General features: G+C 39.2%; 7 protein-coding genes across 12 annotated transcripts in view; 4 read left to right on the forward strand and 3 right to left on the reverse strand.

The window, feature by feature from the left end:
- Positions 1-2,410, forward strand: part of LOC122000940 — a 3,135-nt gene extending 725 nt beyond the window's left edge. For both annotated transcript variants that reach the window (XM_042555448.1, XM_042555447.1), the window contains one exon: positions 666-2,410. In XM_042555448.1, the coding sequence (XP_042411382.1) occupies positions 690-2,180 (1,491 nt within the window). In that variant the 5' untranslated portion in view covers positions 666-689 and the 3' untranslated portion in view covers positions 2,181-2,410. The remainder of the gene's footprint in view (positions 1-665) is intronic.
- Positions 2,411-24,161: 21,751 nt separating this feature from the next.
- Positions 24,162-33,912, forward strand: LOC122000941. Of its 2 annotated transcripts, none has more exons than XM_042555450.1 (4): positions 24,162-24,634; positions 32,192-32,261; positions 32,346-32,440; positions 33,504-33,912. In XM_042555450.1, the coding sequence occupies exons 1-3, from the start codon at positions 24,458-24,460 to the stop codon at positions 32,402-32,404; spliced, it is 306 nt and encodes a 101-aa protein (XP_042411384.1). In that variant the 5' UTR covers positions 24,162-24,457; the 3' UTR covers positions 32,405-32,440; positions 33,504-33,912. The 2 variants fall into 2 exon arrangements, with proteins under 2 accessions (XP_042411384.1, XP_042411383.1); XM_042555449.1 differs by having other exon boundaries at positions 24,164-24,634; positions 32,346-32,444.
- Positions 33,913-34,289: 377 nt separating this feature from the next.
- Positions 34,290-36,932, reverse strand: LOC122000942 (40S ribosomal protein S7-like). The gene is made up of 6 exons (XM_042555451.1): positions 36,795-36,932; positions 36,177-36,275; positions 36,019-36,092; positions 35,815-35,938; positions 34,690-34,872; positions 34,290-34,566 (listed from the first exon to the last, which is right to left on the reverse strand). The coding sequence occupies exons 2-6, from the start codon at positions 36,249-36,251 to the stop codon at positions 34,444-34,446; spliced, it is 579 nt and encodes a 192-aa protein (XP_042411385.1). The 5' UTR covers positions 36,252-36,275; positions 36,795-36,932; the 3' UTR covers positions 34,290-34,443.
- Positions 36,933-38,928: 1,996 nt separating this feature from the next.
- Positions 38,929-42,316, forward strand: LOC122000945 (SAGA-associated factor 11-like). Of its 2 annotated transcripts, none has more exons than XM_042555454.1 (5): positions 38,929-39,098; positions 39,187-39,263; positions 39,377-39,682; positions 39,931-40,126; positions 41,999-42,316. In XM_042555454.1, exons 2-4 carry the CDS (start codon positions 39,207-39,209, stop codon positions 40,111-40,113), a joined length of 546 nt encoding a protein of 181 aa, XP_042411388.1. In that variant the 5' UTR covers positions 38,929-39,098; positions 39,187-39,206; the 3' UTR covers positions 40,114-40,126; positions 41,999-42,316. The 2 variants fall into 2 exon arrangements, with proteins under 2 accessions (XP_042411388.1, XP_042411389.1); XM_042555455.1 differs by having other exon boundaries at positions 38,937-39,098; positions 39,187-39,248.
- Positions 42,317-42,514: 198 nt separating this feature from the next.
- LOC122000943 (6-phosphofructo-2-kinase/fructose-2,6-bisphosphatase-like) lies at positions 42,515-55,335 on the reverse strand. Of its 3 annotated transcripts, XM_042555453.1 has the most exons (24): positions 55,068-55,335; positions 54,900-54,963; positions 54,507-54,808; positions 53,057-53,257; positions 52,722-52,931; positions 52,126-52,218; positions 51,944-52,042; positions 51,785-51,814; positions 51,491-51,544; positions 51,208-51,261; positions 51,061-51,138; positions 50,481-50,572; positions 50,350-50,407; positions 50,178-50,252; positions 46,244-46,291; positions 45,824-45,921; positions 45,260-45,335; positions 44,852-44,914; positions 44,656-44,747; positions 43,578-43,646; positions 43,408-43,471; positions 43,269-43,334; positions 43,045-43,149; positions 42,515-42,799 (listed from the first exon to the last, which is right to left on the reverse strand). In XM_042555453.1, the coding sequence occupies exons 1-23, from the start codon at positions 55,227-55,229 to the stop codon at positions 43,072-43,074; spliced, it is 2,226 nt and encodes a 741-aa protein (XP_042411387.1). In that variant the 5' UTR covers positions 55,230-55,335; the 3' UTR covers positions 42,515-42,799; positions 43,045-43,071. The 3 variants fall into 3 exon arrangements, 2 of the variants coding, with proteins under 2 accessions (XP_042411387.1, XP_042411386.1); XM_042555452.1 differs by lacking the exon at positions 42,515-42,799 and having other exon boundaries at positions 42,874-43,149; XR_006117244.1 differs by lacking the exons at positions 42,515-42,799; positions 43,045-43,149; positions 43,269-43,334 and having other exon boundaries at positions 43,402-43,471; positions 44,637-44,747.
- Positions 55,336-56,981: 1,646 nt separating this feature from the next.
- LOC122000946 (pyruvate decarboxylase 1-like) lies at positions 56,982-59,506 on the forward strand. The gene is made up of 6 exons (XM_042555456.1): positions 56,982-57,579; positions 57,686-57,849; positions 57,941-58,591; positions 58,683-58,803; positions 58,887-59,075; positions 59,150-59,506. The coding sequence occupies exons 1-6, from the start codon at positions 57,058-57,060 to the stop codon at positions 59,318-59,320; spliced, it is 1,818 nt and encodes a 605-aa protein (XP_042411390.1). The 5' UTR covers positions 56,982-57,057; the 3' UTR covers positions 59,321-59,506.
- A 16-nt stretch (positions 59,507-59,522) lies between these two features.
- Positions 59,523-63,329, reverse strand: LOC122000947 (asparagine synthetase [glutamine-hydrolyzing]). Its single transcript, XM_042555458.1, has 13 exons — positions 63,138-63,329; positions 62,514-62,652; positions 61,966-62,061; positions 61,729-61,870; positions 61,439-61,629; positions 61,182-61,343; positions 61,017-61,097; positions 60,712-60,933; positions 60,507-60,641; positions 60,349-60,429; positions 60,187-60,273; positions 59,998-60,105; positions 59,523-59,908 (listed from the first exon to the last, which is right to left on the reverse strand). The coding sequence occupies exons 1-13, from the start codon at positions 63,215-63,217 to the stop codon at positions 59,660-59,662; spliced, it is 1,773 nt and encodes a 590-aa protein (XP_042411392.1). The 5' UTR covers positions 63,218-63,329; the 3' UTR covers positions 59,523-59,659.
- Between the last annotated feature and the right edge of the window lie 6,213 nt (positions 63,330-69,542).

The following is a 69,542-nucleotide window of genomic DNA, read 5'->3' on the forward strand; positions in this document are numbered from 1 at the left end:
AATTGAATCTTGCAGAATTTGACAGGTTTTCATTGGATATGCACTAATTTTTTATTTAGAACAAATTTGATAATGGAACTCTTCTCCTTCTTTTTCTTTTTTTGGGGTTTATCAGAGTACAAGTAAAATAACAAGATTGCAAGAACAACTGGTAACAAGGATAGATATAGTGGAGAGGGCATGAAAACAGATTTGAGGCAAAAAGGACTTGAAAACAGTATCGACTTGTGTGGAACACCTAAGGAATTAAAAACAAACTAGCAGAACACTCAAAAGGAGCTCAATTGATCTTATTAAAAAAACAACTTTGAGATAATTATTGGTAGATGAAAGTTAAGAAATTCTGCCTTGTTATTACTGCAGTTTTTCTTGGCTTTTGGGTTCTTAAAATAGCTAAAACATTGAATTTAGCATTAAAAAAGAAGGCCTCTTCATTTTGTTGCATCTTCCTCATTTAAGGCTCTCTTAAGGGACTCTTACTAATTTTAAACTTCAGCTATCTGTATGAAAAGAGAGATGATTTTGATTTTACCATCTCTTGGCTGCTTTCTTCATGCCAGTCTTGTGCTGATTAACTTTTTTTTTTTTAACAATTGTACATACAAATGAAAAAAAAAAAAAAAGTGGTTATCGGTGTGACTTTTGCTCTTTGCTCACTATTTCAGAAGAAGAAATCAGACAAGCTCTAGATGAGTTCATCTGAGCATGGCGAGTGCATAACCGATACGAGAGAGGATGTGCCTGATTCGATAACCAGGCTTATGGATTACATTCCCATCTCCATACCCACAGTCGACCAGGAGCTACCGGGTCAAAATCACTCAGAAAAAAGATTCCTAGATTTTCTGAGAGCTAAGCCATCCACAGATTGGTTCTTTACCCGTCATCGTTTCCGCGTACCATTTGTTCGAAAAATCGACCGGAGAGCATTGATCAGATACTTCAAGAAATGGATAAAGAACCCGGAGAACATTGCTCTTGTTATCTGGTTGATGTTTGTTGCAGCTGGTCTCTTCATGCTGTTTCTAGTTATCACTGGGAGTCTAAATCAAGTCATACGAAGTAGCACCGAAAGAAAGAAATGGACCGAGATCATCTATCAAATTCTCAATGCCCTTTTCACAATCATGTGCATATATCAGCACCCCAGATTGTTCCATCATTTGGTGCTTTTGTGCCGATGGAGGTTACCGGACAGAGTGGCACTACGGGCAGGCTACTGCAAGGATGGATCTCGAAGAGCTCACGAAAGGGCTCACATAATGCTAGTCGTCATCCTCCTCCACATAACTATCTTTTCCCAATATGTGCTCTGTGGCCTTTACTGGGGATATTCAAGGAAGGATAGGCCAGATTGGGCTGTTAATCTGTGTACAGGCATCGGTATCGCAGCTCCAATAATTGCTGGTGTTTACACAGTTTTCGGCCCGATAGGAAGAAATTCTGATGATCCTCAAGATGCTACTGCCGCACAAGAAGTTCAATCCGAGCTTGTGATTTGTAACAACAGAAGAGTAGTTGTGACCAATCCTGAGTGGATCGGGGGGCTCTTCGACTGTTGGGATGATAGAACAGTTTGTTTGGCCTCATTCTTTTGCACATGTTGTGTGTTCGGATGGAACATGGAGCGACTTGGACTCGGTAATATGTATGTTCATATAGTCACCTTCTTACTTCTAATTGTGGCTCCTCTAATGGTCTTCAGCGTCTCTGCCCTCAATGTCGAGAACTATGCGATCAGGTACATCGTCGGAGTAAGTGGCATCTTACTTGGTGTTTTTGGGCTAGTTTATGGTGGCATTTGGAGGACCCAGATGAGGAAAAGATTCAAACTTCCTGCAAATCCCTTCTGCTGTGGCTATCCAGCAGTTACAGATTCATTGCAGTGGCTCTTCTGTTGGTCCTGTTCTTTAGCTCAGGAGGTGAGGACTGGAAATTTTTATGACATTGAAGAAGATAGCTTTTGTAAGGAGGCGAAAACCGAAGACGGAGTTTTGGTGCCTCTGCCAAGGGAAGATGGATCAGGTTTTACGGTTACGTCGAATGGGAAGCTTCTCCTTAGGAGCTCTTCTTGTCCGGCCACACTTGATCCTCCAAGTCACTTATCATACTTGAGATCTTCCACTCAACATGTTATGGTTCCACCTCTTCCAGCCCTGATGCAAATAGATGAAGACTAGTTAGCAAAGGACATACTTTTTGCTAGTGAACAAGCATCACAAATGTTCCAATCATCGACCGATATCTATAAGGTTGATCAGTTTGAATTACTCTTTCTAAATTCTTGAATCTTGAGAGACAGATCTTTTAAGAAAAATTCTTTTGTAATGTGATACTTTAATTTGCTTAGAGCAAATGCTTCATGTACCTTTCACAGAACTTGAAAATTGGCCTGCAAGAATTTGTAACTTGATTTTGGTGGTATATATAGTAGAGAAAGTTTAACAAAACCATGAAAATACTCTCTTTTTTTAAAAAAAAAAAACATATTGCCATTAATCAAATGAACAAATAGTTTTAGAGATGATCAACAAAACCTATAGTTAAACATTCTGAAACAGTTAAGAGTTAGTTAATATTATGAGAGAGAGATAGAGAGATTTTTGGCATTATAAAGGACAAAGATGTAATCCAACTCTTTATTAGTTCTGTAACGAAAGTTCTGGGAGCCTTCCTTTCATTTGCTATATATATATTATTATCGACCGTTCTCTCACCAATTAAATTATCTTCAAACTATTTTAACTGCGAGACTACCTAAATTTTTTAGGTACTGAAAATGAAAGTGATTGTTTTCAACATATTATATATAAAAATATATATATATTTTTGCTTGGTACGACTCCGTAGGCGTCATCTTACCTGTAATGCCTTACAAATCAAATAATAATTAAGTTTAATTTAATCAATAATTTCAAAGCTGATGAGAATCATGCCGTACTCTGGTGTTCTTTACGTGATCCCAAAAGATGGGTGACATGCCCGCATGCATCATCAAAAGTAATAACAGTATGGGAAATTAATTAATATATATGTGTGTGTGTTATTTCATAATTATTTGACAATATGCGTGATGTAAGAAGTGAAGTGGTTTATTTGTTGTATTGATTAGTGTTTTAAAGATTTCGGTTTGCTTATTTATTTGTAGTTTTTCCCTCTTAAAATTAAGGTTACTAGTTAAGTGTCAATTAATCCATCTATTTTAATTAACTTGGACTAGTTAATCCATCTATTCATCTGTGAAAGACTTCGAACTTTTATTTATTTATTTATTTTTGTTAATTTTTCCTCCTTAAACGAAACTTTCTCTATCATATTTTTTTAGACTTTTTTTTGTGTGTGTATGTTTACAAAAAAGTATATAAAGATAAATTCGATTGAAAATTATGTTTTCCCATTAATTCTCAAGAATTCAAGCATGATTTATTTATCTATATATTTTTTGCGATATTCAAGAATTATTTTTTGTTACTAACAATATATATAATTAGACTACCTCACATAAACACATATTTTAATGCCTTCATTAGAATCGATTATTATATATATATATATATATATATATATATATATATATATATATATATATATATATATATATATATTATTTATTCATATATATTATAATATTTTTAAAATTTTAAGAATTATATATTATAAATCATACAATATAATTATTAAAACCTTAGTATTTTATTGATAAAAAATAAGAAAGCTCTACGCAAAAGTAAAATCATAGTGCCCCGGCCCTCTGGACAACTTCACACACTCTAAAAGGGGATAAATCATGGGGACTTATTCAACCTTAATAGAACGACTTTCAAGAAACTTCTATCATTTTTTTTTTATAATTTAGATATTCAATATTTCGAATTGAGTAATCCTGAAGTGACAGACCTAATCCTATAGAAGTTTTCTACCCGCTATATTGGGAACTGGGGCGGAGCTAGCTCGGGCCCAGTGTAGGCAGCTGCCCACACTAGGCTCGAAAAAAAATTATTTTACGATGAATAAATAAATTATTACATCAAATGGAGGCATGATTTTATTTGTTCTCATGCATTAGGTGATTTGAAGTATCGTAGCTATTCGTAGTAGCCATATCTGTATGCTGTGCTTTGTAGTATTCCTTTTTCTATTACTATAGTGATAATACACCAATATTTGATTCAAATGGCTAAATCTATGTTTGATTTATGGTTTAGTTTGTGATTTGTGAGTTGGAGTCGGCTAGTCCAGTTGTGCAACAACTTCATGGCATATGAAGCTGAAAGCTTTAGCCGTGACGCAACTGTCAGGTCTGTCGCCAGAACTAAATCAAGAGAGGTGCCCTTTGCAATATGTCCATCGACGATAGCTACAATTTTTCTACACTAAATTAATATCCTAACTTTCGCCCTTGATTAAAATGTATTTATAGAGATTTATCCCGATAGTTAGCATTATTAGATCTACTTTTACTGGAGTAAAACATCTCCTGCATTGTGTCACTGTTGACACTCGAACTAAATTCTTTAATTATCTATTGGATAATTTAACCATTGCATCGTGTATCCGGGACAATTCTATCAGTATATATGGAGGGCTTAATAAAATCGGCCCTTTCTCATCATTGTACTAACACTTGTATAATTTTATTATAGTTTTTCATGTATTAAATGACTAACACATTCATCACATTCCACTAGCTAGTGAGTAAAATTTTAATTAAATCGAAATAATTTACCAAACCAATTTAATTAGAAATTTTAATTCAGTTAATTTTAAAATTTATTTTTAAAAAAAAAATTGATTATTTTGATTTATTTGAATTGATTTCAATTTTAAAATTCTAAAACTGTGATAAAATTGGTTAGGATTAGCCGACTCATCCTAAGGCTAAGTTGGACTAATAAATCAAACAGTTAGTTTAATAGTTGAGTGGAGCATTCATAAATCTAGTAGAGAAAATTATATTTTTAGTCCTGTAATTTGTATCTTTTTGTGTCCTGTAATTTGTATCTTTTTGAATTTTAATCCTGTTATGAGTTAATTTACGTTTTTAGTCTTGTAACTTGTAATATTTTCCAATTTCAATTCTTTTTTCCTTCAAAATTGAAATTTTTCAACGGAAAATGTCTAGTTTGCGGTTGGAATATAAAAAGCACATGAGTCATAAAAAATCAAAATCCTTAAATTCAATTTACAACTCATCATTTTCAGTTGAAAATCTTCAATTTTAGAGAAAAAAGGATTAAAATTGGAAAATATTACAAGTTACAGGATTAAAAATGTAAATTGACTCATAACAGGACTAAAATTGAAAAAAATGTAAGTTACAAAACTAAAAACAAAATTTTTTCAATCTAGTATAATAAATTTAATAGTCGATCAGTGACTATTTTGATGAAGAAGTTGTCTATTGTGAATAATTAAATTGGTTTATGAATTAATCAATTTTATATCGATTCCATATCTATTTGATTTGTCTAAAAAAATTTAATTAATTCAATTTCACTTAGATTCAGTCTGAGTATATTTTAATAGAATGCTTACCTCGACGTGCAATGAAAAATAAGAAAGAGCCGTACCGACACCATTTCTTATTAATTAATTTAACTCCACATACACTAAACACATACACAAAACAACACAACTAATTAAAAACCCCCCACAACTCCCAAATCCCATTTAACTCCTAATTAATTACCTCCAACCGCCTTAGCCTCAAACACAATCAACAACACAAACAATTACTCAAGGAACATATTTATTTGCATTTTAATTTATAATTATATTAATTATATCGCAAGGACGAGGCCGGGCAGTGCCTTGGGGGATCGCTGGCTCTGCCACACCCGCACGCAGCACTGAGTCAACCCGGGCGACTCGTCGTCGGAACCGCGGGCGTCGCCTTCGACCCGAGTGACGGTGAGGGAGGTGTTGAAGTACTCCCGCACCTGGGTGATCACCCCGTCTGGGCCCACGGTCCACGCGTGGACCCACACGGCGGCGCCGGGACCGCCTCCCTCCGCCACCACGATGGAGCCGAAGGCGGCCACCTCCTGCGGCAAGAACTCGAAGGCCTCATCCTCGCCGGTGAGGAGGCGCTTCAGGTGCTGGCGATTGGGAGGGCCGTGGAACCACCACTCGAGGTCCGGGGCCAGCAGCTGGTTCAACGCCCCCGCGTCACGCCGCTTTATGGCCTCATACAGGGCTTTCACGGACGCCTCCGGAGAGATCGGAATCGCCAGCTCCGGTGGTGAGGGAGGATGAGGAGGGAGGGAAGAAGCAGGGCACGAGATGAAGAGGGAGAAGCGAGTGGGGTGAGTATATATAGGCCGAGAACAGAGGAAGAAGAGAGGTGGATGATGAGTGGCGCTGGTGCTTTGGGTCCCACAGTAATGTCATTATTACTTGGTATTTAAATGGGTTGGATATACTGTAAACGAGAATTATTTTGCTTCTTTGTCAATACATATATGAAAGGGATATATTATTGGAATGACATGACCCTGCGGCGTAATGTTTAGGTTAAAGGAACGGATCATCTAAAATATATTCAGGGTGGCCAGCGAATTTTCTTTTATCAGTGATAAAATCCTTAGTATTATGAGATTTTATCGATGATAAAATTTTTAGTATTATGAAATTTTATCTATAGAAATAGAGGATATTATCCTTTATTTTTTATAAAAATCATCCTTCCATATTTAAATTTTTAGATCTTAAATATATTCCAATACACTTAACATTTATATATATATATATTTATATTTTTTTTATATCCGGACTAAATATTTATTTATTATTTTTTTTATATATGTAGGACTAATACTAAGAGACTCTTAAGATAATAGATTTATCTTTATTAAAGAAAATGTTTTACCTTGAGATGTAGCGTAGATGGTGGACGTATAGTATCTTTGGCATAATAACTATAGGTTGATTTTTAAGAACTGATAATCTGAAGTTTACCCACCATACACCTAACGCTTATGTATCTATATTTACTTTTCTCTATATCCGTGGGATTGATATTAGGAGACTATTAAGATAACGGATCTACTTTTTTTATTAAAGAGAACGTATTATCTTAGGACGTAGCGTAGATGGTGAATACATATCACCTCTAAAGTAATGATCAAAAATCAATTATTAAGAATTTATGATATAGATTTTATCTCATCATGTGATTAATATCTATATACTTATATTTACTTTTCTTTATATTTATGGAGCTAGTAGTCAATAGATCGTTAAGATAGCGAACCTATGATTTTTAATTATTAAAGGGAACGTTTTAATTGAAAAGGGGGCGTTTTAGTGGCTAAGTGAAGTCGATGTGGCCATTTTAAACGGCTGTCAAAGTGACGGTTTATCAAAGGGGACGTTCTACATTTTGCATCGTTTTTATATGGTTTTTTTGCGGTGACAAAAGTTCACATATTCTATTCTAGAAGGATAATACAATATGAGAGATTATTCCGTCATAAACCATCTTTAAACATAAATATGAGATAATTTAAAATAATATTTATACCTATCCAGAATTTTATCTGTTGATCCGGTGTGATCAGCAATAAAGGTGAATTATCGGAAATTATAAAAATATTTTTCTCAAAACTTTTAACTTAAAATAAATAGTTCGTCGCGCTTCTCGTAGCTTACTTCTTTAATGATGATATACAACAGAATGAACTCGAAGCAAATTTACAATCCTAACATAAAAGATTTACTCGGTATCCACCTAAAAAAAAAAGTGACTAATCTAAGGATCCACACACACGAGCACTCTCCACTATGAAAATACTCCTTTACGGTAACTATCAAGGCGGAGAAGCTTTACAACACTCTCAATACAAGAAGAAAGAAAGGGAAGCAAATACAAGTAAAATCTTACAATATTTACTCCGAAAAACCCTAACCCTAACTTCTTCTTCTTGTCGTAGAACGCCTCTTGACCTTGGAAGTGCAACAACACTTTGCTCCAAGAAAACCTCAAGAACTTGCGTCGATAGCTTAGAGTAATCGTTGGAGATGGCGTGGAGGAACTAGAAGTCGTGTGGAAGAAATCGCTCGCCAACGACTATAACTTGCGCAACGGTCAGATCCCAATCGATTGAGAGTCATTCAGAGCGCCTTTGTGCTCTCTGGAAATGGCTGAATCAATCAACCAATCGATCCAGCCTTTCTCGCGTATGTAAACAAGAAATCCATTCCCCAATCGATCGTTCAATCGATTGGAGATGCCCAATCGATCGGTCGATCGATTGGGCCACACCTTCTTCGCGACACACATCCAATCGATCAACCAATCGATTGGACTATGGTTCAATCGATCGGTTGATCGAGTGACCCTCCTTTGACTTGTCTAAATCAAGTCCAAGGTTCCCAAACCCAACATCCGATCAACCGTAATCTGTTGGAACCTCATGTCTAGCATCCGACCAACCTTAACCTGCTAGGACTCCTTCACCAAGTGTCCGGTCAATCCCTTTGACCCACTTGGACTTTTCTCCTCGTGCCAAGTGTCTGAACCTCCATGACCCACTTGGACTTCCACCAGATGTTCAGTCACCCTTGACCCATCTGGATTTCCTCGTGCCAAGTATCCAGTCAATCTTTTGACCTACTTGGACTTTCCAATACCAAGTGTCCGGTCAACCTTGACCACCTGGATTTCCACCAGATGTCTGGTCACCCTTGATCCATCTAGATTTCCTTGTGCCAAGTATCCGGTCAATCGTTTGACCTACTTGGACTTTTCAATACCAGGTGTCCGGTCAACCTTGACTCACCTGGATTTCCACGTGCCTGACTTCCTTTGCCAGGACTTTCCATCTGCCTAGTTTCACTCACTAGGACTTTCACCTAATTTCACTCACTAGGATTTTCACCTAACTTCACTCACCAGGATTTTCCCACTGCCCGACTTCACTCACTGGGACTTTCACCTAGCTTCACCCACTAGGATTTTCCAACTGTCTAGCTTCACTCACTAGGTCTTTCACCTGATTTCACTCACCAGGATTTTCCATCTGCCTAATCTCCAGTTAGGACTTTCTCAGTCAAGTATCCAGTCAACTCTTTGACCTACTTGACTCTTCTTCACATCTAACTGGTTAACCTTGACCAGAGGGGAATTGTATCAACAATCTCCCCAATCGGACGATTGCACCTGTAATCTCCATGTATTGTCAAACATCGAAACTCAAACATCAAGACTCAAGCTTGAGCCAATCCAAGCTTAGTCAACCAAGTCAACCTTGACCTAGGGATATTGCACCAACAAAAAGAATATGAGATAACCAGATTTACTTTGTTTGTAGTCGGGGAAGTTGCTAATCCAAGATAAATAAAGCGCATTTATGATACTCCTTTTTCGACACAAGTCGGAGGCAGAAAAGCCTCGCATAAGACATTAACAACTCAGAGAGTAAAGAATAGAATACAAAATTTGAGTACAGTAAGTGTTGTCTAAAAATTAGATAAATCAGTGCTCTATTTATAGTGCTCTGGTCAAGTCTATCCGTTGCTGATATGGCGGACTCCTGGCGCTTGGATGGTGATCCAGGCGCTCCCAGCGTGGCAAAGTCTATTTTCACGAAACAGCTTCACAACGGCTGAAAGATAGAATTTTTCATGTCCGAGCTCCCGGACCGTTGCTGACGTGTAACTAAAGAGTGATCCACTGCAACAAGACACCTGTTCAGCACCCTAGTGGTCTGGGCGTCCGAACGTTCTGGGCCCTTAGACCAGTCAGCCAGTGCTGACTCGTCCGGCGCCTTCTTTGGTCACTAACTTCTTCTCCGGTCAGTTGGGTGATCATCTGGCCTTCCGGAGTTGAGCACATCCAAACTCAACTCCGACCTTCTTCTCGAACAGTCTTCCGCTCCAACTTCTCATCCCTTGGAAGCGCCACACGTGTCCTTCTCGCTCCACCAGTGTACTCTTCCGCAGCTTCTCGTCCCTCGGATACATCGAGCCCATCGACTTAATTCCCTTGTCATCCTTTTCGTTCGCTATGTTTTCCGCCCGACTTTTTGTGTTACTAAGTCCCTACACACTCAAACGTAAGACTCAAATACACAAAACCTAACTTAACTTGGTTGATTATATCAAAACTAATATGAGATACTTACAATTTCTTCCTTTTTTATGTGAATCAACCCAAGTTAACTTAGAGTTAAAAAACAATAAAGTAATGAATATATAAATTAAAGCATTTAATATACAAATTAAAATAGTTAATAAAAAAAATTATACCTCCTCTAAACTTAATCTTTTCTCTCCTCCTTTGATCAAATTAAAAATGAGGCTGAACATTGAAAATAAATTTATAAAAAAAAACTAAGGGAAGCAGGGACTAAGACTTAACAAAAAAAAATTATGAAAATTATTTGTCGAAAATTTAAATTGTTACGATTTAAAAAACTTGTTTTTGAAAAAAAAATACTTTTTTTAATATTTGGAAATTCTAAAATTTTTTATCACTGTTAAAAATAGTAATCTAGAATAGTGATAAAATTTTCATGAATAAATAACTGTTAAATATAGTAATCTAGAATAGTGATAAAATTTTACGAATAAACAAAATTAATATAACTAGTTATAAATTATTTTATATAGAGAGATACATTTCTTTTAAAAAAATATTTAAAAATAAATTTTGAGCTCGAAAATTATTTTATAAATATTTTAAGTAAAAAAACAAAAGTATATTGATAGAAAAATTAAAATTTTGAAATTTGAATTTTTAAGAATTTGTAATATTAAAATTAATATTTTGATAAATAAATTATAGAAATTAATTTAACAGTCAGAAAATTTCAAAATTATTTATTCTAACTTAGAATTTGTTGTTTTGTGATTGTAAAAATTTTGAAAAAAAAAATACTGAAAGTAATGTTTGCAAAAAATATTTTTCTAAATAAAGTAATTCAAATCTAGTAAATCAATTAAAAAAATTAAACTAGACATAATTTTAGAGCCCAATATAGGTTCTTACCTACCGGATTAACAAGATATTTTCTAGGAATACATTTTTATGATACCTTTATAATTTAACCCTTATGGTATCTAAAATACCAATTAAGCCTACCGTAATTTCTAAAATTTGAATTTTGAAAAGAACTTAAATCTAAGCATGCATCATTCTTTTTCAATAATTCTATTTGTTCTTTTAATTTTTCATTTTCATTTTTGACTTTATCAAATTTTTCTAGTAGACATGCTTTAGCTAAAATTATTTTTAAATTCATATTTTCCTTTTTCACATTTATATTCTTAGTTTTAAGTTTACATAAAGATTTAGATATTGATTTTATACTAGAATATAATAGATCAGGAGGTAAAAGACATACCTCACTTACCAAATCTGATCTGAAGCTGGATTCATCTTCTTCACTGTTGCTTTCTTCAGATATAACTCCTCTTCATCAATACTTTCTTCTTAGTGACTCACTATTAATGCTAGTCCGACATAGGCTTCAATTTCTGACTCTGATGACGACGATTCGACCTACGTCGCTTTAAAGTTCTTGTGTTTCGATTTGCTCAGCTCTTTGTTCTTTTCCTTCCTTTTCAGCTTTGGACAGTCATCCTTTATGCGCCCCTCTTCATTACAATTATAGCATCGTACCATTCTCTTGTTCCGTGGAAGCTTCTTGGCCTGAGACTTGTTGAATTTGTTAGTTTTAAAAAACTTGGAAAATTTTCTTACCACGTATGTTTTTTCTTCTTTGTCAAGAGATGCATCGGAATCCGATTCAACCTTTCTCGTATTTAGGGCGACGTTGTTGTTTGGGTCTTTGTCTTTTCTAATTCTTGCATATCTAGATTCATGTAATTCAATGTAGGAAATAAATTTTCTAAGCTACTTACCTAAAGGTCCTTGGAGATGTAGTAGGCGTCTACGATCAACGTCCATTCGGCAGTTCTCAGGAATGCATTCAATATAACCTTATCAAGTCTCGATTCGTTACCACTTATCCGAGGTTGTTGAGTTCGATGAGCAGTTCTTTGATCTTAGCGTGCAACTGAGCCATAGTTTCTCCCTTTTTCATCAGTATATTTGTCAGTTGATTCCAGAGCAGATCCCGTTTTACTAGCTTTGCCTTTGAGGTTCCTTCGTGCAGCTCTAGGAATTTCTTCCAGAGTTCTTTTGCTTACTTGTAATCTTCGATCTGATTGACTTCTTGAGGTGGTAGAATCCTCAGCAGATGAAACTCCACTTTATTGTTGGCCGTGAAGTCCGCTTCCTCTTTGTTGGTCCAGTGATTTTCTTATTTTTCGTCGTCGTTTTGATTATGAGGTGCTACAAAACTATACTTTATAGTTAACAAAATATCAAAATTCATTTTGAAAAATACCACCATTTTTTTCCAGTTGATGAAATCTCCCATGAACTTTGGTGGATGAATACTTGCTCGGATCATTTCTTCACTGCTTCAGTTGACGGTTAATTCTTCTGAGGTGGTCTGACTTTGATACCAATTGTTGGTCTCATGCGATTGACAAGAGGAGGTGAATTGCTTGAAATTACAAAAGTATCTTTCTCAAAACTTTTGACTTAAATTAGACAAGCACTTAATCAAATTAGAATGAAATAAAAAAGAGTATGAGACAACCGGGTTTACTTGGTTTGTAACCAGGAAGGTTACTAATTCAAGGCAAATGAAGCGCGTTTACTAGACTCCTTCTTCAATATAAGTCGGAGGTGGAGAAGTCTTGTATAAGATGTTGACAACTCAAAGAGTAAAGAACATAATAGAAAATTGGAGTACAATGTTAGGATCGGTTGAGCTAGAGGGGGGGGGGGGGTGAATGGCTCACTTCGTTTTCTTGATCTTTGATTTTGTACAGTGGAAACTTGAAGCCAATGCTAACTCCGGTATTTACTTGGTATCCACCTCCTCAAGGAGGTGACTAGTTCAAGGATCCACGTCACTCACCACACTTCCACTATCCAAAAACCCTCCTTCTCAAAAACACACCGAAGGTGGAGAAATCTTACAACACTATCAACAGTCCCTCTCCAACAGAAACAGATTACACTCACTACAATCAAGAAGAGAGAAGTATTACAAACTTTAAGTAGCTTCTTCCTTGTGCGTGAGATTTAAGAACGTGGAGAGGTTGAGTGCTTGAACTTGAAACTCTTGAGAAATCTTGAGCGCTTGAAAGCTTTTTCACACCCAAGCAATAGAACAGTATTTTTGTTGTGTTCGTGCTGCATTTTTCTTCTTTCTTTCAGTGTTTTAAAAGTCGAGAAAACTAGCCGTTTCTCACTCTGCCGTCACCGTGGATCGATTGAGATTATGTCCCAATCGATTCACAAGTATCCGTTAGGAGCCATCACGTAAAGATCAACGGCGCAGATTCTTCCATTTACCTTGGATCGATTTGGGGAAGATTTTGAATCGATCCAGACACCTGCTCGCGAAATCGCAACTTTGTGAATCGATCGGCCGATCGATTCAATCCCTTGAATCGATCGGCTGATCGATTTAGAACGATTCTGTGCTTCGCATAGAATGTTTATGGATCGATCGGCCGATCGATTCAGTACCTTGAATCGATCGGCTGATCGATCCAGACGCATTCTATGCTGCGCAGAACCTTACCAATCGATCAGCCAATCGATTGACTTACCTTCAATCGATCGGCTGATCGATTCAGCTGCAATCTGCCGCACAGCCATGTCTGAATCGATTTACCAGTCGATCTCTGACAGTGAGCCTAACACACACATAATCTTATGATTTGCAGGAGCTTCTCTTGCCAAGAATCCGGTCCCCGACCTTCTTGGACTTCTCTTGCCTTGCATCTGGTCTTCTGACCCGCAAGAACTCTTTCTGCCAAGAATTCAGTCGTTGACCTTCTTGGACTTCTGACCTGCAAGAAACTCCTCCTGCAAACTCATAATGCATGTTAGTTCTACCGTATTAACCTAAACTTAAATAATTGTCAACACATTGAAACTTCCAGGGCATGATTGCACCAACAATCTCCCCCTTTTTGATGTTTGACAATCTATTTAAGTTTAGGCTAGTTTCCAATACAATGATAAATAATGATTGTAGCTTGCTGAAATAATAATTGCATAATTACAGTAAGCTTGATTTTAATTTACTGAGATAAGCATAAGCAACAAGCTACTGAGATAAGCATAAGCAATAAGCATGAACTTCAACATAGATCTCCCCCTTTGTCAAAAATCAAAAGCAAATAACTCCCCCTCAATAGGTGCATAAAGCAAATATGATAAATACGAGGAGTGCTCCCCCTAAAATACACATATATCAACAGAACATAACAACACTGAAATGTAGAATCAAAAGGAGAGCTTAGCATAAAAGTATATCATACATTCAAAATGAAAGAGAGTTCACAAAAGGGACTCCAGAACAACTATCCATACAACAAATAAAAACATATCACACAGGAACATAAAACTCGATAATCTCGTCTCCCGAAGGAGTGGGATCAGGATCAGCAGCTGGAGCGGACGTAGCAGCCGGAGCAGGAATCACCGCAGAGTCAGGATCATGGGCATCCTCAGCAGGGGGAACAGGGGCGGTGGATGGACCAGACTGAGACGGGTGAACCGTCACCCACGAGCCCACTAAGTCCACTAATGTATCCAGAGTCGCCTGCATCGAAGTCTGCTGCTGGACCACGGTATCCATCGTGGTACGCATGCTGGCTACCTCCAGGGTCAGCTCCTCAAGGCGAGTGGAAACCGTCTCCTCAAAAGTCGGAGAAGCTGGCCCGTGGAACTCCTCCTCAGCCTCATCCTCCGCAGGAGCCACTGCCTGTGCATCCCCCCTGCGACGAGCCCTAGGTCCCTCGCCAAAAGCACGGCCATCACGCCACCGAACTCCCCCAGGACCACCCACCAAGCCTGACTTTGTGAACGAACGGGAGGAGATCCGTGAGTAGGCCACAGTCATGGGCTCTCGCCGTCCTCGAGAGACATCGATCTTCATAAACTCCAGCCAGTCTGTGATGATGTGCCCAAAAGGCATGTGAATCGTCTCTTTCACTGGCTGAGTGAAATGAATAATGTAATGAAAGATGTTCAAGGCGATGTTGATGTCCAGGGAATGACGGATGGCATATAGGGCAAGCATGTGAGTAGGTCGAAGGACGGCCAAGGCACGGGAGACAATGGGAAAAAGGCAGTTAACTATGACTTTGAACAAAGCGGCGTTCTCAGCCGATAATTCAAGAAAGGAGAATTTTTGAACTTGAGCATCCGGCCCATCCGGACGTGGACGACCATAAAAGAACTGATGCATGGAGGCAATGCTGATATGCTCAAAAGGTGGTGGCAACTCATCAAGAAGAGTAGAATAAAACACAAAGTCATTATCGGATGGTAGACAACCTAGAAAAGATTGAAGAATCTCATAAGAGAAGTCCAAGCTCCGTTTTGCAACACGAGTTCGATAATTTACACTATCAGAAGTGTGCAAATTATTATAGAATTCGGAGACAAGAGCGACATTGATACTGCTTTCACAGGTTAACAAAGAGTCAAGCTTATAGTGCTTGAACCGGTTGTATGTATCAAAACAAGAAACCCTATAGTACTGGAGATCAACAGACCTAGGGGTGATTAGTTTGAAAGTATTTTTGCTAAAGTTTTGCTGCAATGCAGCATTAGGAAACCTAGGATCGGTGGGAGGTTGAGGACGGGATGGAGGAACAGACGATCCTTCGCCCGATTCACGCACTTTCCGTTTCTTTCTATTGAGAAAGAAATACAAAAGAACAAGAGATAGCAAGGGTTTTGCAGCGGAACAGAGAGGGCAAGACAAATGCAAGAACAGAATACATAATGCAATGCATGAGGAGAAAACAAAAACACATAAGACACACATGGATTAGGTCAAATATAAGAGCAATAACCAAAGAAAAACACTTAGAAAAAGTGTTAAGAACTTTACTTAGGGTTAGGGTTTTGAGTCCTCATTGTGGTCTGCGTCACGGAGACACGAGAGAACACTGCCCGCTCGCCGAGAGAGAAGGAGCAGAACCGGAGGACAGGTGGAAGAGCTCCCTTTGCCGGAGAAACTCGTTGGAGGGAACGAGCGAGACAGGCGGAAGAATCGCCTGGAAAATCGCCTGGGGCAGGATGGTGGTCGAGAGAGAGAAAAGGAGGAGATGAGGGTAAGTGAATCGATTCGAGAACCATTTGATTTTGGGTTTTAATATGGGTTCGAAATTCTCAATCGATCGACTGATCGATTGAGAACAAGTGAATCGATCGGTAGATCGATTCATGAGGCTTCTGTGAGAAACGAACAAACGGCTGAATCGATCCATAGATCGATTCAGACGCCTTCTGTGGAAAGCCGAAAGGGCGTCTCAATCGATCCATTGATCGATTCAGATGCCTTCTGTGGCCAAGTGCGAGCCTCCCAATCGATTGACCAATCGATTGGGAAGCCTGATATTCCTGCACGTCTGAAAAACTTTCAGAACCAAGATTGACCAATCGATTGGGAAGCCTGATATTCCTGCACGTCTGAAAAACTTTCAGAACCAAGATTTGGAAAAGCACAACTAATTGTACACTACTCCAAAAATCATGAAATTTACATAGACACTATATGTATGTCCCAAATTATCAAAGAAAAATAAAGTTTAATAAAAATGAACTCGCCTTAGTGAAAACTTACACAAAACCACAAATTATTGAAAACTTCAAAGATATGAGGAAGTTTGTATCTACCTGTTTCATAATAATCCCCATCCAATAACACACTTCAACCAATGTTTCAGAAATGAGTTGTTATATGGTAAATTGAAAATTTCCAATCATAATCGTAGGACAATGGGCACATGAGTTATACACTTGCTTTCCCTATGATTGGACAAATGAATGTTTCATGTGAAAGTCATTTTTCTTGACCAACTTAATGCATCATAACAAGCATTATGACCAAGATAAATGTTCCTAACCTCTCACCCCCATCTAAATCACACAGAGAGGACAACCCTATGTGTTTGTGAGAGGCAAAAATTAAGGTGAAGAACCTAAAAGCTTTACCTATAAAGTGACCATGGAGGATTTGATTCAATCAATACAACACATTTCCAATTCTCTTCTAAGAAAGCTAAATTCAACTTCGGGAAGAGGTTTGGTGAAGATATCGGCTAATTTTGATTTTGATCCAACATAATTTAAAATGATATCACCTCGAGTTACATGATCACGAATAAAATGATGTTTAACCTCTATGTGTTTCGTTCTTGAATGATGAACGGGATTTTTGGTTAAGTTGATTGTACTTACATTATCACAAAGAACTTGAACATTGTTATAGGTAAGTTTATAGTCTTCTAGAGTATGATTCATCCACAATAATTGTGATACACACTCTCCCATGGCAATATATTCCGCTTTGGTTGTGGAGAGAACTACACAATGTTGTTTTCTACTTGACCAACTTACTAAAGAGGATCCTAGAAATTGACAGTTCCCACTAGTGCTTTTGCGATTCAATTTGCATCCGGCATAATCGGAATCGGTATAACCCACTAGGTCAAAAGTTTCGGTTCTAGGATACCAAAGATCAACATTTTGAGTCCCCTTGAGATAACGAAGAATTCGCTTAACGACACTCAAATGTGACTCCTTGGCACAAGATTGATACCTACCACATATACCTACGGCGAAAAGTATATCCGGTCTACTAGCCGTGAGATAGAGAAGACTTCCTATAGCACTACGATACACCTTGGAGTCAACTTCTTTCCCCTCAATGTCTTTATCCAACTTAGTATTTGTGGCCATGGGGGTAGATATTTCCTTTGCATTTTCCATCCCAAATTTCTTAAATAGCTCTTTGACATATTTGGATTGATGAATGTAAATGCCTTCTTTTGTTTGTTTAATTTGTAATCCTAAGAAAAATATCAACTCACCAACCAAACTCATTTCAAATTCACTCTCCATGTGATTAATGAATTCATTTAAAAAATCTTTATTTGTGGAACCACAAATAATGTCATCTACATATACTTGGGCCACAAACATATCATTACCACTATTTTTTAAGAATAAAGTAGGATCAATTTTTTCTCTATGAAACCCTTTTGATACTAGAAATGTTGACAATCGTTCATACCAAGCCCGAGGAGCTTGTTTTAGTCCATATAAGGTCTTTTTAAGTTTATATACATGGGTTGGATGCTCCAAATTCTCAAATCCCGGTGGTTGCTCAACATATACCTCTTCTTTTATAACACCATTTAAAAATACTGATTTTACATCCATTTGATACAATTTGAAACCCTTGTGGGCGGCAAAGGCCAACATCATTCTAATTGACTCCAAGCTTGCTACGGGTGCATAAGTTTCATCATAGTCCAACCCTTCTACTTGATTGAAACCCCTAGCGACCAATCTAACTTTGTTTCTCACCACTATCCCTTTATCATCAAGTTTGTTCCTAAAGACTCATTTTGTATCAATAATTGATTTGTTGTTAGGCCTAGGAACTAAATCCCAAACTTGACTTCTTTCAAATTGAGATAATTCATCTTGCATTGCTAAAATCCAATCCGGATCAAACAAGACATCATCAATAGTTTTTGGTTCTATTTGAGATATTAAGGCAACTTGACCTCCGTCATTTCTAAAGTAAGATCGAGTTCTCACTCCTTGAGTAATGTCTCCTACTACTTGATCTAAGGGATGATTTACATGAGTCCTAGTAGGTCTTGAATCTTGATTTGTTATAATTTCGGGTTCAAGTGGCAAAGGTTCATTTTTCTCACTATCACTTTCTTGATTTTCTTCTCCTTGATGATTTACCTCATTTAGTGTTAGTTTCTCTAACTCAAATTGTAATTCTTCATCGTTTGTTCTTATAGAGTTTGAAGAAGGAGTTTCTTCAAATACAACATTTAGTGATTCTTCAACTAGTTTTGATCTTTTGTTGTAAATTCGGTATGCCTTGCTATGACTTGAGTAACCTACAAGAATCATCCGCCTTAGCGGAAAACTTTCCCAAGTGATCCTTGGTGTTTAGAATATAGACCTTACACCCAAATACTCTAAGATGCTTAATTGTAGGTTGTTTACCAAACCACAATTTATGAGGTGTTTTTCCTATAAACCTATTTTGGACATAACAAGCCGTATTAATTGCTTTGGCCCATAGGAAACTATGTAGTGAATATTCATTTAACATGCTCCTAGCGGCCTCTTGCAACACCCTATTTTTCCTCTCAACAACTCCATTTTGTTGAGGTGTTCTAGGGGTTGAAAACTCATGTTTGTAGTCTTTTTTCATACAAAAACTTGTGAATCTATCATTTTCAAACTCACCTCCATGATCACTTCTTATTTTGATTATCTTATGAGCCTTTTCATTTTCTACTCTATTACAAAAGCAATCAAGGTATCTAGAGTTTGATCCTTATGTTTCAAGAAAAACACCCATGTATATCTAGTGTAATCATCCACAATTACAAAGCAATATCTACTCCCATTTAAAGAAATATATTTACTACTATCAAATAAATCCATGTGAATGAGCTCTAAAGCATTTGAGGTACTTACAACATTTTTACCTTTATGAGTAGCTTTGGTTTGCTTACCCATTTGACATGCATCATATATTTTATCTTTTTGAAACTTCAACTTTGGCAATCCGTGCACCAACTCCTTCTTTGAAAGATTTTTGATATTCTTCATGTTGGTGTGAGCGAGTCTTCGGTGTCAAAGCCACGTCTCCTCTTCTTTGGACATGAAACACTTAGCAAACACATTAGTAGCACCAAATAGTTCAACTTAATAAATATTTTCTTTTCTATGGCCTATGAGAACATTGGTGTTTAGTTCACTATGCTTGACTAGGCATTGAGATGAATTGAACTCAACTCTATACCCCGAGTCACATAGTTGACTAACACTCAAAAGATTAAAAGTCATGCCTTTTACTAGTAACACATTTTTTATTACAAATTTTTCGGAAATTCTAATATCTCCTATTCCTATAACTTTAAACTCACCACTATTGCCAAAAGAAACGGTACCTTTACTTTTGTGTCTAAATGATTAAAATTTTGATGAGTCCCCCGTCATATGCTTAGAGCATCCACTATCTACAAACCATGTTGTTGGATGCTCCCCCTTTGCGCATGCCTGTTTAAACACGATGAACCAAATGTTTTGGTACCCACACTTTGGGTCCGGTAGCATCAATAACAAATTGCTTGGGTACCCAAGCTTGAACAACCTTAACCCTTGAAGCATGGTTTCTACTAATTAGAGACATGAATTTAACTTCCTTATCTTGTGATTTAAAACCTAGTCCCGCTTTGTTGTACACGCCTCTTTGAGCTCCTAGAATCATGTCTAAGTATTTTGAGCTTGAAGTAAATTTTTCTAGAGCACATCTAAGATCATCAACTTATGATTTCAATGATAGATTTTCTTTTTCAAGATCATCAACATCACTTTTGTCATTTTCATAAAGCATGCAACTTTCACATGAGACAATTTCACTTTTGAGTGATTTCAATTCATTTTGCAATCTTTTAACCTTCCCTTTTGATTTAGCTAGTGCATTGGTTAAGCATGCAATGGTGGCATACATCTTATCAAGCTTGGGAGAAATTACCTCATCATCACTAGATGATGACTCACTTGAAGACTCCACATCTTCTCCATGACTATCTTCATCTTCACTATCTTCTACATGGCTTAAGGCCATGAGAGCCATGTGCTTTGAGCTCTTCCTTTCATCTTCTTCCGATGAGCTTGATGACAAGTCATCCCATGTGGCTTTCAACGCCTTCTTCTTTTTCTTGATCTTTTCCTCTTGCTTCTTCAATTTTGGACACTCCGTTTTGTAGTGCCCCTTTTTCTTACATTCATAGTAAATTACATCAGTCTTATTCTTAGAATTCACAAGAGATTTACCTTTTCTTTTCTCATCATTGAAGATTTTCTTAACATCCTTCTTGTCAAACTTCCTTGAATGTCTCATCATTCTTTGAACGAAGTTTGCCATTTCACTTGATGATAGCTCTTCATTACTATCACTATCACTATCTTGTTCGGATTCTGAAGATGACTCCTTCTTCTCCTTTTTCTTTTCCTTGTGCTTCTTTTTGCTCTTTTCACCTGCAACCAAGGCTATACCTTTCTCCTTATGGCTTGTGTTAGCTTGCTCATGCAATTCAAGTTCACAAAACAATTCATCCAATTTCACTATTGACAAATCCCTTGAAACCTTATAAGCATCCACTATGGATGACCATAAAGAGTTTCTTGGGAAAGATTTTAAAGCATACTTTATGAGATCTCGGTTCTCCACACTCTCTCCAACTGAATGAAGACCATTTAGGAGTTTCTTGAATCTTCCATGTAGTGAGCTTACCGTTTCTCCATCCTTCATGGTAAAATTTTGAAGTTGATTTATCAACAAATCTCTTTTTGCAATTCGTGAATCCTTGGTGTCTTCATTTAGTTCAATAAGCTTATCCCACAAATCCTTGGCACTTTTAAAAGGTCCAACTTTGTTGAGTTGTTCTGAGCTTAATCCACATTGAAGAGTCACAATCGCCTTTGCATTTGCTTGAGCCTTCATTTTTTGTTCAACAGTCCACCTTGATGACTCAAGCATTTTTCCATTTTCATTGGCGCCATGAAATCCTCCGTGATTGAGAACCACATATCAATTTCGATCATGAGATAGTGTTCCATGCGGCTCTTCCAATAAGCAAAATTGCTGCCTTCATAGAATGGTGGTCGTGAAGTACTATGTTCCTCCTTCATTGACATCTTGTAGCTCTTTAACTTGTGCTTTCTTGACAATGAATCCTCAAAAGCAAACCAATGCTCTGATACCACTTGTTAGGATCGGTTGAGCTAGAGGGGGGGTGAATGGCTCACTTCGTTTTCTTGATCTTTGATTTTGCACAGTGGAAACTTGAAGCTAATGCTAACTCCGGTATTTACTTGGTATCCACCTCCTCAAGGAGGTGACTAGTCCAAGGATCCATGCCACTTACCACACTTCCACTATCCAAAAACCCTCCTTCTCGGAAACACACCGAAGGTGGAGAAACCTTACAACACTATCAACAGTCCCTCTCCAACAGAAACAGATCACACTCACTACAATCAAGAAGAGAGAAGTATTGCAAACTTTAAGTAGCTTCTTCCTTATGCGTGAGATTTAAGAACGTGGAGAGGTTGAGCGCTTGAACTTGAAACTCTTGAGAAATCTTGAGCGCTTGAAAGCTTTTTCACACCCAAGCAATAGAACAATTTTTTTGTTGTGTTCGTGCTGCGTTTTTCTTCTTTCTTTCAGTGTTTTAAACGTCGAGAAAACTAGCCGTTTCTCACTCTGCCGTCACCGTGGATCGATTGAGATTATGTCCCAATCGATTCACAAGTATCCGTTGGGAGCCATCACGTCAAGATCAACGGCGCAGATTCTTCCATTTACCTTGGATCGATTTGGGGAAGATTTTGAATCGATCCAGACACCTGCTCGCGAAATCGCAGTTTTATGAATCGATCGGCCGATCGATTCAATCCCTTGAATCGATCGGCTGATTGATTCAGAACGATTCTGTGCTTCGCACAAAATGTTCATGGATCGATCGGACGATCGATTCAATCCCTTGAATCGATCGGCTGATTGATCCAGACGCATTCTGTGATGCGCAGAACCTTACCAATCGATTGACTTACCTTCAATCGATCGACTGATCGATTCAGAGACAATCTACCGCACAGCCATGTCTGAATCGATTTACCAGTCGATCTCTGACAGTGAGCCTAACACACACATAATCTTGTGACTTGCAGGAGCTTCTCTTGCCAAGAATCCGGTCCCCGACCTTCTTGGACTTCTCTTGCCTTGCATCTGGTCTTCTGACCCGCAAGAACTTTTTTTGCCAAGAATTCAGTCGTTGACCTTCTTGGACTTCTGACTTGCAAGAAACTCCTCCTGCAAACTGACAATGCATGTTAGTTCCACCGTATTAACCTAAACTTAAATAATTGTCAACACATTGAAACTTCCAGGGCATGATTACACCAACATACAACAAGTGTTGTCTAAAAGCTAGGTGAACCAGGGATCTATTTATAATGCTTTGGTTAAGTCTATCCATTGCTGACTTGGCGAACTCCGAGTTCCTGGATGGTGATCCGGGCGCCAGCATGGCAAAGTCTATCTCCATGTAACGACTTCGTAATGGCTGAAAAATAGAATTTTTCATGTTCGGACACTTAGACCATGTCCAGGCACCTGAACCATTGCTGACATGGACCCGAAGAGTGATCCACTGTGACAAAGCGCCTGTTCGACACCCTGGTGGTTGGGCGCCTGGACGGTCTGGACATCTGGACCAGTCAGTCCAGTTCTAACTCATCCAGCGCCTTCTCCGGTCGCTGACTTTTTCTCCGGTCACTTGGGGTGATCCTTCGACTTTCAAAAGTTGAGCTCACCCGAACCCAACTTCGGCCTTCTCCTTGAGCAGTCTTCTACTCTATCTTCTCGTCCATCAAAAGTGCCGCACAAGTCATTCTCGCTCTACCTGTGTACTATTCTACACCTTCTCGTCCCTCGGATGTATTGAGTCCATTGACTTGATTCCTGTTTCTCGTCCACTGCGTCTTCCGCTTGACTTCCTACATTCCTATGTCCTTGCACACTCAGACGCAAGACATCAAATACGCAGAGTCTAACTTAACTTAGTTAACCATATCAAAATCACTATGAGGTACTTACAGAATCATGTAAAACTTCTCTCATGCCTCTTAACCATGTGACGGTCTACTATAAATTAATCATATAATTTATATTTCTTCGTATAATTTAGGAGAGACGGTGAGGAACACCGTATTTACCTTTTATTATCATTAATTTCAACTTTTATATTTTATGTAAAGATTCAAAGTGTACTTATTTTCTAAAAAACTATTCTCTTTTTAAAAAATATTAAAAAAAATCTATGTCGATGGACTTTAAAACAGCTACCCAAACTTCTTAATAGATTACAAAAAAAAAAAAAAATCGTATTTTGGTGTGTGAAAAAAAGATGAAAAATCCTTTTGTTCTTGTACTTTAAATATACATTTCATGTTGGGTTCAACCCGTAAATAAGCGGGCAAACAGGTCGAGTTTAGCCGACGCCAAACTTCGCTTCGAAGTATTAGGCAGTCCACTCTCCGGCCTCCCTGACCCCCCAATAAAAATGTGACCCTTTCGGCCTTCTTCAGCTCTCGTCTCGCCTTCGCCCTCTCTTCCTCCGCCGTCGCCGCCTCTCTCTTTCATCAGGCTTGTCGTCACCAGCGTGCCTGTAGAGCAGCATCCATTTCGGTCCGTTGCTTTAGGATCCGCAAAACCAAGGTCAGGTCACGGCAAAAACTCTGGCTTCCAATAAAGACTTTAGTTCCGCCACCGCCGACGCCCAAGGAAGCCTGGAGAAGGAGATGGAAGATCCGAAACGGATGGATCCCCGTGACCCCCTCAAGGACGTGGTGGCGGATTGCACTCGGCGGTGGTTCCAGGATGCGCTCAAAGAGGCCAAGGCCGGGGATGTAGCGATGCAGATTATGGTCGGTCAGATGTACCATGTTGGCTATGGCGTCCCCATAAATGAACAAAAGGTGGGTTTCTTTTGCGATTTATTGTAATATTTGTTTTTTCTTTACCATTCTTGTGTCGGACGGTTTAGTGATCTGGGAATTTTTCGCTCTCAACGATTCTGACATAGAAATTAATAAGAGTACAATGTTCTTCGGAAAATACAATTAGAATAAAAATGTAAAACTAAATAAAGATACGGAGACTTGAATAAGGGGTAAAAAACAAAAGGTAGCTGATATCTGTCCTGTGGCAAGATGTTGACACTCGGGCGGATTCAATCAGCGGTGAAAATGAGAAATAGAGGTTGCACTCTTTGCATCCTGGAACAGTGAGAAAAGTTGGAAGGAGAATGGATGAAGAAGCACTGGTAGGAGTAATTGTTGTGATGCAAGTCAAAGATTCTTAGGTAAAAGGTATTGATCCTATCTTAAATCGGTGAAGACTGGAGCGCCGGTGAGCTGACTTGGAGGTTGATTAGAAGAAGACCTTGAACAAGGAATGCCTGCGAGCACACGAAGAAGGGAGGAAAAAGAACATTAGTAAACAGGCGAGGGGGATTGACCCAACCACTTCGATGCTCAAGTAAGTGCAAGAGAGGAGAAAATGGCAAATGAGAAGTGGAGGACTGTTGAGTTTGTGTGTAGATGATAAAACATATCTGTGCCTGTTGGGGAGAGACCTTTTATAATATTTTGTAATCCCCGTATTAATTAGATATTACATCTGTAATAAAGAATATGTCATGTCCTTGATGTCAGAGGGCCATGTCGCCCATGTCCTGTATTGTAGAGATCTTATGGGGATCACACTGTCACTCCTACCACTCCACGTGTTTGAACAACCCACGTGTTCTGACGACGCATGTATTCTGACAACACATATGTTTTGACAATCCATATGGGGTCCATGTGCTGCCCAGTCAGTCAGAATGACTAGCTGGTCGGCCTTGGAAGACTAGAGAGTTAGCCTTGGCATGTCGGCCTTGGTGGGTTGGCCTTGGAAGACTAGAGAGTTGGCCTTAGTGGGTCGGCCTTGGCAGGTCATCCCTGGTGGGTCAACCTTGGAAGATTTAAAGAGTCAGCCTTGACAAGTCGACCTTGGAAGATTGGTCGGCTGGCTTTGGTGGGTCGGCCATGGTGGGTCAACTCAATAGAAAAGAGGTGGTCCCATTGACCCTCCTTGATTTTAACCCAGCTCAACATCCGATTGACCATCATTTGCATTCGTGGCAACTTTTCATACTCCCTGTATCACAAGTCTTCCCCTCAAACCTAGTTGAAGGTGGCACTACTCTGATTGGCTAGACAACCTATCGTAATGCTAAATTGCTCTTGACTAAGGTGTCAGGAAGAGTCAAGCGGGAGCGGAGACTATGAATTGAATGGGAGTTGAGCCCATGATTCAAGTTGGAGCGGTGCTTGAAATCGATGGGAGCGGTGCCGAGAGTCGAGTGGGAGTGGTGCCTAGGAGTCGAATGGGAGTGGAGTCCATGAGTCAAGTAGGAGCAGTGCCCTAAATTGGCGTGAGCGAAGCCCGGAGTCGAGCAAAAGTGGTGCTTAGAATTGGTGGGAGTGGAGCCCAAATTGGGTGGGAGCGGAACCCGGAGTCAAGCAGGAGCGGAGCCTGGAGTCCAACAGGAGCAGAGCCCGGAGTCAAGCAGGAGCGAGCCCAGAGTCAAGCAGGAGCGGAGCCTAGAGCCGTCAATTTGGGTTGAGCTCGTTGGGTTGACCCGTCCCGCCAAACAATTTAAGCGGGTTAGGTTAGAATTTTATCAACCCAAATCCGCTGCGGGCCGACCCAGGACGGGCTTAGGTTGGCCCACGGGTTGAGAAACACATACAAGCTAAGTTTTATGTCAATTTATTATTTTTCTTTGTTATAATTTTGAAATAAAAATAGCACTTTTCATCCAACAAGAGTATTCGTTTTTGTCTATTTATATTTAAAATACATGTTTATGGATACATTTGATTGAAGAAACTTTTCCGAAGTAAAACGTTGAAGATATGAAATATTTTTTAAATTTTTTTCAAAGATTTTGATGGGCCCGCGGGTTGGTCCATCAAACCGCAACCCGCCTTGGATTGGGTTGGGTTGGAAATTCCCAACCCGCCAAGTTAACGGGTCGGCCCTGCCCCGCCAAATGGTTGACTCGCTACGGGTCAAGCGGTGCCTGGAATCGGTGGGAGCGAAGCTCGGAGTCGAGCAGGAGTGGTGCCTTGAATTGGCAGGAGCGGAGCCCAAAGTCAAGTGGGGGTGGAGCCCGTGAGTCAAGCTGCAGCAATACCCGGAATTGGTGGGAGTGGAGCCCGAAGTCAGCCGGAGCAGAGCCCGGAATTGGCAAGAGCTAGAGTTGTCGGACAGTCCGACTGGGGCAGGTCGACCCATGGCGGGCCAACCATTTAGCAGGGTAGAGTGGGCCTACCCATCATCTTGGTGGGTTGGAAAATCCTCAACCCAACCTAACTCAAGGTGGCTTGTGGGTTAGGTCCGCCAACCCGTGGGCCCACCAAATAAAAAAAAAAGTCTACGATGGCTTGGGTTGGCCCTCAGGTTGTTCATCCAAGTTAAGAGAAAATGTTCATTAAGCAAAATGAATTTAACACCTATTACTTGGGAAAATGCAAGTTAAGAAATCTTAACATAAAGATGATTATGAACCAATCTAGTAACCCCAATTGCATCAATGCACTACAAAAGAACAACAATTGTGTTGTTCGCTCTAATGAACACGAGAGAAGCGCCAAGGGAACTCAACGATTGTTCAAGGTGCATGAGCGACTGCTTCAACATTTCCTCAACCCGCGGGCCAACCCAAGCTCGTCGCGGGCCGACCCACGTGGGTCGCAGGTCAGGCGGGTTGGCTCGTTTCGACCCGCTTTTAAATGGGTTGATAAAATTTCAACCCAACCCACTTAAATTGTTTAGCGGGTGGGCCAACCAGACGGTTCCAACTCAAATTAACTACACGAGCAAGAGCATAACCTAGTTGACTGAATTATGTGTATAAGTAGGTCTGACTAAGAGGTCCATGGGAGAATTCTGTTGGAGATGCCCTTAGATTGTGTCATTGGTAACGAACTAGAATTTTGTACAAATGGATTGAAATTTTGCCGCCTTGAATGAGATTGGATTTGTGAATTTGATTGGATTTTGATTGATTTTATTTTAATTGGAATTTTCATTGAAAATGTTGAATGCCAAGTGAATCCGATTGAATTCTTTCTAATTGAAGAATTGTCAAGAGGGCTGCCGAACGACATTTTCCGAGTGAAGCCGATTATTCGAGTAAGGTTGCCATTTGGAATTAGTTGCATGACCTCGCGATCGAGAAGCTTCTAATTGCCAAGGAAGACTTGTGGGGTTGCTGATCGACATTTCCAATTGGCGAACTTTTTCATTTGGTTATCGAACCAATTGAAGCCGCCAAATTGCTTTAGCCGATCGGACATGTGCCGATCAGTTTGACCACTTGCTCCCAATTGAAGCCAAGTGGATTTTGCCACTTGGGATTTGTGGTTTTGCCGATTGCATCCGAGTGGATGCTTCCATTTGAAGCTGCCAATTAGCTTTGCTAATTTGGAAGCATGAGTATTGTTGGTGGGTGGATTTGAGATGTTGAATGAAATTGTCTGTTAAGTGGATTTTAACAATTGAATTTGGTCAATTGGAGATGTCGAATGCTGGGTGGACGTTTTTCCGTTGAATTAGCAATTGGTCATTCTGATTAGCTTTTCCCACATGAGCAGTGACGATTGGCTTTGGTACCTTGGAGTTTGATTGGCTACTATGACTGTGCTTTGGAATTTTTGTCCCTTTGCAGTCGATCGGCTTATGTCATTGTTTTAGAAATTTTGCATGTGAAGTCGTTGTCGATCGAATCCACCGATTGGGGTTGTCGACCGGCGACTACGATAGTTATGCTGAATAGGCTGTTGTAATGCTAACACCAAGCGAGCCGCTGTAATTTTGTAGTGTCGAGTTGGTGGCTGAGTAGGTGTCGTGCAAGCTATTGTAAGTCTAGTACCGAGTGGGCAAGCGACTGTAATGCTAGTACCGAGTGGGCGGTTGTAACTTTGTAGTACCTAGCTAGAGGCTAAGTAGGTGTGTGGGAGCACGCTTATAACCCGGTAGACGTGAGATGCGAGACAGCGAGAGTCTTTGGGCACGTAGGAACCACTCTTATAACTCGGTTGAGAGACGCGAGTCTTTGGACACACGGAAATCGTGCTTATAACTCGATGGAGAGACGCGAGAGTTTGGATCGATCGGAGGGTCATTGGGTACGTGGAAAACACGCTTATAACTCGCAGTAGATACTAGAGTCTTTTGTCACCTGAAAACATGCTTATAACTCGCAGTAGATGCGAGAGTCTGGATTTTCCAACCGGAGGTCGTTGGGCACGTTGAAACATGCTTATAACTTCGAATAGATGTGAGAGTCTTTGGTCACATGGTGGCACGCTTTTAACTCGCAGTATAAGCGAAGTCTGGAATTTTCGACTGGAGGGTCGTTGGGCACGTGGAAACATGCTTATAACTCGCAGTAGATGTGAGAGTATGGATTTTCCAACCAGAAGGTCTTTGGGCACGTGGAAACATGCTTATAACTTGGTCGGGAGACGTGAGTCTTTGGTCACGTGGGAACACGCACCGAAATTGCAAAGAAGAGCAACTCATATTCAAAAGATAGAATCATAGGCACTCGAACCTGATGCGCAATTTTGAGATTATCTTGTCACTGTTCTGGATATAATAGCGACCCCGCGACCTCCAAATATCCACGAAGTCAGGGAGAGAAATATAATAGAAAACCAAGCTTTCTATTGACTGAGGATTTGACTCGATCCCTTAACTCCCGCATACTCGCGGAGTTGGGGAGAGAATACAAATAAGGAACTAGATTGCCGATCAAGAATATGTTGAGATGGCTTGAGTTGGTAAACTGTTAATGCCAAAGGCCGAGCGGAGATTGACTTTTCTAATTAAAGCTGATTGGAAATTCCCCATCGCCGAGTGAATCCAAATGAAGCCGATTGGAAATTCTCCATCATCAAGTGATCCTAATGAAGCCAAGGGGGCTGCCACTCGGATTGTTCCTGTTGCGTTTGGATGGGCGTTGCGATCTTTGGAGTTTGCTGATTGGATGCTAATTGAGGTTTCCTTTGAATTGCCGAGCTGATTCCGAATGGGTATGGCCACTGGGATATTTGCTTTGGCCCCTTAAATGTTGACTTCACTCCTTAGCCGATCGGCTTTGTTCATGGGATCGTTATCGATTGAAGCCGAGTTGAAGTTTGATGGGCCTATGAAGTTACCGATCGGATGCCACTTTGTGCATTTTGATTGGAATTCCTGATCCAATTGAAATTGCCGATCGACGTATCTTTGCAAATTTTGGCTTTTGCTAATTTGCATCTGATGCCTTTGTAGTCGATCGGCTTTTGCTCATTGGCATGTGATTGGAAGTTAACGACTTTGGAGCTGACAAATGCCGAATGGAGAATGACTGAATGCCGAGCGAAGTTGATTGGAATTGCTGTAATTTCCATCCACGTTAATTGGATTTTTCCATTTGAAATTATCGATTGGCGTTGCCAGTGGATTTTAGCAATTTTGACTTTTCTTGGGAATTCATCCCTTGAAGTTACCGATCAGATTCTGCCCGGAGTTGCCAGTCAGATTCTGTTGACTTCTAATCTGGAGTTGTCGATGGCCATTTTGGAGCTGAGTAGAGCCCTTGACTCCTGAATACCCACAGAGTCGGGGAGAGAATAAGGATCTCATCAAGACGTGACTCGTAAACTTCTAGCGCAACAATTGAACAAGAATGATGCCTAAGAAATTCCATTTTTCCTTCTGTATTGTGGCAGCAATGTGTTTGTCGAAATCCTCTAGGGTCATGGTGATTGCAGAGAGTTTTTCGACATTATCCATTTTCACGTTTCAGATCAAGCGTACATTCCCACAAATGGTGCTAAGTTTGATACCATCTAAAATTGGTGAATGCTGGAGCGCTGGTGAGTTGGCCTGGAGGTTGACTAGAAGAAGACCTTGAACAAGGAACACCCACAAGCACATGAAGAAGGGAGGAAGAAGAACGTTAGTAAGTAAGCAGGCCGGGGGATATCTGGCACAGTCACTCCTACGCTCAAGTCAGTGCAAGAGAGGAGAAAATAGCAAAAGAGCAGTGGATGATTGTTGAGTTTGTGTGTGGATGATAAAACATACTAGGGGAGGGATCTTTTATAACATTTTGTAATCCCCGCATTAATTAGATATCACATCTATAATAAAGAATATGTCACGTCACATATGTAGAGGGCCATGTCCTTCATGTCCTATACTGTAGAGATCTTGTGGGAATCACACTGTCACTCCTACCACTCCACATGTTTAATCCACGGGTTCTAACAACCCACGTGTTCTGACGACCCATGTGTTCTAACAAGACACATGTTCTGACAATCCATATGGGCCCATGTGCTGCTTAGTCAGTCGGAAACTCGGAATGACTGGCTGATCGGACTTGTCGGTCGGCTCTAGCGGGTCGTCCTTGGCGGGTCAGCCTTGGAAGACTAGAGAGTTGGTCTTAGTGAGTGGGCCCTGGCAGGTCGACCTTGGAAGATTGGTCGGTCGGCTCTGACGGGTTGATCATGGCGGGCCAGCTCAGTCGAAAGAAGTGATCCCGTTGACCTTCCTTGACTTTAACCTAGCTTAGCATCCGATTGACCCTTGTTTGCATTCGTGGCATCTTTTCATACTCCCTGTATCAGGTATCATGCTAGGGCCAGGTGAAATTATACTAGGTGCAGTCAATCAAGTTCGTTGACTGAATCATATGATTGAGCACAATTAAATAGACTTGCTTTCCAATTGAATAGACAGCTAGGATCAATCTTTGTCATGAATAAGCAAATGCTGAGTTAATGTTACAATTGATTTATATAAAGACTTTTGTTTTTTTAAAAAAATCCACACACCAAAACCAGCACTGGTATCTAAATTTTAAACCTTGGTCTTTACATGGTTCTTTGCTCAGTAGGTGAGTGTTCAGGCTGATGTTTGAAGTATTGGATTCCTACATAGAGTTAGGGAATGTTGTGAAGTTGCAGTAGAATCCTTATTTTCATACTTTCCTGTTAAAAAGTTTAATACCTGGGCGTTATAGTCACACTGTCATATTTTCAATTTGTTTATGCTGCGCTGCTAAGTATCCATGTCAGTTGACTTTGGAATTTCCTGAAAGGACTGTGTTTATGCAATGGGACACATGAAAATCTCAGATGAAGCCCACATATCAGATGGAGACCAAATCACCTGTCATATTTTCTGTATTCAGGGCCACCAAATATGTCACTTGAGAGACCTTGACAACGTGACATGTGCATGTACATTTACTTTTTTCAGTTAGAAGAAACCTTGCTGAATTGAAAAATCATCATCTTACTGACTTTATGTATGTATATTTTTTGAGAGATGGTGCAACATTGATATAATGTTAGAGAATCTATGAAACCTTGTATATTGCCTGTATGTTTCCTTCATTGCTCTCTTGTATTTATTGGACTTTTCAGGCACATGCATGGATTACAAAAGCATCTAAGTATCGTTCATCATCTTGGAAGTTTAGCGGCAAACACCCAGGTTTTCTTCTTCTTTCTGCTGGGAAGAAAGTCAATCATGTATGAAGATCTTCAGTCTAAACTAATGAAATTTTGTGTATCTTAGGTTATGGTGCTAGTGACTCAGACTCCTCCGATGTGGAGAATATTGTGGTGAAATCATGATCAGTGGTTGCTCAGTTTTGAAGAAGGAACATTAACGTAGGTAGCTCCATCCGCCTTTATATCACTTCTGCAAATGATGTTTTGGGTGGAATGATATTGAATGTTGATAGCTAAAGTAGTTATTGACTAGGAACTAATTTGTTGATTATTCTTGCATATTGCTGGGAAGTAAATGGAGAGAGAAATTTTAAGTATGTTATATATGTGAAGAAAACCAAAAAACATGTATCATTGATTTGGGTTGCACTTGTTTGGGTGGAGTCTTATTTGTGCCGAATAGTTTATGAAAGTTTCACAAGTGAAATTGTGTTTAATAGTGACTGTTTTTTCTGTTTTTGGCTATAGATTGTTTTATTTTGTACATCTGAGTAGAATGATGTAGTAACAAGCCAGATCAGTTGCAAATTCTTTCATTGTATGCTTTAAATGTATACAACTGAACTTTTCCTTTAGTTTATTAGGCTTCTTGCAAGTTCATTTAAGAATGCTTGTGTTCTGAGAATATGAGTTGCCATGTACATTATCTGTCACCTTAGGTTTCTCTTTACATTCAAAGCACTTTGATAGCTTTTTCTACCATTTCGTTTGCATTGAATAAATTTGAAGCCTAAAATTCCACAACCAAGGAACGTCATTGTTTGATAATATAAATAGTAGCATTTTTTGCAAAGTAAATAGTTTTCGAGGACTTCGTTAGCCACCTTCTTTATAGAAGACTCACTCTTGGACATGCTTTACTGAGAACCTATCCAAAAATTCCTGTGCTACATCTTTGTAAAATAAAAGTGTTTTTAGCATTTCAAAACTTTGAATTCCCACAAGGTAAGAAATAATATAATGCACTGTATATAGCAAAAGGAAAAAAGTTATACCTTTGCATGATTTTCTTAATGATAAACTTATGTAAAGACTGTTGATTTTGTAAGTCCTAAGAATATTGATTTAGCAGGAGGAACTCAAACAATTTTGTGATTTTGAGAAAAAGAACATGGAGTTTGTAATGTTATATACTTATATTGTTATTTTGAAACCATACTTTATTAGCATATGCATGTTTATTTCAATTAATGTGCTTGATTAGAACTATTTTTGGATGCAGGACGGTTCTCACTTTTCTGGATCACATATTGGCATCTATGGACAGCTCCATCCCATTACCCATACCTATTTCTAAACTCCGGTGCTCAATCAAACTCGATATACATTGAGATCGATTGGTTTCTCCTTGAGAATCCACTAGTTTCTTCTGCATCAGCTCATTTTTATTGCTTATTTCTTTTCGTTCGCTGAGAACTCTCACACATGAATATTTGATGGCATTCGACTATTCGAGGTTTGGACCGTCGGCGTCGTGCCATCTTAATCTGGAATTTCAGGTAGCTAATTAATAGTTTCTGGATGATAGGTTTGGCGTCTCTTTCTCATTTAATTACAACTGTAGGAAGCATGGATGAAATATGCACAATGTTTCAAATTCCCTCTATTTAAATCCTGTGTGACTTCTTGAATTTTGGCTTGCAGTCTGGTTGCATTAGTTATGCTAAATAATGTTATGAAAACTGTCGATGAAATACAAACTTCAGAATTTACTATCACACGCCTCAAAAATACGTTTTTTTTATGAAATAGGGTCCCACACTATTTTTTACTGCTTGTCTATCTTTCAATTTATAAATCCTCGATTTTGAAATCTTTAATGCGTATCATGATTTTCACTTAGAATTAACTTGTTGGGTGTATTGGCATCCTCATTTTAGGACCTTTTCGCTTTACAAATAAATCTTCATGCAAGGAGATTTCCAATTCAACTCTAGAGAATCTATTTTCATCTAAAATGATCATTTTTTGGATAAATTAAGAAAATAGAGCAACGCAATTAAGATCCTGGCTCTCGAAAAAGGAATGAGCTTATGCAAACGTCAAGTACCATTATTCTGGAGTCAAATTCCAAATTGAAATCAGTAAACAGCAAAACTTCTCAGCAAAAATATCCCTGCTTGTAGATTGAGTAACCGAACCAAATTACACATCAAATGATTCTAGGCATTTTCGGTAATAGGGTACTCAAATACCACGTCTTTCCCACAGAGCTTTCGATAAACTCCTGAGAACGTCGTGAGTTTATATTCAGTGTTGTTGCGTTCCTTCGGGTCAAGGAAGATCTGAGGGGCAAAAAAAAAAAAAAAACAATAATAAATCATTCATTTCACTCAATAGAAACAGCCGTGAAGAGTAAAGCAATAATTTTTATCCAATGAAGGAATAATTCATCATAGAAAATACACCTTGATGATCTTAGAACCATCCAGGCGATATCTCACTCGCTTCCCAACAATTTCAGCCGGGTAGACAACATCTTCTAGGATGGCATCGTGAACTGCTGTTAGAGTGCGGCTGCGGGGGCGCACAACAGCAGAACCTTTCTTTGGCGGCCTTAATATCCTTCGCGTGGCAATAAGAACCACATCCTATAGGGTGAACCAAATACAAGAAAATATTCAGAAAATAATCGAATGTTCAACTGCATTCAAGAAACCAAAGAACAGGCTTCAAAGCTCTGAGGAACATAATGTGGCTATTTTGTATTAACCTGTAACAGAACTTGTTAGTGAAATGCAACACTTTTGCTACTTCTGGATTAATCTCATGGTACGTTAAAAATTCAACCTAGTGAATTAATCAAATAGGGAATCAACCTAACATTGTGACAGGCAAAGACCTCTATGAAACTTTTTTTCATTTTGGTGATTGTTGTCCTAAATCAACAACAGCCTTACAAACACGGGTGTCCAAGTTATAATGAAAATAATGTGCATCTTGCAAAAGTAAATATTTATATATATACCAAGGCCCTGGGATAGGGTTGAGTTGGTTAGTGCGGGACAGAGTTGTTATCATAGGGCAATGGTTCAAATCTCGACAAAGCCTAGGAAAAAAACCCAACAAGTACTGACTAACTACAACTTCCCGATTTACCTCCTTATAGATAGTCGTGACGCCGACCGTGTGGGGCCGCTAGGGTGACGTATTCCACCTTTTGCTACCATTATATGTATACTGAGGCTCAATGTCGAACTGACTTAGGATCACGGTGTTTTCAGGTAAAATATTGAATGTGTATCAATGAATTTTCACTAGTTGAGGGAAATGAGATTTCCTCTAGTAAAGGATCATAAAATGCATATCACATCATATTTTAGTATCTTAGTAACAATTAGTATCATAAAATGAATTCACGACTAATATACCTAGCAAAAGTAACTAACCAAAAAGTATTTTAAAAATCACAAAATGGATAAACTACACATTATAAATTGTCCAAACAAAATGAAAATTTATTTTTCTTCAGCAAGCAACATTTCATAGCTGAATTCAGTAATGGTGCAAATAGAAGTTCATGCTTGGCTTACCTTCCCACTGAACTTCTTTTCCAACTCCCTAATCAGCCTCACATGAATTTTCTTGTAGGCTTTACGAAGTCTATGTGGTATATGGATAACCACAGCTTTATGATTCCCAGCAATATCCAACTGACTGCATAACAAAATTGAAAAGGGGAAATATTAATAGAAATCTAAGCTTGAAAAAAAATGACCGTGCGAAATCAAACTCACACTGCTGAATTGATGTAAAGGTCCTTCAAATCACTCTTTAATTCCTGATTTCCATTCTCAAGATCAAAAAATGCCTGAAACATATAGAAAATTTTCAGTAATCAGTATTATTTAAAATAATAGCAAACAAACGAGCAGAATCAATATTTGTAACTAGCCTGAGCAACTGTGTCCTCAAATTCAGTTGGCTCGAGATCCTTTTCCTTTTGGATCTTTTTCCTTGCAGTAAACATTTTGCACGCTAATGCTGACCGAGCCTACACAATGACACAGAAGGAATTCAAATTATTAATGTGCACATTCGGAAGGAAACACAAGGAAACTGCCACAATCTAAACATATCAACTTGACGTTGCCAGGATAGTTGCACAAGTATGTGTTTTTATGCCTACTTATTGTTGCGTGTAAATTAAAATAAGCCATTGTTTCACCTGCTATTCCTATATTATTAAGAAGCCCAAGAACCGATTTGGGGAAAAAAAGAATGTGCTTTAACATCGTATTTAAATGCAAATATAGGCATAATGCTCGAAGATTCAAAGTGAATTTTTCGGGAAAAAAGAAATATATATCTGGCGGAAACAAAATCATCAGTAAAAAAAATAGCCAGAATAATATCGCATAAGAAGCAATCGATCCTAAGCACTCTCAGGAAAGAAAAGAAAACAATTCATAGAAGTAAATCTATGAAATCAATGCTACAACAAGACAAAGAATATAAGATAAAAATTGGCGATGGAAGTGGAGTATTGGAGCCAAAGTAGTAAAGGGAGCACCTTGGCGCCCAGGGAGGCGAGGAGAGGATCGCTGCTGCCGGCGCCGCTTTAGGGCTTTCGTCCAAGTCCAAGAAAGAGACCAACCATTCGCTCGCGCTTTTATGAACCGCGCACAATACATGACGGCTTTCTTGAACCTGGGCCGTTAGCCCTACCAAGCAATTTCATGCCGTCGGATAAATATCAGGGCTAGCCAATCCGGATTGAACGGCTCAGATACCGACTTGCCGGGGTCGCTCTAATGTTAAGTGCGATATATGGCCCGTTTTCTTTTTCTTATAATCAATATTCATTCTATTTATATTTAAATTTAAATTTTCTTATTATTTTTACAGTTTTTATTATTAGCAATGATATGCACAAGGAAAAAAACTCAATGAAAATTTCAAGGATAGACACATAAAATCATGACCTACCATTTCACTTTTTGTGGGCCCCATCACTTTATGTGTCTATCCTTAAGGTTTTCATTGAGTTTTTTTCCTTGTGCATATCATTTTTCTTTTATTATTTTTAAAAAAAATGATAATATCAGTTAGTCTCATTAATTATCTGATGATTAATCCGATCACACAAAAAATTTTCATCAGCCACTAAGGTAAATCAAAAAACACACACGGTGATCAGCCCAAAAATTCAGTATCCTTTGATTGCTCCTCTCCTCCCATTTAAAGAAAAAATTCTTACAAATATGTCATAATTAGAGATCGAATCGTAAATGCTTAGGTGTCCATGGACCAGTTTTTATTATTTTTAGATTTTAGAGCAAGAGTGTCAATTTAGATAGATTAGATTGAATTTGAATTGGATTTTTAAAAAAATTATAAATTTTTTTAACTCGAATCCGAAATTGAATACAACTCAAAACCTCTAAATTTGAACTCGATCTGAATCCGACCCTAATAATTTGCATAATCCGATAAAGAATAATAATTGTTTTTTTATTATTTTCTCTGGATTTGTATTTCACCACTCTATCATTATTATACATATTGATCTACATCTTAATTTAAAAAATGATTTAATCCTAAAAATCATTAAAATTTAAATTCGGATCAATTAGGATCAATCCGAATCCGATCCGATAATCTCAAATTCAAAAATCTTCTACAAATCCGACCCGAATTAAAAAACTTTCAATCTATAAATTTTTTTTTCAAATCCACTTGAATTTATTTTTGACTAATCTATTTTAGATTTTAGAGTATGTGCAAAATACTTCTTGACATAGCAAAATGCTTTTCTAGACTATAAAAATCTTAGATTAGAGGAGTGTTTGGTAGAATTTTTACTAAGCACTTCTTAAATTCTAATTATATGGAAGAAATTTTGTTTATGGATGTCAACTTTTGTTTAAACTTCTATAACTTTTATTCAAAAGTTGAAAGGAAAAATTTGATATTTTTTTATGATCTAAAATTAAAAATTAACATTCGTGTCCTTAATAAATTTATCATTTTATATAATCGCCATCACATTTTTGACCGTAATAAATTTATTATTTTACATAATTACCCTCCTACTTCTAGATATTTATTTTTTAAATAATATTTTATATTTTTATAGAATTTATATTTCTAGAATTTTTTATAATATTGTTGTGTATTTATATAAATTTTATCATTTTTCATTGTTATTTTTATTAATTATATATATTTTTTATTATAAAAAAAATAATTTTGATACCATATTCAAAATATAATAATAATTATATAAACAAATTGTCTATCAAACTTATATTTAGATAATTTAAAAAGATTAATTTATATAATTTAAAGATATTATTATCGTCTAATTAAAAATTAAATAATAATCATTCATCAAATATTTTAACTTTACTTTATATTATTTTTTTATTTCTATTTCTAAATATTTCTTACTTTAACTTCCCACTAAATTTAAAACAATCTCTATAAAAATCACTTTTAAATAAATAAAAATTCTCACAAACACTCTATAACAGTCAGACTAAGTTTGATTAGATTTAAATATTAGTCAAACCCTTTGAAAAACATGAAGGTGACTTTGTTTTTTTTTTTTTTAATATAAATCGTTTTTAATAGAAAAAACAAACTTGCCTTTATTTTGTTTTTGTTATGTAAAACAAGCTTAGGAGAAAGTGTTTTTTATTCACTTCCTCGTTGGATTCCAACCTCTGCGTTCTCGATTTATGCCGGTGCGCGACAGACGCCGCCGCCGCCTTTGATCTCGTCATCGGTGGATCCCGACTGAGCGCTATCACCTCTCCCTCTCTCTCTAATTTGCCAAATTGTAGTATTTCCCCATCATCGAATCGCTTGCGAGGTAAGAATCCCTCCTCGACTGATAAATTAGTCATTCGTTTTCCATCGATCGATTACCGAACTCCTGAGCTCGCTTCACTGTTATAAAGTTAGCATCTTGTTTTCGAGTATGTCCGCCCTCAATGATGGCAGTTCGTCCCCTCGATCTCAGGTCACCATTGAGCAGGTTTTTGATGCAAATATTCTAAACATCCATAAGACTTGTGTAATTTATCTGGGGTAGGTTTGTTTGAATCCTTTGTTAAAAATGCCATTTTTCTGGTGATTTTGGTCGTCCAGCGTGCCTCTCGATGCTTCGATGATCTCCTCGAATCCATCATCGTGGATGTCGCATCGGAATGCCATCGGATAGCGAGGTTGGGCCTAGACCTCAATCTGGAAGTGGAAGAGGAGGAGCTTCGGCTCTCCGCGCAAGCCCGGATGGCGGATCCTAGCTGCAGTAGTGAATCAAATAGCAAAAATGTGGTGGACATCTTCGGCCAGACTCATCCACCCATCGCTAGCGAGACCTTCAACTGCATGAACTGTGGTCGGCCTGTCACGGCTGGAAGGTTCGCTCCTCACCTAGAGAAGTGCATGGGCAAGGTGAGCTTAATCTTGTCCTTTTCTTATCTAGTCGGAAAAAACAAAGGCTTCTTGCTTCTTTCAAGTAAAGCAGAATCTTGCCCCATTGGAATGCTAATTCCTAACCTCGTGCTAAAATTCAAGGTTGGACTGGTATACGATATCTGTTTGTTTGTTTGTTTTTTCCTTTTGTGTGTATGTGTGTGCGCGTGCTAAGAGATGCTTGTGCACTGAAGAACATCTTGAATGTTGTGTGCGCATTGCCTCAGGGCCGTAAGGCGCTCACGAAGATCACCAGAAGCACTACAATTGCAAGAAACCGGCATGCTCGTGGCAGTCCAGTGACGGTCTATGCTCCATATTCCACTAGTACTAACAGTAACATAGTTCCCGAAGGCACTCCAAGGACAGCCAGGGAGGAATTTGCAGAATACACATTCGAGGAGCCGTGACATTTCTTCAAAGGTTTTGCATTCACCTTTTTGATGTTTTAATATCAAGCAGCAATTTTCTTTTTCTTGTTTTGGCATGTGTGGATTTGTCCCTTTTGATCTGGACTAAGTTTCCTACCGATCCTGAATAATCATTCAAGGTTTCATGACAGTTTCTTCAATTTGGGGAGAATGTCCAAAGATAACTTAGTTTTCAGGTGCAGGCTTTAATAAAAAAATCCTGCTGAGTTCTGTTGCTAATTGAACACTATTGTTCTTTATTCTTTACTTGTAGAAGGTTAAATAAATTTTGCCATAAAGAAGCACATATAAGAGTGTAGTTGGCTCAGATGGAATAACTTTTCTCCATTTAGGTCTTTTATGCCCTATTTAGTATGTGTTTAGGTTTCATATGGGTAATGGCTAGAGTGCAATGTGAGCCATGATCCTTGCTTAGCATGCTTGCTATATTGACTTGAGCAGAAAACCTCAATTATGATAATTACGATGCACATGTTCTTTTACCATGAAGAAAATTGTTTGTTTTTACAATATTGAACATGCCTTTTCAATTATCATACCGTGAAACTTTGTCATATTCATTGATTATCTTCTGACACTATTTTCTTTGATTAACAAGATAGTATTCATGTTGCTCACAAAAGGACACAGTATGTCCTCTTCAGTAAATCATTGCTGAAGAATGTGTGTGCCGTAAAACACTCTTTTCATACTTCCTAATCATTCTTTCCAGATCCTATAAATGGATCTATAACTTCACCTAGGTTATCTGATCTTCTAAAGTCCTTGACGAGTGTTTAAGCTAGCCAAATTGAAATTTGAAGTTAAGAATCAAAACTCAAGTGTGGTTGTACTTGGGGAAATTATTACCTTAAAATCTGTGCTTAGCCCCTCATTTCGAGGTTTTGACCATGGCTTCACCTCTATAACTTGACTATAGTCGGAATGAATGAAACAGGATGATGTATTTTATGTTTGGTATAAAGCAATGGGTTTTAGATTTTAGGTAGTATGATAAAAGAAGGAAAAGTAATTTTTTAGTTGTGCAAATGACAGGATGATGTCTGTATGTTGGCTACCCTAACTAGTTTTTAAATACTGGAGAAGAATTCCATGAGATATATGTTATGTTAGGTATAATACATGATTAAATAAGGAAAAATAGCATTTCAGTTGATAGGATGATGTTTGTATGCTTCCTGTTCTTGGCAATGTTCTTAAAAATTAAATACTGCTAACCCGAAAATTGGAAGCTAAACAAGTCTGGTTGAATAATGAAAGAATTCCATGTGAACCAGATTTTGGACCGCTTTAACTAGAAAAGATGAAATGGCAGGACCGCTAGTTCACCAGCTCGTTCAGTTTTAGAAATGGTAGCCCGAGGAGCAAAAAGGACCCATGTTAACTGCAACAAGAATGGGGTTAAGATTTGGGTAGTGACATGACGAACTTACATTGTAAGAGGAAAGATTTGCAAATGGAAAAACAAGAGAGAATTTATAGAAGCAGCATATTTTCAATAACCGACTAATCTACTTGCCCAAATCTCCAAGTTGAGCTCTCCTGACATGAGTAGCTGCTAGAGAACATGACTCGGTATTGAAGGTGCTTGAATCCTTTTATTTTTGTGCCAATACATTGTTTCTTTATATCACTCTCCGATTTTCCTAACTAAAGCTGAATACTTGAGTTGAATATTTCAAGATACAGATGGAAGCTAGATTTGCATTCCCTCTTTTTTTAAATAGCCTACGGTTTTATCATATTCATCCGTACGTCTTGTTACCCTTATTTTTTCATTATACTAAATATTTGAATCCGGTGTCAGGTAATTTTTCTTGTCAATACTTTAGCACAAAACTCAAGTTGTTTTATCGTATTGCAGAGTCCATTCAACTTCAAGATGGCTCATTCCCCTTATCAAGTTCATGAAGATTATGAGGTGCACATTGTCCAAAAATTGCTATTGAGAATTCCGGATTGGCGCTTAGTTCACAGATTCATGTAAACTTTTTTCATGTTGAACCCGTGCAGCATGTTGTTTTCACTCATCAAAGCTGAAGTTTGTCAAACTGGATTTAGCTGTTGTTTTTGTTTGCTTGAGCCACAAATGGTTGCCATTAAATACAAAGAGCATTTGTATCTGGAGGTAGATTTATTCTCCAAAATGGATAAATAGAAATGTTTATGGTTTTCTGCGGTAGAAGAGGGGCGTTTTGGTTGGCCAAAGTTTCTGTTTTTGCAATGAGTTGCAATTCTCGAACAAGTTATTGCTATCTGATTTGGTTATTCAAGGCTTTTGATAAACAGTGTTTGATTATATCAAGACTTGTAGGTCCTATAATCGACATTTGAGTTTCTAACACCAGTACCCATTCATAAATTAATTATTTTATTAGTCACGAAGCAAGTAGAATGCTTCATGTGCCAAGACATGAACTTAAATATGCACTTTGAATAAAAAAAAATTAAGCACACATTCTTCAGAGCCTGAGCTTTCACTCATCACAGATGGTTGAGCAATTCTTATTTCTTGGTAGGCATCCCAGGTTTTACTCATCACACAGCCATGTCCAGAGCCTGAGCTTTTAGAATTTTAGTTCCAATCCCCACAAGTTGGCATCAGTATTATTCATCAGTTCAAACAGCAACAGAGGCTACATTAAATGACCTTTTGAATCTGTTTCTGCTCCAGGAACGATGTAAGCATGCATCAAATACAGACAGTCTTATTGCTCAAGAAGCAGAAAATCACAAAAATTTTTGCAGAACAAGTTTGCTGTGATGTATCAAGCCAATCTTTATTGTTGATAAATGTTGGCATTACAATTGGAGTGGCTTGTTCCCAAGTCAACTTCCAATATGCAAATCATAATTGCATAAAAGTGACAACCTAGGAAAATAGCATTGTCAAGTATATGAAATTTTAACCTTTGCTAACACCACCATGGAAATGAATTAATCCATGAGCTTGTATCTTTTTTCTTGAACACCTGTGACACCCATCTGTATCTCAATGATTGTGTGGAGTGGAACCTACATGGGTAGAAAGAAACTTAGTCTAAGAATCGGAACTGCTTTATCTATACTAGGATAATGCTGCGCTCGTAGTACTGAAACATTGAAATAGAGCCTCAATTAATGTATTGACGTACCTCAATATGAGGAACTTCTTTCAATGGTCTATCAGCAAAATATGCGTACAATGCTCTCAACACTGCCTGCAAGATTAGGAGGGATTGTTATGTATTTCTAGGGGTTAAATATCCATAAAAGTAAGCATTCAGACAGTACCTGATGAGAAATGACCACAACAGGCGCACGCTGTCTTTCAAGCTCAATAATTACAGGTTCCAATCTGAAAGCATAGACATACCGACATCGAGTAGATATGGAGGCATTTATAAATTTGAGTCTAATGAAAAGCACAAACATAATCAATTAAATTAAATCACTTTAAAAACCTTTGAATGACATCCAAGTATGATTCTCCACGAGGGTATCGATATCTAAGCTTGTCCTTCTTACGCGATCTAAAATTAAGGTAAAGAAATGAAATGAGAAAACAATCAAAAGAAGAAATCATTGAATCAACTGGTATTCTTACAAGTGCAAAAAAATTGCCTTTGAAAGCACTGAGAGTAAAAAGTTTTTTCTCTTCAAATGATCTCTACCCTAGAGGTGAACAAGAGAATGAAAAGTACAATATAAAGCATAAAAATGTGCTCCAAGAAATTCAATTCTACCAAGTACAAGGAGTACATCAAAGAAAAAAAATATTGTCAATACATTGAATTGTAGTTACTAAGGTTTCTGATCTTAATCAACGAATATTTTCCACCGCCACCAGCTCCTATAAGCATTAATGGGAGAAGTCACCGTGCATAAGCATCTCCGAATAAAGAGTTGAGAGCTAATTTATGCAACTCACAGCATCCCCATGGAAACAGTTCTCTGGTAGTTTATTTTGGAGTAGGACCAAGATTTAACTTTCTGGTATAAGTTTCAGAAAGTTAACCAACCTTTCACTAATTTTTCTGAATTTCTTTTCCCCTTTAAGGAAACTTTTATATCTGCTTCACCCAAACAAAAAAAAAAAATGTGGAACCGCCACATCAACGGCCCCCCTAGAGCCGGGGCCACGGATATGGAGGGAGGTAAATGCAGGTACACAGGTGGAAAGTGCATGGCGGAGACGTTAACCCCAGGCAGTGACACCCCGGGGATCGACCCCTGGACCTTTAAACCACAGAACCATGCACTCCCCATCTGTGCTACGCCTTGGGGACTCTGCTTCACCCAAACAAGAGAAGATAAAACCTAGTCCTTCTGTTGAGCAAACAGTAAAAAATATACTTATTCTTCCATGTTAGAATATTTGGTTTTTGCAGACTATTTACAAGCAATAAATATGTCCTTAAGTTTTAATAGTTTCTTAGATATGAAAAAAGAGTAAGTACATTCCAAATCAAGTAACTAAAAGCATCCTCATGGAACCAACTTATCAAAATGAATAAACTAACACAGCATTTTGTCGCATACTCATATTCCTCAGGCATGTTTTTCTTTATTTCTTCGTAAGTCATTCCATCACATACTCCAGCATTAATCTCTTCAAGAGCCCGCCATTGTATCTAGTAATGATGATGGCATTAAATTGACAAAATTAAACTGATAAAAAATTTAAAAGTGCACATTATATCATCAAGCTTAAAATCTAAGTGTGGATAGATCATACCTTTGGGAAACCAACAATTGGGCTTGCTGTTAAAATTGTTCTTTGGAGTGTGCTAGTCCATATCTGAGATAATCAAGTAAAACTTGTAAGAAAATAGAACTACTTTTTCGAATATTACAAAGTTACAGGCTACGTGATAGAATCATTTAACTACCTGGTCTCAATAACATTGGTAAGATCACAAAAACATTCATATGATATATGGCACCAATAAGCACAAGTTTAGTAAATATGCCTATGCTAGCAGAATATATTTCACCTGAATCAACTTTATCCATGTGCTATGGTATATATAATTGTCCTAACTTCTATTGATGTAATAATGTAGAAGTTGTGGAGAAAGCAATACTGAAGTGCTCTACAGAAGTTGAAATTTAGACAAGAATACCAAAGGAAATGAGCTCTTACAGAAGCTGTCCTCTCAGATTTCAGTCTCTTCTCAACAAAGTTCGCAAGTTTCTTTGCATAAAGTTCCCCAGCTTCACTGCCCCAAAATTGAAAGATAACAAATTCTTATGCATGTGGAGAATTGGAGTTTGTTTAGAAGAGGTAAATATAGGAAAAAAAAAAGTGAAGCAATTATCCTCAATTATACAGGCGGACACTACAGCTCTACTTCAAATTTTTCCTAGAGGACTGAGAAAAGACTAGATGCATGGATGAGCAGTCTTGATAGTAGGATATTTGCTCTATCACTATTACATGACCATAGGAATTGCAAAAAGGTAGGGTAATTTTTTAGGTAATGATTCCTATCAAGGCTATCATGATATAATCATGTGAATTAACTATTGTTCTTTCCTTGTGGTAAATCATGAGATATAAAAAATTCCACTTTTCACCAAATGTGAGATACTTCAAAGAAGACAGATATTTTTAATGTATAGGTTCTAACACGAATGGCACTTCAAGACAATGTCAACATAAGATGAAATAATTACAATATATCTTGAAAAGACAAAAATATCTAACCTCAAAACCGCATCACCTCCAATTCTTCCTCTAACATTGCTTCGGCTTTCTCCATGCCGAGTGAGCAAAATAGGCCGGGGTGTGAGATGGGTGTTCACCTGCAATACAAGTCCAAATTGCATGAATGCCAAAAGCTTTTGCCTAAGAATCTATAGGAGAAGATGTGTGATTTTCTCTAGTAATTTTAAGTTAGATAGCTATTAATTAATGAACAGTTTGATCAACTGGGTCAGAAAATGTAATCATTACAAACATATGAGAGGGCTAATGAAGGATGAAAGACAGAATAAGAGATAGCGTTAAAAAACATTGTTCTGATCTTCTATAGATGGCACTTTAATAAACTGCAGGGTGGGATATAACATGAGGAAGCAGAAAATTTAAAAGTAACTTCTACAAGGTTGTCATTGAAATGTGTACCAAGAAGAAGACTATTCTTCCAGGAAGATAACCACCAATATTGTTAACCTGAATAGGGGGAAGGGAAGGAATCATCAAAAACATAAACAAACCTTTAAAACTTACAAAAACGAAACATTAGTAGTTTAATACTGAGGAAGCACATTCAGCCTGTATAAATTTAGCAATTAACTGAGACAGGACTACATGCTAAGTGCTACTCACTAAATCTTGATTTTATTAAAAAGGCGTAAGGCAATAATTTTTTCCAGGTAGCGAGAAGTGAGGTATGGAGCTCGTTAAATGTAACTGAGGCATTCAGACAGCAATAAGAGAGTTCAAGTGCCTTGAGCTAAGGGTTTCAAATGCCAGCCTTGTGGCCTAGTATGGTCAATATTCACCAGTTTGACCAGGAACCATCGCATGGACTATACAATTTCCGATGTCCATGTGTCTATAATGTATAACTCAGTTCATAAGGTGCATATCGCTTAGCCACACAGTACACATCTACAACCAACCTTCTTATTTTTATTTCACTCATCCTCCAACCAACACTCCTCTTAGCCTGCTTCCCTCTTTAACTGCTTGAAGCTCTCTCTCAGTTTTTTAAATTTCTAAATAAGCTATAATTTTCATCTTTAATTCTTCTATGACATCAAAAGTTAATGAAGAACTGTCAAGATTGTGTCAACCCCTAGTTTGAGCATTTATTACTTTGTTTTTTGTGATCTCACGGAAGTTTAATGAAAGGAATGTGATACTTGTAAAAATATATATATAACGTCCTTGTGTGCTACCATATTGGGTGCAGGATATTTCAGTGTATCTTTATGGTAGGAGCAACTCATATATGAGCAAGCATTAGCCTTGTACGATTATGTATATGCATGACCATGAAATAGCAAGTGCCAATATCCTGACCACCTTACCACAAAAGGATCTGCTCAATTCCAACTCTCAAAGCATAGACAACAGGAAATGCCTATGTGTCATCTGACAAAGCCCAATCCAGTTGAGACTTTGGACCAATTGCTCTGGAAACCCTTAACGTCAAGCTGATTCCAAGGTGTTGGCCATTAGACTCCAAATTGATATGGATTCTAATATCAAGATTTCCGATTTTCCTTTTTGAAAAACATAGAGCTAAGGATTGCTTTATGACTGCTACAAAAATGTTAAATTGGTGCGACAAAGGAAAGAGGGAAGCTGCTTTGATCAAAGTAAATTATGAAAAGCATGGGTAGTGTCAGCAAAAGCCTCTTTCTAGTTCTCAAATTGCATGGCTTCACATCCGGATGGCTGAAATGTATGGAAGAGCTATCATTAATACTTAATAATCATGGTCTGACAAATCTCATACCGCACCAAGTAGCAAAACAATCTGTCTAAAGTAAATAAAGGCCTTACATGCTTTGCTAAAGATTGATAAGAATTGGCCCCATCTTTAGACAGACCTATCAATAATCAGGGGGAGTTTATATCTGTAGGTTTGGATAGGAAAATTGGAGATGAAAATAATACATTTTAATGGTTTGACAGATGGTCTACAAATCCTGTTTTAACCACAGAATTCCTTGAAGTTTAGAGTCTGTTCACTTCCAGAAATAAGGATGAATGAAGTGCAATTGGAAGCATTGGATCTGGGATTGGGTTTATCAGATAGAACACCATTTGGTAGCTTTAAATTATTAAAGATATAATCAACAACCTGAACTTGAACTACAATTCAGTAGATTCACTGGCTTGGCAGTGGACAGACAATGGCATTGTCAGTGATAAAACGGCCTACAAATTTCTAACTGAAACAGCATCTGCAGTATCCTTTTTGTCAGATTTAGGGCTTTTTTCACATCTAAGAAAGTGAAAATCTTGACCTGGATAATCCTGAAAAATGTACTCAGCACAGAGGATGTGCATTTCAGGAAAGGCATGGCCATTACTGATCCGAGGTGTGCTTTCTGCTCAAATAAAGAATCTGCATACCACCTATTAGGTCAGGGCTCACTAAAACTGAATGGTACGTAATTGCTGCTAATCTGGATCTCAAGTTGGAACTTTGCTTAAACAGATTCATTATAGACAGTGTAGCACGGACACTCCAAAAAATATTTTTTTGGAGGTGTCGGACACGGACACGACACGCAAATATGCGTGTCGGACACGGCAAAAACCGTGTCGTTGACTTTTTACAAGTTTGACCAGTCAAACACGACTAGGACACGGATGAGACACGTTTCCGGACACGTTTGGACACAATTGCAAAAAAAAAATAAAAATTTTGAGGGTAAAATTGAAAAATAATAAAATTACGAGGACTACTTATTCAAATGGAAAAAAAGCCCTAACTTACTCTCCCCGCTCCCGATTCTTTTTTTCCATTGCGACAGAACTGTTTCACGCAACCATCTCCTGCGCTTTCACCGCCAACGCTCTCCTCTGTTCGCCAGCGTCTTCGTCGTCTGCCGCTGCTCGCAGAAGTCTACCACAGCGCCACAGCGCCACTGCTCGCAGAACCCAGCAGCAGCTCACCACTGCTCGCAGAAGCCCGGCATCGCCTACACTCTCTTCAACAGAAGCCCAGTGTCGCCGCCGCTGCTCGCAGAAGTCCGGCGTCGCTTGCTCAACAGCAACCCTCGCAGAAGCCAGCAACAGCCCGGCGCTGCTCGCAGAAGCCTGCCGCTGCTCGCAGAAGCCCGACGTCGCTTGCTCAACAGCAACCCTCGCAGAAGCCAGGAACAGCCCGGTGCTGCTCGCAGAAGCCTGCTGCTCGCAACAGCTCGCCGTCGATCGCAACGGATATTATAGTTGATCTAATATGAACATAGTTTTCTATTCTAGGATTTTTAATTTTGAATACGATATATATATATAATATTTTTTATTTTTTATTTTTTAATAATCATCGTATCCTAGCCGTATTGTGTCTTATATTTGTAAAATTTTTTGTATCGTCATATCCGTGTCGTATCCAATACGATACCTGTATCCGTATCCGTGCAACATAGATTATAGATGATTTATATGGCTTTTCTAGAATCACCACTCTATCCTGATGCCAAGCTTGGGTATGGAATGTCTGGTTGCAATGAGACAATTATTTTCAATCAAACTACAAGAGAAAGCCCACCCTTATGATTGGTACAGGACTAATAAATTATGGCTAGTATGATTAGGATAGGAAAAAAAAACAAAAAGTAAAATTTTCCTAAGCAAAATCACAAAGCAGATTTATGTCTTGATAAAGGAATAACTGAACAATGGAAAGCAGATGAATTCAGCTCCTGCCAATCTCCAGTGTTCTAAGATTCAGTCAGTAAGGTTCGTATTCCAGGCTCCTTTGATTTAGCAAGACTGGCACACGTTTAGTTATGATATCTCATTCATTTTCAATTCAACTATACTAGTAACTCAATTAACAGTTGCATTATGCTCTTTCTGATCAGCACTAAGGAGGTGGTCTAGTCTCAACACTGGTGTAACTATAGTCTTGTTAGCAGCTGAATCTGTAGTTGTTTAGCTGCTTTTACCATAGATACCTTACCTTAGCAAAACTAGGCCAACTTACTTTCTCCTACTTGGAGCATCATATTATCCTGGCTGACACTGTAAGTTTTTTCTCTCTCTCTAATAGAACAGATAGATGTAGATATATATACTAGATAGTGGTAGGCTTCTCTCCTAACTTTGATCTTTTTCTGGAAAAAAGGACAAGTAGGCATCCAGGGATATAATTTTCACACTTCCATGTTAGTTTGCATGGGGCATTGAGCTCTGGATCTCACCTGCTTTTATTTGGAAATACTTGTCCCCAACGTCCTGTTCTCATAGTTGATCAATGAAATATTTACGAGTGAACAGACTGTTCATTCAAACCTTTTTTTTTTTAAAAAAAAAAAAAGGAAGCAGCAGAAGAAGGGTGCATCCAACTATTAAGATGAAGAAATAAACTCACTTGTATCTGCCCACCTTGTCCACTGGTCATGTCAATCATTTTGATATAAGAACCCTCTTCCACAGGCTCATAAACCTAGAAAGGAGAATATATTTTTCATTTTGGATTAATGAGCAACTGAAAGTGAATACCATAAGATATAGATCTAGAAGAAGCGAATTCTGTTTAGAACCTTTTCATAATTGGCTAAGCGCTCTTTAAAATCTCTCATTCCAGCTTCAAAATCTGGTCTGCAGAATAATCGCTGCACTTCGGATCATGGCATATGAACATATGGTTATCTAAAAGTACAAAATAACTCACTCTTCTGCATAATCAGGGCTTTGTTGAATTTTCAAGCGTATATTTCTTTCTATTATGCGCTCATCATTGCATATTGTTTCCAGGAATATGATCTACAAAGTCAGATAAACATTCAGAAATGGAAAACAGAAAATATACACATTATTTGAGACAATTAACAAGTCAATGAAAAACAGTAGGGACGTTTTTCAATTTGTAAAGCGCACGTGATAGAACAAGATGAGGGACCAAGGAGTCTCAAGTTTTATCTCATCATAATAGTTACAAATGCACTTCTTGAGTTTATGTACTATTTTCTGAAATTCATTGAATCAGAAACAACTCAAATTAGGATATTAACCAACTCCATCACTTCTTAGATTTAAAATAGGTATGCATAGTCACGGGGAAAAAAAGACCAAAGATGCAACTGAATCTGGTTCTTGTGAATATCTAATTAAATGTGGGTACTTTCTGATAATCAGTAGCAGCTTCACTAGTGCAAGAAACTCTCTTGGCAAAATTGAATTGTCTAGTAACTTGAAATTTAAGAACAAAAAGTAACAGATAATAACACAAATTGATTGACTCGTATATGTACCTTGCATTTTCCTTCAGACATTTTCATCAGCATGTTCCTACGATTTCTGCTGCAATTTGTGGCATCAAAAATACCAACCTATGAAACACCAGAAAGAGAATGAATTATCTTATTGCCACTTTTATCACAAAATGATTAGAAATTTACCTGACCTCCCTCCTGCATCCACGCTATCATATCATCCATAGCCAAAGCTGCCACCTAGAAAATGAAGTTGAGTACAATAAGTGTGGTCCAAGTACTTTTTGTGAATACATAGAAATAGTTTTAAGAAACTGTAGAAGGAAAATAGAAACATATAATACAACTAAAATGTAGCTGAACCCATGAAAAAACCATTACAAACAGACTGACATAGATATTTAGCACCTCCGTGATTTGTGATCAAAAGCAAACAAAGAGCAGCTGTAATGTCATGCTTATTCCTAACCTCATTGCGAGCTTCCATACCTTCTGGATTGTCCCCACGAAAAAAATCAGCTGACTGCATAATGAAATGTGATTTACTAAGCACTATAAAAGGAAGAAACTTAAGAAATCGATGAATGAAGAACTATGGAAGAACATCGCAATCAATATATGTGAGAGAAATAATGGATTTAAATGTCACAATAAGATGTTTGTAACTCAATCCATGTAGTTTAAAGTCTACATGTGCTTTTAGGCTATGTGATAAATCCAATCAACAAATATCATAAAAGAAAAAACAAGTCACCTAACATACCTGATTTGTCCCAAGCTTAAGACGGCGATACTGTTAGCCAATGCACATGCAAAAGAAAAGCAGGTTAGTGTTTTATCAGATGAGATCGCCTAACAAAACTTTAGTTTAACAAATTTGACTATGTCATGAAGGCAAAATCAAGAAAATAGAGTCTTTTACCTTCCCAACATTGAAATGTTTTGTTTCATGACCTAGCCATCTCAAATACCTAGTTAGCTTGGCTGCCGTGAAGGTCTTTCCTCGGGCTGGCAAACCAACCTATAGGGGCACAAGACAATAATGTAGAGCATAGAAGTGAAAAGAAAAAAAAAAATCCGAAGAAGAAAGTACCAGTTTGTTACCAGAACAATGGCCAACCTACTATCCTCCTTGGGTCCAAGCATTTGATCAGCTACAGCTGCAGCTGCAACTGCTCCGGCAGCTGCTGGCATTCCCTTCAAGTAATCAATGAATAAGAAGAAGAATCAGATTTTTTTTTCCCTCAAAAACTGTTCTGGCTTGCACCCATTCCCAAAAGAGCACTGTGAGATGGCATAGTCAAAGAAATCCAACAAAATCCAGCAATCTATACGGTTTTCTACTATTTAGGCAGAGCAGTTCTCATGCCAGTCAGAAAGGAACAAAGGAGGAAGCTAGTTGAGAAAGTTCCGCAAGCAAAGAAGCTTGCATCCAGGGTCATGCCCACATGGCAGTGAGACAAGTTTATGCATTTAGGAATTTAGTTCAGCGTTATGGTTTACCATCACGCCAAAACTGACATCTTGAAGTACAAGCAAGTTTGTTGAGAAAATGACAAGATCTTGCAAAAGAAGCATGTGATTAGTGCTCAGACAGAATATACTGATTAGAGAAACAAACAGACCAACTAATAATGACAAAACAAATCAATGTCAATTTTTCACGAATAAACAAGAGGACTCTTTCTGATTGAACAAACCTTTGTTTCACTGTCCAACTTGAGATCAAATGTGAATGTGCCTGCACTAGCTGATTTAACAAGTCTAGGAGATCCAACACCCCTATCTACAAAGAGTCCTAGCTGACCATCTTGCTTTGGCACTGGTGAGAATGTGTCCACTGACTTTGATTCTACCATACCAGGAACTTGAAGAAGTTTAGGAGGATCTGCGACAAAGTTATCCATGTCCTGAGGAAGAAAAGAAGAAGAATATCTGGAATGCAGGATTATCAACTAAATTGGTACGAAAATACAGATATCAGAAGATCAAGTATATCATCAAACAGCATAGAAATATAACACAATGTCAGTACCTTGCAACTGTTAGAATAGCCACCAGCTTTACTTAAGCCATATGAACCACCGGTTGAGGCATCATATTTGGAGAAATTCCTACTAGATAATGATCTTGGTGTCGCTGCCAAGTTAGCTGCATAAACAGCACCAGTAATGGGAGATGGTGCTGGAACAACATAGTGTTCTAAATCAAGCTCCAAGGTAGAGGGTGAACCATTCTGGTAGGAAGAATGGATGAGTATGAAATTGCAGCATGCTTACAACAATGTCAATTGGCAATAAGCAATGGATAGTCAAGGGTAAGAATATCGATATTAACACAAATTGAAAGAGGAAATACAAATTAATATTGTCAAATCTAAAATGAGTAAACCCAAGTGTAAGTCTGTAAACTTCTTATTATTGAATTTAAAATTGCTATTTTACCATCTGAAAGCATCACACCAGAGAATTGAGATACAATATATGAAACATTATTATCCAGGATATTCAAATGCAAATCACAACAAAAGATAAGGTCTAGAGAGATCTATCTAAAAATGGTCACAAGCAGTTCAACAAACACGAACTAGAACTCGAATGCCATTATAGGTGTGCCATTCTGAATGCTTCACAAACCAACATTGACATCCTGTAACACCTCAAATCAGCATTATCTGAACAGATACATCACAAGTTATTTAAGGTAATATTACCTATATAGAAATGCAACACTTGCACATGTCATTCAAAGCATTATGCCTAAGGTAATAAAAAGACTGAATGGACATAAAGATCAACTCGTGGATAGCTTCACAAGCTATTATTATTTTTACCAAAATGTCACTATTATAGTTTTCTGTTGGAAATGATTATTTGTAAGTAGGAATTTAGGGATGTTAAGAATAATCAGAAAAAATGATTCAGCGAGAAGCAAAAACTTTTTTTTACCAAACTACTCCTAAAAAGAGCATCAAGAATCGCATTTTCTTGAACACAATACAATAATTGCAAAAGATTTAGTTAGACAAGATTCAGCAGTCCTTTCTTATATTACTAAGGATTGGATGCCTACCCGAGTCAAAGGTTTATATGCGCTCAAAGAAGATTAACTACATCCCTAGAAGGCAAAATAAACTAATGATAATAATTTCTTTAAAATATCGTAACATTTATTTCCATTAAATTTTCTTTTCTTGTAAGCAGAAGATCATGACCTTTTTCTGTAACCAGAACTCAGAAACTGGAAGGGAACCAGGAATAAATTTAATCTATTGGGTAGACAATTCCCATAGATATAATTTCTTCTAATTCATAAGATACCATGTTAGCTACCATGGTGAATTGTTTTGCGCAATTTCTCTGTAGGAAGACTATTCGTGAACAAAAATAGTGTATCTTCTCCTAGTAAATTGCTTTCGACTGCATAATTTTGGAACACTGAGCAGCAGCAGACGAGCAACAAAACGAAGTTACTTCCAGAAGTACCTCCACACCCATCTCAGACGCCACATTTATACTGACATCTGGAATCCCACGAACTCTTGACGGTTCAATATTTTCCTGATAAGATCTCCAGCTTGCAGCAAGATCAAACGGGGACAAAATGTCGACTTTGATGAACACCCTAAACTCGAGCACCTCCTCATCACCGCTAACCTTGAACAGTGCCGGCCTGGAATCCCCCTCCTCCAGCGACCCTCCTGTGAGAAGCCGGCTCTTCCCCTCCTCCACCACGCACGGCCCTGAGCTAAACTTGGGCTTCAACAAGAACTTGAAATCTAGCGTCTCTACAAAACACCAACAGCCAGGCAGTTACAATTCAAGACATGAAGATACAATCTCGTGTGAGACAATCGAGGTCCGAGTAGAAAACTTTACCATGATTATGAGGCACGACGAAGCTGAGTTCCCACGACGAGGCCGATTCCCGCGCCATCGAGAGCTAAGCGGAAATACAATCGTCGAGCAACAGGAATCGTCATAAACCAATAAAAAAAAAGAGTATGAAATGGATGAGAATAGGGAGACGATGTTAAGAAATCGTACGGCTTTGGCGGAGTCCCAGGAGCCGGTGATGGGGACGGAGCCGTAGACGTGAGGGATGAGGTCTCCTCGGACGTTAAAATTTTCCATCTTGAGGGCGACGTAGAGCTGCCCCTCGCGGCCTCCATGGGAGCAGTCGGAGTTCTTCGAGGCGCCAGTCCCCATGGCGGGAAGAAGGCTTCGGGTGGTGTAGATTAGGATACGGCAACGGAGCAGATGGAGCAGATGCGATGGAGGAAGAAGACGAGACGAGGAAGTAATCACGCGATGCCTGCCGGTTAATTCAATTACGTGAACATCTTCGAAGCCCGAAGAGGGCCACAATGAATCATTCTGGGCTCTAGCTCCGCCCGAGCCTGGGCCCAAGAACAACTGGGCCCAACATAAGATTGCATTTTAAATTAATAAATAAATATATATAAAAGACTAAATTAGAATAAAGTGATTTTTTTTCCTTTTTTTTACTTGTTTATAAAATAACACGAAATTACCTCAATATTATAATTTTAATGCTTAATAATATTTTTTTCTGATTATTTTTTATATAAAAAATTTATATTGTTATGATTATTTTAGTCCCACGTTTTAGAATTAAAAACAACTTCAACGAAAAAATTTCTATAAATACCTTGGATAAATAAAATTAAAAAGTACATATTTCTTAATTTTTTTACTAAAATCAAATATAATATTTATTTTTATTTGTTTTTAATCTTTTAACTAATATCAAATATAATATTTATTCTTATTAATTTAATATCTTATATAAAAAAATAAATTAATACTAATTTATACTGCAATGTGTGTCATCGATGATTAAGAAATTATTATTATTATATCTTCAAATTTTTTTCCCACCGTGATCCATGCTTTCGAATAAACGGAAAGGAGAAAGCGCTGCGAATCCAGACAGGCAGAGACTCAAATCCAGCTCGACGTCACACGGGTATGACATGCATGCGCCGAAGTCAAAGCTGGCATGTACCTGCACGATGCCGCCATGCGCCGCACAAGAATTTGGCAGTCCAATTCCGTGGACTCTTGCCACATAATTTTTCGGTCAAAACAGCGGGCAGCGTTCGCCAGGATCGGCTTGGCGCGCACAGGCGTTGTTCTCATGAATCATGCACCGCCGACGCTGCTCACGCAACCGGACAACCCAAAACGACAAAAAAAACGACAGGAAATCCAACTTACCCGAACGAGTTAATCAACAATTCAGTCAACGAAAAATAAATGCTAAAAATTAGGCGCCATGTTTAATTGCATTTATGTATCATTGGCACATTCTGAAGGTAAGATTGAAGGTTTATAATTTAAAAATAGTAATGAAATTTTAAATCTACTTTTTAATCTTAAAATTAACAATATAGATGGATCAGTAATTTATAGAAATATCTCAAATTTTATATGGGAGATGGCCTTATATTTTTTAACCAAACTAATATTTAGTTTATAAAAATGTTATGACAAATCAAAATGAATCTTTCCCTTGGTTGCGTGTTATTTTATTGTATTGGAATTTGGATGAGATGGATCCCTAATTAAGGAATCAATTTTTGATTCTACGAATCTTCCTATACATAATTAATTGAGATGCGTGGTATTTTTTAAAAAAGTAAATTTTAAAATAAATTAAATATTTCAAATCGACTTGACTAAAGTTAAAAAAATTAATGACTTAACCAGATCTCGTCGCACAGTTAACTGAAGCAGCTTTGCGGAGGTGGAGGGAGGTAAGGTTACCGAGAAGGATCCTACTCCGAAAATCCGGCGATCTGAATACCTCCTCCGGTTCGCAGTCCCCATCGCCGCCTCTGGTTTCACTTTTTGGCCTGGCAACCAAAAATAATTTTTTCAAACAATAAATGAAAATAATTTTGAAGCTGCTATAAGTACTCCCGTTTTATTCTCGAGAAGAACACAAGTCAAAGGAGAAGCGAAAAAAAAGGTTTTCTGAACAGTTTCGTTTGTTTTCTCGCGTTCAGTGGCCATGGATACTAGGATTGGGTCTGTTGACGCGGCGGCGGAGCCTACTGCGAAGAGCGTTTTGGGCTGTCCTCCGACGGCGCACTGCAACCACATCGCTCCCTCGGCGCCGGTCGTGACGCCGGAGGCCAATTTAGGCCGCCACCTGGCACGCCGCCTCGTGCAGGTGGGTGTCCGCGACGTGTTCTCCGTCCCCGGCGACTTCAACCTCACCCTCCTCGACCACCTCATCGCGGAGCCCAACCTCCGCCTCATCGGTTGCTGCAACGAGCTCAACGCCGGGTACGCCGCCGACGGCTACGCCCGCGCACGAGGCGTCGGAGCCTGCGTCGTCACTTTCACCGTAGGCGGCCTCAGCGTGCTCAACGCCATCGCCGGCGCCTACAGCGAGAACCTCCCGCTGATCTGCATCGTGGGCGGCCCCAACTCCAACGACTACGGCACCAACCGCGTCCTACACCACACCGTCGGCCTCCCCGACTTCTCGCAGGAGCTCCGCTGCTTCCAGACCGTCACCTGTTTCCAGGTAATTAAAATGAATCGTCAGTTCTTCTGTGTTAATTAAAAAAAATTGAATTTTGAGCTGTGTTAATATTGAAATCTGGTGGATTCTTCAATGTGTTGGAGTACAGGCGGTGGTGAACAATCTCGAAGACGCTCACGAACTCATCGACACCGCCATCTCCACCGCGGTCAAGGAGAGCAAGCCAGTGTACATCAGCATCAGCTGCAACCTCGCCGCCATTTCTTACCCCACGTTCAGCCGCGAGCCCGTCCCCTTTTCCATCGCCCCCAAGTAAGTAAACTTCTTGTTACAGAAGCAGAGGATTTACCCACAGTCTGTTCGACGTAAGTACTAAGCACTCAACGTGTAATATTGGCGCCAGGTTGAGCAACCAGATGGGCCTGGCTGCGGCGGTTGAGGCGACGGCGGAGTTCCTGAACAAGGCGGTGAAGCCTGTGATCGTAGGCGGGCCCAGGATCCGCGTCGCGAAGTCCGGCGACGCCTTGGTGGAGTTGGCTGACGCCAGCGGCTATCCGGTCGCGGTGATGCCGTCGGCTAAGGGGCTCGTGCCGGAGCACCACCCGCGGTTCATTGGCACCTACTGGGGCGCCGTCAGCACGTCGTTCTGCGCCGAAATCGTGGAGTCCGCCGACGCCTACGTCTTCGTCGGCCCAATCTTCAACGACTACAGCTCCGTGGGCTACTCGCTGCTCCTCAAGAAGGAGAAGGCCATCATCGTGCAGCCGGATCGCGTGGTGGTGGCCAACGGCCCCGCCTTCGGGTGCGTGCTCATGAAGGACTTCCTCCGCGCGCTCGCCAAGCGCCTCAACAAGAACAGCACCGCCTACGAGAACTACCAACGCATCTTCGTCCCCGACGGCCAGCCGTTGCAATGCGCGCCCAAGGAGCCGCTGCGGGTGAACGTGCTCTTCCGGCACATACAAAATATGCTCTCCGGGGACAGCGCCGTCATCGCCGAGACCGGCGACTCCTGGTTCAACTGCCAAAAGATGAAGCTCCCGGAAGGCTGCGGGTATAATTCAATTAATCACAGCTCATACTCAACTCAACTCTTCATCAACTCACATATTCCAATAAGAATCTAAGTTTTTCTTCTTAATTAGGTACGAGTTCCAGATGCAATACGGATCCATCGGTTGGTCGGTCGGAGCAACGCTGGGCTATGCGCAGGCCGTGAAGGGGGCGAAGCGTGTGATCGCCTGCATCGGCGATGGAAGCTTTCAGGCAATTCCCGAAAAATAATTCGACCCTTTTATATATTTGAACTTATAGTATTAATTATTCGCAATTTACAATGAAACTTGCAGGTGACGGCGCAGGATGTGTCGACGATGCTGCGGTGCGGGCAGAACAGCATCATCTTCCTCATCAACAACGGAGGCTACACGATCGAGGTGGAGATCCACGACGGGCCGTATAATATCATCAAGAACTGGGATTACACCGCCCTGGTCGACGCCATCCACAACGGCGAGGGCAAGTGCTGGACCGCCAAGGTGATCTCATCACTCAGACGACAAAATCCGATCAAAATTATCTATAATCTTTGTTGCTGCATGGATGGGTGCAGGTGCGATACGAGGAGGAGCTAAAGGAAGCGATAGCGACGGCGTTGGGGCCGAAGCAGGACTGCCTGTGCTTCATCGAGATCATCGTGCACAAGGACGACACCAGCAAAGAGCTACTCGAGTGGGGCTCCAGGGTTTGCTCTGCCAACAGCAGGCCACCAAATCCGCAATAAATCATTTGCAACGTTGCATCTTACTATTCTTAGTAAAGCTCAAGTTCATGCTCTGTTTTCAGGATGAGATTTTCATCTACTTTGTTGTTTTTGTTTTACCATATAAGAAACTGTGTCCAAGTGTAGTCTTTGTTTGTAACTTCAGTTGCCATCGTAATAGAGTCCGAGATTGCATTTTGATGTCTACCGATCTTCACAATACTAAAAGAAAGGCCTCAAAGAGTTTATTGATATTTCATTCAACAGACACTGCCATTACATTAACTGAAACTTCACTCGTTACTATGTCAATCACTCAAATACCTTGATTACAGTAGTAGGTTGTGTTTTCTTAAGGACCTAGGAACTTATAGTGAGCTCTGGGGCCTTCACTTCCATCATCCTCTGCTTCTTGTTGATCAGCATTGCAGGATTGGTTCCAGCCGCGATCGAAGATGGCACGGTGGGATCGTATGCCGAAACATGGACCCCGAGCGCAGCTCTGCCCGAGGGATCAAGATTCTTCGACCATTGCGCGTCCCACTCGATCGCCTTCGCGGTGCTACAAGCGACACTAGGACCCCCAGGCACAGTCAACCTTGCAGAGTTCTGCACATACAAATGGATTCAACATCTCGACAATGCTCATGGTAATAGTTAGGAGAGTCCATAATTGGGTTTGCAGTGCAATTCTATACCTGTGGGAAGAACCTTTCAAAGATCATTCTGTAGTAGTAGGCTTCTTTTGTGGTTGGCGTGTTGTGTGGATATATGTTCTTTGCATTTTGCATCATTTTGTTAGACACCTGAAGCAATTTTTTTGGAGGGAGTTTAGTGGTTTTTTTATTTAAAGGAATTAGACCAAAGGATTGAAAACAAAGTGTTACATGTTCTGCAGAATGAGCCTTCAGTCCATCGATCCAGCTATAACCAACACCATCACTGAATTGCTCCTTCTGCCTATAAAGAATATGCTGCAAAACAAAATCCTCGTTAGCTCTTCCAACAACTAGCAAGATCTCTAATGAGCAAGACGACTAGACGAAAACCTTTGGGAGGTAGGGGTTCTCCTCATCATCGAAGGCCTTCCTCAACACCCACTTTTCAATCCGACCGAGATCAGGCTTGATCTGAATTGTAAAGAGAGAACAAATCAGAATACTGTGGATCAAAATCAAAAATCTTGTAGACTTTGCGCTTCACATACCATTTTTGATTCAGGATCGATATTCATTGAGACATCGATAAACTCCTTATCCAAGAACGGCACCCGAGCTTCTAAACCCCATGCTGATGTTGCTTTATTAGCTCTCAGGCAGTCATATTGATGCAGAGCTTTTATCTAGTGCACAATATAAATCAAGATGATTGTTTAAGAACATGGCTATTGCCACATGAGACTAGCTAAATACCTTGCGACAAGTCTCCTTGTGCAGTTCTTCCTTGTTTGGTGCCTTGTGAAAATACAAGTATCCTCCAAAAATCTCATCTGAACCCTCACCAGAGATCACCATCTTCACTCCTAGTGCCTTGATCTTCCGAGACATGAGGAACATCGGTGTACTGGCCCGAATTGTGGTCACGTCGTATGTTTCTATATGGTAGATCACTTCCTCTATAGCATCAATACCATCCTGATAACAAGAGACAAATCACAAATGATAAGATTTAGTACTTGTCCAGTAACAACTATTTGAGATCAATATGATAACAATACCTGGACAGTGAAGTGGAACTCATGGTGAACTGTTCCTAAATAATCTGCGACCTCCCTTGCTGCCTTCAAATCCGGTGAGCCCTGCAATAGTAACAGGATAAATAAATCTGAACAAGAACTCCACTTCTTTCCTTTTGTATTAAAAGATGAGCTCAGTTTGCTGACCTCTAAGCCAACACAGAAGGAGTGGAGCTGAGTTCCCCACTGCTCTGCGGCTTTTGTGCCGGCCAAGTGACGAGCAGTCACCGCCGCAACGAGTGATGAATCAAGGCCGCCGGATAGCAACACTCCAAACGGAACGTCGGTCATAAGCCTTTTGATCACAGCCTGCACAAGGGGGCATGCAATTAATTACCAAACGATGCAACTTCTTTATTTTGTGATCTCAAGTATTGACTTGAAACATTGATCGGTTATATTACCTTCTCGAATGCTTCTCTGAGGACAAGGGGATCATAAGGCACTGAAGGAATTGCCTCAGAGAACCAGGGTGGGTTGTACCATCTCTTGTAGCTGCCTCCTTTGCTGGAGTACAAGTGGCCAGGAGGAAACACCTCAAAGTGCTCACAATCATCATTCAATCCTTTCATCTCGGACGATATCCAAACAGATCCTGCACCATGAAGAACATATTCAGAGTCTAAATTTTAAAACTCTTTATGGATACTGAGAGAAAAGGTCTCCCAAATTCGTGATCCAAGTAGAAATTCACCATCAAGTCCCCATCCAATGTAAAGAGGAGTGATTCCAATTGCATCTCGAGCAGCAAGGTAGCTGTTGTCGCGCGTGTCTAGCAACACAAATGAGAATATTCCGTCCAACATATCGACAAATCCTTCTCCATGCTCCTCATACTAAAAAATTAAGCATATCGAATAGGAAATTGTTAGTTTTTAAGCATTGTTTTCGAGCTGTACCAAGATATATATATATTTTTCTCTTGATTTACCAGATGGGCAATAACTTCGCAGTCGCTGCCCGTTCTAAATTTGTGATTAGGCAAGAGTTTCCTCAGCTCTTCATGGTTGTAGATCTCTCCGTTCACCTGTGTTTTGAACAAGCTCCAAAGTTAAAGATAACTAAATCACTGCATATATCCACAACAGATAGAGAACAGTTTCACAAAATAGATCCATTGACAACCAAAAGTTAAATATTTTTTAAGGATTTTCTTAAATTAGTGGTGAAGTAAGCCTGTGGAGTTGGAAATACAGTCAATTTTAGAACCGCAGCAGATAATTAATATTTAGGATGTCAACTCAAAATTAAGGATTGTAAGATGAGATTTCGCTTTCCCTTTTTGTCTCCATGCAAAAAATTCACACAGCCAAACCTGATGTGGATTAGAACAGCTCTATCATTTTTGTCAAATTTGTCAGTATCATTAACTACTGCGAGATGATGGAAAAACAATAGGCGTTTCTTATGTATTTTTAAAGCTACCCAATCAAATCTTTAATGACAAAAACGAGATGCAAAGGGGCATAATTCTGATACCGTAACGACTATGCTCTTATCCTCGTTATACAAAGGCTGGTCTCCTGAGGCAGGATCGATAATGGCCAGCCTCTGGTGTGCCAAGTAGCAGTCGCCAAACTGGTGCAGCCCACTCCAATCTGGACCTCTATGCTTCAACCTGTTTCCAAAGACGATAAACGATAAATTAACACTTCTTTTCATTCTTCGAAAAATAAACCATATTTGAAAAAAATACTCTATTCTGAATTTAAATCGACATCAAAATCCAAGTTTCGTGCACGAATGTTCTACTTCCCTGTTTCTTAACAGAGAGTTGAAAAAAAGGGTCCTTTTTAATGAAGATAACTTTTGATTAATTTTATCCAACTCTGCTCTTTGCAGTCTTTTATGAGGGAATCCGTATTGCGATCTGTCATCTGTCCTGTTTCTTTTTCTGCCCTTTCTTTCTTTTACAAATATGTTAAAATTTAGTGAAACGTACTTATCTTCTCTGAGACTACCAAATCAAAGTAAAAAAAAAAAAAAACTTAAAACAGTGCTAAAAAATCACAATTGAACTACGCATCAAGAACAGAGTCCATGCGTGAGAGGAGGAGAAGAAGAAGAAGAAGAAGAAAAAAAAGGAGGTTTGGGGATAATTGCCTGCGAGAAAGCTCAAGGACTCGGACCCTTTTGGCCTGAGATTCATCTGAGCAACCCAGCACTGCGAGTATCCCACACATTCTCGATGGCAGAGGAAGAGAAAGCGGGGGAAGGACAAATTGGAGATACTGACACTGTGAAGCTACGAATAAGGAGAAACAGGTGTCGGTTTGGTGTCCAAAATAGTGGCGAGGTGTCCGCCTTTTATAGGCAACTCTCCGCGGTGACGGAGCGGAGGGACGCCTCGAACCGCAGCAGCTCGGGCGCGAACCGTCGCCGTGTGTGTGTTCTGGCACGCGTACGCTCCTTCAAGCCTTATCCGTATCGCGAGGTGACTCAGCTGGTCCCGGCGCTGTCGGTTAGCACGCTCCACGTGTCTCCAAGAACTCGTCGGGAGTCTGACAAACCTAATTTGACCACCTCCATTTATTTATCTTTTATATATATATATATTTATATATATTTTTGATTATTTTGATATTTTTTAATTTTCTATGTATTTTTTTTTCTTTTCTCATTCAACATTTCTTCTCTTTCCTTTATTCTTTTTTTTTTAATGCAACATTTCTTCACTTTCCTTTATTTTTTTCTTTTCTCTTTTATATATCAAATTTTTTAAAAATATTTTAATATTTTTAAAAAATCGAAATAAATAATGGATAATATATTTGAACTCCTTACTTTCCTAGAAATTCACGGAAATTGAAATAGGTACAATCGAAACTCTCTACATCTATCAGTGAATTTTAGATAGCATAAGAAATAAATAATGAATAGCATATTTGGACTCTTTGCAATCATCAAAATTTTTCATGTTAGACCTGATATAGAATCATATACAGACCTGATATAAAATAATATCAGAACAAACGTGGAGAATTTTGATGATTCTTATTTATTATATTTTAGAAAGAAGTTAAATTTTTGAGGTTACAATAAATTCAAATATACTATTCATTATTTATTTTGAGTTCTCAGAGATGATAAAATATTTTTAGAAGAATTGACGTGTAAAAGAGAGGAAAAAAGAAGAGATGAAAAGGAAAAAATGTTGTATGTATAGAAGGAAAGAGAAGAGAGAGAAATGATAGAAAAAAAAAATATGAGAATAAAATGATAAAAACACGATAAAAAGATGTATATGTTGATAAATAACAAAATAGGCCTTTTAATAAATTTAAAATTTTTAATACGTCTTTTATAAATTGTTGAAAAAAAAATCCAACTCGTAACTTTAAAAAAATTCTAATTATTTAAAAAATAATAATTTTTACTAAATTTGTTAAAATAATATTAAGATATATTTCCTCCTAACGTTGAATGACCATCCAAAGATTCGGCGGTGGCCCGGGGAGGGCTGAGCATGGTTTGGGGTTTGAAATGGACAGCTGAGATCGGAGCTGGTGGGGGAATAATTGTGCTATTATTGTAAAAGAGGCGTGTTTGGTTTTGTAAATGAAATAATATATTATTATTATTATTATTATTTAACAGAGGAGAATTGAGGGAAGACAAGTGCGAACCTTATCGGCAGTGACGTGGATTTCTCGACTTGCCCTTCGTCCTTATCTCCTTGAGCTCGTATTTACTTTTACATTGATTAAATCGTACGGTTACCATTTTCTACATACGTTATGAGTTCCTCTTGATCATATTTTACTATTCCGTAAGTGTTACTTCTTCTCGATTGAAGTCGACAATCTGGAAAATTACGTTCGTTGAATGTGGACATCCATAAAGAATATCTCCCAAGAGGTATCGAATATCCGTCCAGGTTCATAACTCATTCATACTCGATATATGTAGTAATGATCAAATCTTACGTCAACACGATAATGATTTTATTCTAGATTTTAAGGTTTTCGATGTCTCCGCTTTGAGTTTCGTAAGCTTTGATGTCTTCTGAGTTAGCCGATCGAGCTATGAGCTATCCTCTTGAGTTCAACAGGTTAGGTTTTCTCAAAGCATCATTATCATATGATGCAGTAATAGAAGGGGTCTATCCGATACGGATCAACTATCGAGGTAAAGGTCAAAATTAAAATAATCAACATCAAGATATCAAAAGACTCGCCTATGGTGGCCGAGCGAAAGACGGCTACAACGGTCGGTTAGGACAATCAAGGTCCAATCCACAATAAATATCCGAGCGGGCCAACTATCTAGCTCAGATAATACGGTAATACAGCAGACGCTCAGTATGGAACAGCAGGACGCTAAGGAGACCAGAAAGCTTGTCCGAATAGGAGGGGCACACTACTACACTCAATCACCGCAGGGAAGAGGAGCTGAGGTCAACAGAGCAGAGGAATGCCGGTCAAGCGGCTATCCCGCTTGGCCAAGCAACGGGACTTGGGCATCGAAGGAGCGAAGGAGTCCAGGCCGAGCGGTTACCCCGCTCGACCAAGCAACGAGACCATTGTCGTATCTCTCGATATCCTTTTGGGAGATAGTGCCGCTGACACGAGGCATGGTCGACAGGTGGATCGTCGGACGGAAGTTTCTACTGTATTGTCAAGGATATACATGCCTTGTTAAGGTATGGTGTCGAAGGTACTTTTCTGACAGGTCCCTTCGTATGATATATTGGAGAATGTGTGCACGTCTCGAGGAGCGTGCACGTTGTCCACCGGGACTCCATATAAAAAGGGGTCATCACCAGCGGAGGTATGCGTGATTACTATTTGCGCTTATGTTATTGTTACTCCGTTTTCCTCTACATTTCCAGTGACTAACTTGAGCGTCGGAGGGCCAACGCTGAGGACCCCTTCCTTGGCTCAGCACTGACGTTACTTGTTTTGTAGAGCGGAGCACGTTCTATAACCAGTTAGCGAAGCAGCCACATCCCTAGCTTTCCACCCTTCCGTTTTCGGTCAGGATCATTTTAGCATCGTCTGTGGGAATGTAGCCTGCATCCAAAATGAAAAGATGAAAAACGCTAGATGACTCACCACGATGACGCTGACAAAGGAGGAGCTTGATATGCTTATACAAGCTCGAGCGACAAGGATAGTGGAGCAGCAATAGCAACAAGCGCTGGTCGAGCGGCAAGAGCATGAGCCCGCGCCATCAGCGGCGAGGCATCAAGTAGGATATGAAGACCGAGCGGAGCATGTATCTGTCCGGGGAGAAAACAGCAAGATGACTGTTAGATCGTAGATTCGATAGAGGGGGGGGTGAATATCGATTAAAAAAAAATTCACAAGTAAGCAGCGGAATAATAAATGTGAAAAGAATGACACAAGTAATTTTACTTGGTTCGGAGCCTGTGTCGACTCCTACTCCAAGGCCCGCACGTAAGAGTGCTTTCGATGGGCAATTCACTAGCAATTCGAAATAATTGTTTACAACTTAAAGTACACGAAAGCTAATGAAAAAACAATACTGACAAGAAAAAGAAGAATGGAAAGAGCAGAGCGATGTCAGATTGTCTTCGTAGCGTCGCAGGAGCACCAAAGAGCGAATCATGAGTTGTTGTTGGAGCTTCAGCCTTTACCCTCCTTATATAGGAGGTTCGGGGCGCCTGGAACCTCCAAGGCACCGTGAATATGACGTAGCCGAGCCAACCAGAGCGCTCTACGTGGTGAGATGACGTTGCGGATAAAAGTTCACCTCTGGGCGCTCGGATCCCTCCTAGGCGCCCGGACCCTGGTTTTCCAGCAGCTTCCTTCTTACAAGAAAACGTTAGTCCGGAGGCAAACATATGATATATATATCCTGCAAAATAAGGTGTTAGCACAGTTTAAAGTTAATAATCAGAGTATTAGCTAGATTCCGTCTCCTCGAAACCGAAATTTAGTTGCGATCTCGACTTAGAGATTCGAAATAGGTCTAAGTCGGATCGACGCCTAATGTTCCCTTCCCGGGAACGCGTCCTCACAGTCACTCCCCTCTAGTGACTTACCTTCACTTACTTGACAGATGTCCGGTCATCCTTTCGACCCGTCTGAGTTTCGTGCCAGCTATCCGGTCAGCCCGTCGACCTAACTGGACTTCGTGCCAAACGTCCGGTCAACCCCTCGACTCATTTGGACTTTGTGTCAGACATTAAGTCAGCCCATCGACCTGTCTAGGTTTCTCCTGCACACTCGGTCAAAGTGTTAGATGACAACAAAACTAACTTAACCTATTTTGTCATCCATCAAAACTTGAGTTAGACCGTTATTGCTAACCGCACCAATAATCTCCCCCTTTTTAATGCAATGACAACCTGGTTAAGTTAGTAAAAAATATGCAAATAAAAACAAGCATAAGGTTGTTAAGTTAGCTTTTTAAATTTTGTTATGTTTGTTTAACTAACTTAATCACCTAACCCTCCCCCTTTGGCATTCATCAAAAGATTAACATAGAACAACTTGTGATTGAAAAATGTAAAGTAAAAACAATCTAGAAATGTAAGTTAGATTATCTTGGAGGAGTATAACATAGAAAAATAACTGAAGCTTTTAACTTTTATCTTTTTCAAAAAGTAGCTACATTTAACTTTAGAAAGATAATTATAATTTTAACTTAATCTTTCGAAAAGAGTTTTGCAATTTGAAGACCTAATTTGCAAAGATAGTAAAAAAATGTTAGGGTTAAGTTCAATTTAGAAATCAAGTTTTTAACACTAAGTAAAATCAAGTTTTAGTTTGTAAAACTTAACAAAGTAAAACATTTTTAAATATGACTTTGTAATCTTTTAGATAAATTTCCCAAAAATATGCATTTTGAAACCCAAGTAGAATATGATTTTCAAAAAATACCATAATTTTCAAAATGAAGAATCCAATTTTCAAAAACCAAGTTTGGAAGATTTAAATAAAAAACTAAATTTAGTAGGTGTCATTTTCAAAATTGAATTTGAAAAGTTTCAAATTTGAAAATAAAGCTAATTTTGAAAAATGATTTTAACTTTCCGGTCAGCCCGTCGACCTAGCTGGACTTCGTGTCAAATGTCCGCTCAATTCGTCGACCCGTTTGGACTTCATGCCAGATATCATGTCAGCCCGTCGACCTGTCTGGGCTTCTCCTGCACACTCGGTCAGAGTGTTAGATAACAACAAAACTAACTTAACCTATTTTGTCATTCATCAAAACTTGAGTTAAACCGTTAGTGCTAACCGCACCAACACTGACCAGTACATATGGGGAGGTACCCAATGCACCAATCCCTTTTCATCGAGCGTTATTCCGGACTCCATAAGAGGAGCGGGGACGAGCAGACAAGGACCGGGGGTCTTCCTCGGATGACGCACCCATTCGGGACGCGCAAAAAGGAAAGGCACAAAGAGAAGATGATTCGCCCGAGCGGATCAATCAACAATTCTCGCAGGGGATTCCGAACGACCCTCTACCGAGGCACTACACCCCGCTGGTGATCGGGGAATACAACGAAACTACCGATCCAGACGATCACTTGGGTAAGTTTGACAACGTGGTCATACTTCATCGGTGCACTAATGGGGTCGGGTGAAGTGTCGAGTCTTCCTCACCGCCTTATCCGGATCAGCACAAAGGTGGTTCAAGAGATTGCCGAACGAATCAATCCACAACTTCAAGGACTTCCGAGCGACGTTTCTGCATCACTTCGCTAGTAGTAATCGCCACCAGAAGACTAGTGTCAACCTGTTCTCCTTGAAGCAAGGGCCCAGGGAGGCAATGAGGGCCTACATCGAGCGCTTCAATTAGGTGGCTTTGGATATTCCTTTGATGATCCGCAGAAGTATTAGTGAACACATTCTCCCAGGGCCTCACCGAAGGGGAGTTCTTCTGATCACTCATCCGGAAGTCACCGAGGGACTTTGACCATATGCTCAGGAGGGCCACAGAATATATAAATGTAGAAGAAACCCAAGCGGCTAGAAGAAATGAGGCAACTGTCGAGCTCCCAACAACGCCCGAGCGACGACCATTAAGTAGCCATCAACCCCCAAAGGGGCCTCGATCGGGAGGATCCCAACAACACCAAGAGCCGAGAACATAATTCGTGCACCATGTAGCGGTTGGTCACCTAAAGGTAGCAAAAGGTAAGGCATGGATGCCACTATTCTACTCCTTCCATCAGTCGGCGATGCACAACACGTGCGATTGCTATGATCTAACGTTGATTGTAAGCTGACCGGCTCCACGAGGATATCATCGTCGGTCACCATCACCCAGATCGACATCATAGATGTCGGTCAACTAGCCGGAGGGAGGAAGAGAAAGGGGCGTCTAAGCACCGACAAACATCAGCCCCAGCGGAGGAACGACACGAGCCCCGCCCGAGCTCCTGCCGAGCAGAACAAAACCTCGGCTCGAGAGGAGGAGAACATGAGCAACGCCGCTCAGGGAGAGATTGGAATGATCGTCGGTGGGCTGACTGGCGGTGATTGCAACTGAGCGAGGAAGTCGCACCCTCAGCAATTAGAGATCCACACTGTT

The sequence above is a fragment of the Zingiber officinale genome, chromosome 7A, assembly GCF_018446385.1.
Source record: "Zingiber officinale cultivar Zhangliang chromosome 7A, Zo_v1.1, whole genome shotgun sequence".
NCBI classification, from domain to species: domain Eukaryota; kingdom Viridiplantae; phylum Streptophyta; class Magnoliopsida; order Zingiberales; family Zingiberaceae; genus Zingiber; species Zingiber officinale.

Excerpts from the sequence above, each read along its gene's own strand:
- LOC122000941 (XM_042555450.1), top strand. The coding sequence starts at position 24,458 with ATGGAAGATCCGAAACGGATGGATCCCCGTGACCCCCTCAAGGACGTG. Across the intron at positions 24,635-32,191 it reads TCCCCATAAATGAACAAAAG|GCACATGCATGGATTACAAA; the intron begins GTGGGTTTCTTT and ends TGGACTTTTCAG. Across the intron at positions 32,262-32,345 it reads GTTTAGCGGCAAACACCCAG|GTTATGGTGCTAGTGACTCA; the intron begins GTTTTCTTCTTC and ends TGTGTATCTTAG.
- LOC122000942 (XM_042555451.1), bottom strand. The coding sequence starts at position 36,251 with ATGTTTACTGCAAGGAAAAAGATCCAAAAGGAAAAGGATCTCGAGCCA. Across the intron at positions 36,093-36,176 it reads TTGAGGACACAGTTGCTCAG|GCATTTTTTGATCTTGAGAA; the intron begins GCTAGTTACAAA and ends TATATGTTTCAG. Across the intron at positions 34,873-35,814 it reads AAAAGAAGTTCAGTGGGAAG|GATGTGGTTCTTATTGCCAC; the intron begins GTAAGCCAAGCA and ends TTCACCCTATAG.
- LOC122000945 (XM_042555454.1), top strand. The coding sequence starts at position 39,207 with ATGTCCGCCCTCAATGATGGCAGTTCGTCCCCTCGATCTCAGGTCACC. Across the intron at positions 39,264-39,376 it reads CTCAGGTCACCATTGAGCAG|CGTGCCTCTCGATGCTTCGA; the intron begins GTTTTTGATGCA and ends TTGGTCGTCCAG. Across the intron at positions 39,683-39,930 it reads TAGAGAAGTGCATGGGCAAG|GGCCGTAAGGCGCTCACGAA; the intron begins GTGAGCTTAATC and ends GCATTGCCTCAG.
- LOC122000943 (XM_042555453.1), bottom strand. The coding sequence starts at position 55,229 with ATGGGGACTGGCGCCTCGAAGAACTCCGACTGCTCCCATGGAGGCCGC. Across the intron at positions 53,258-54,506 it reads CGTCTGAGATGGGTGTGGAG|AATGGTTCACCCTCTACCTT; the intron begins GTACTTCTGGAA and ends TCTTCCTACCAG. Across the intron at positions 45,922-46,243 it reads GAAGAATAGTCTTCTTCTTG|GTGAACACCCATCTCACACC; the intron begins GTACACATTTCA and ends CTTGTATTGCAG.
- LOC122000946 (XM_042555456.1), top strand. The coding sequence starts at position 57,058 with ATGGATACTAGGATTGGGTCTGTTGACGCGGCGGCGGAGCCTACTGCG. Across the intron at positions 57,580-57,685 it reads AGACCGTCACCTGTTTCCAG|GCGGTGGTGAACAATCTCGA; the intron begins GTAATTAAAATG and ends GTTGGAGTACAG. Across the intron at positions 58,804-58,886 it reads TCGGCGATGGAAGCTTTCAG|GTGACGGCGCAGGATGTGTC; the intron begins GCAATTCCCGAA and ends TGAAACTTGCAG.
- LOC122000947 (XM_042555458.1), bottom strand. The coding sequence starts at position 63,217 with ATGTGTGGGATACTCGCAGTGCTGGGTTGCTCAGATGAATCTCAGGCC. Across the intron at positions 62,653-63,137 it reads GTCCTTGAGCTTTCTCGCAG|GTTGAAGCATAGAGGTCCAG; the intron begins GCAATTATCCCC and ends CTTTGGAAACAG. Across the intron at positions 61,630-61,728 it reads CATTGGATGGGGACTTGATG|GATCTGTTTGGATATCGTCC; the intron begins GTGAATTTCTAC and ends TTCATGGTGCAG.